Here is a 72,089-nt window from a genome sequence, read left to right as displayed (position 1 = left end):
GTTTGTGCATGGTTTTAGATAAAGTTTTCAGCCCCTCCAGAGCTCGAGTTACGGAGCCATCTGGAGCGGTGTTGTTGGGGATAAAGGTACAACACTAGTCTCCAAACATGGCACACATGCCCTCTTTCTCCACCAACAACATGTCCAGGGACATTTGATTTTGCACTCCCATCAACGAGGACGGGCCCAGCTACTCTGCGAACCGCTCCATGGCAAGGCTGGTTAGGTTTGAGAGTCTCAGCACATTGTAATGGACATAATTTATGCGGTCAACATTTTTATTTGGCGTTATCCATATGAATATACTTTCAAACCCTGAAGCTATTTGATCCACTAGTTTATACTCGTTCAGAACTCCCCTTGGCACTCCTCTTGAGTCGATCTAGGTAGGCGAGTCGGTTCTAGGGTCATAAGCATGTGTTCCTTTTGTCCCTCTCTTTAACAAAATATGTCTCTTACGTCTTGCTGCCAATGTGCGCGTGTTGTGTTGTGGTATGGCTTTTACCTTGTTCCCAATTAGCATGAGTGGAGCTCCTAAAAAACATCCTCACACTCCTCAAAGGAACACGAACCAAAAGGGTGTGGTGTCCACAATAGTAATATAAACCACTTCTGGCCCATGTGCCAATTATAATGTTTACGTCACTTACATTGTTTATGGTTCTCCCCATGAGTGTGACAGTGCACCAAGATCGATTTTCCCCAAAGTGTATTTCACTGTGTCCGTTGAGAATTTGAAACATGTATAGTTATTAGGTTTGGGCATAAATGGTCCTACTTGTGTATGCTTATGAATTGGTGGAAATAAGCTGGACAATATAATGCAGTTGCCAGTGCTCACAGCTTCTCTAGTTAACCTCAGCATGCAGTTGTAGCCCCACTCGTCCTCTGGATACAGTGACACGGGCTCAGTGAACAGGCGAGGTCTAGCTGAGGCACAGGCAACACAATCAGATACATGCTGCTCTCTAGCATTTTGAATCACCCAATCCAGCCAGAGATTACTGTCACTGAATCCGGTGGCGTGCTCAATCAGGTCCTGAGGCTTCAGCCTAGTGTAATCTACCATCACAACTTTTCTGTCTTTTGTTTCTGCAATATTTGGGTCTAAGGGTAACGACACGTTCCTGAGCTGACCTGTTGTGTTCACCACAATATTCCCACGGACCGGCTTGGGCTTTGGGTTTATTAAATTCACTTTGATCACCCCGATTGGGTCAGTTCCCAATACGTCCCCCCCAATTATCAAATAAAATACCCCTCCCGGGCTGTCGGACCTGGGCAGAGTGTTCCATGGTCCCAAAGACAGCGTGACAGGATTCTGTGAAGTGGAAAACTCCCTCTGTATAGCTATTCCCTTCTGTGCTGCGGGCACCGATGGTTGCCACCCCAAACCTGTCCAACTCACCACGTTACTCCACAGACACCATTGCCCTGACCGATGATTTCCTGAATTTGTGCATATCATGGAATGGCTACAAACCCACATATCATATCCCCTCCAGCTACTATTCTTTCCCTCACAATCAATTAGGTCGTACACGTCGAACGTGTACGCCGTCGTGGACCCTTTAACAAAGCCCAGCTCTATTCCATCATATCTGCTGAGACACTCAGCCCCTTTTACCTGACACCTCACACTTTGACATTTTGGACGACACAGTCATGTTGGACACTGGAGTGGATGGACTTCCGTGTCTGGGCAATTCGCCTGTCTGCCAAAAAATAAACACACATATTAGAACACTTAAAAACGCCAACACCCCCAATACTTTCCAACCGCCCCAGAGCCCCATGTGTGGAATTCTCATCCCTTCTCCTGGCTTTAGACTGGAGCCTCTGTCTATTAAATTTTCAACCTTATTACCACACCCATCTTTCCAGTCGAAGGATTCTCTGCGATGCTCCGCTTCTTTCTTCGGCCTTTTGGGTAGACTGTGTTGGGATTTAGAGATTCTTTTATTGCTGCCATATACTCTGCCTTATGATAAATGCATTAATAACATGTTCTACAGTATTATTTTATCAGTAATATTGTTTACAGGGTTCATATTGCATTGAATATGTTTGTCATCACATTCATTCTATTCACAGGTTGAGTTCATTCTATACACAATGCATAACTGTGCTTGTTTAGAGTTGATGTTCTATCCAAGAGGGTTTTAAGCTTCACTGGTGAGAGTGTCCAGGTGATACATGTGGAGGGAAGATGAGAACATAGCAGGTTAATTGCATGCATGCTTACAATACACATAAATCTAGTAGCAGGCCTGAGCGAAGGCCCAAGTGTCTTCTGCTTCTTATTTGAGACCTGCGCCAATTCAGTCTACTTAGTGATTGAGGACGAGGGTCCATTATTAGCCCTTAGAGGCCCTGAAGCTTGAAGTTATTACCTTAAAAGGAAGGTGTTATCAAAAAGAGAAGTTATATGTCTGTTCATAGTTATTAGAGATGTACAAGATGTACCCTTGTCTGTAAACAATGACTGGACATAATGTATTTTTGACCTGTATTGACGTGTATGTGGGGGTGTGATCCTCTATGCTATAAAACCAGAACTCAGTGTATTTTTGTCAGAGCAAATAAGCCATATGCTGACGGTTGTTCTCCGTTGTCAATAAACTCATCGTTTGATTGCACTTTTCTGGGCCTCCGTCGTTTGTTGTCTGGTCTACAGTTGATCGATCTCGCTTCATTTGGTGGAGGATGCAGGGCAACTAAAGATCAGCAGTAAGAGGTACAGGTGTTTGTTGTCGGCGGAGGTCGAGGCCAGATCAGGTGATCGAACGGCAGACGTCACGGTGATGGCTTGACTATTGGGCCCGCAAAAAGGTAAGGCACAAACCTCTTAAACTGAAATTGTGCTGTATTGGATTATAATTCTAGAACATGTAGTCAAGTGGTTATCCGTTGATCTCTGTTTTGAGTTTTGTTTGAAACGAAAAACTTTGTTGCAACGAAAGTGAAACTTAAGAGTAGTGTTGTGTTCACGGTCGCTCGGAAAAAGCAGTACTGAGCTAAAAGTAACTAGAGATGTTGTTTTAAGGAAATAGAGAGAAGAGAGATTGAGCTGTGATTGAGGAATAAAGAGATTATAAGTGTTTAAAAGTCACGGAGCCGAAGGACTCCACCCCCGGGAAAGACGTTTCCTGGGTATTAAACTAGGGGAGGGGCCCCGCTGAGATTTTGTGGCCTCAGATATAGCCCTGGTGATCGCAGAGGATCATTGTTAGGGAGACACTTAATTGTGAGAAAAAGAGTAAAATACCGGACGCAAGAGTCCGAGGAAGTTGATATATGATTTAAGAGAAACTCAGGCCAGCCGTAAGCTTGAGGTTTTGCAGTAAAGCCAGCCGAGCAGTAAAGTGAAACTAAGGTCTGTTGTGTTGAAGTAACTCTGAGAATAAATACTGTGAGCTATGAGAGACGATTAAAAAGTATTACCTATGCATTTGTGGACCCGCTGTGGTCAGTGAAAAATTTGTGGACCCGCCGTGGTCAGTGAAAAATTTGTGGACCACCGTGGGCCGAGAAAAGCTGTGTTTTTGTTGACATATCTGGAGAATTTGCAGACCTGTTGACGTCTCTTAAAGACGAGCAGCGGTGTGTATATCCGGGTTGTAGGGACCCACTCATACAGCTGGAAACCGTGACGTAAGAAACTGTCTGAAATGATTTAAGTGCCAGCCGGCTCATTAAATGAGGGGTAGATAAAAAGGCATGCTCATTGTGCCGGTGTTTCATTATAGGTGCTTGGAAATAGACAGTGAGAGGCCCACGGGGATCCCATTAAGGCTGCTGAAGCATTTTCCTGTTTTGTGAGCGTGCCTTGGGTGATTTTGAAATACAGTATCACTGGACAGGGTGATTCTAATATAAGAGTTATTTTAATCCAACCAGAAACAGAGAAAGAAATAAAGCTGTGAGCCTCCTCCTGAGTGGAGAGAATTTGCAGAATTTTTGAGTATCTCTTGTCAAAGAAAAGGGAAAAGAGATTCTGTGTACGGCAGACCATGAAGTTTCTAGATTAGATCAGAGAGAACTAATGTGGCCGAAGGTTGGATCTGATATGAGGCGAACAGAGGACCGGTCTAAAAAGATTAAAAGGTACGCACAAACCTGTTCAATAAGCAAATTTGTGCAAATTGGCTGAATTCTAAATTATCTGTTCGCTGAGTAGATGATCTTAACTACTAAATTGGCGCAGTAGTGGTAAAACTGAATTCTCGAGAATAAAGTAAAACGTCGAAGTAATGAATGAGTAACTTGGAAGTAATGAGAAGCTTTGAAGCAAGAATAATGAAACTTTGAGAAACAGACAGTACTGAGTTAAAAGGTTATATGGTATTTCATGGTAAAAGAGAAAAAAAGACCAATGCATGTTTAAGAATAGAAGAATATAAGAGTTATTGGTCAGCTTATGGTTTAATAAGTGTCAAACTCACGGGATTGGAGAATCCTGTACCTCTTTGAGATTTCAAAGAGGAGCTCCGGCGTGAGCATATGTCAGGTGGTGTTGCCGAGAGTTGTGGGCTCGGTGAATAGCTAATGATCAAGAGGATCATTTTGGGAGACGCTTATTTGTAAGTAAAAGGATTAAGTTCGGACGAGGAAGTCCGACAGAAAACACCTGGTGCTGTCAGGATGTTTAAGTGACACAGAAGTTCAGAAAATCGAGTCAGAAATGGTTTTGTGGCTCTTGGTAAACTGATTTTGAAGGAAAATCAGTGTTTATTGTGCTGAAGTAACAGATCCGGCGCGGTCTGACGGGAAGAATCAGCTGCACAATTCTGAGTGTGCAGTGTTGTTGATATTAACAGATCCGGCGTGGTCTGAGGAAAAGAAATAAATTGGTTAATGGCTGATATATTTATATGAATTTTGGTGGATCTGCTGAGGTCCAGAAAATAATCAATGCGGACTGTGTTTGTTCGAACGTTGATAAATGATCCAGGAAGAATTGCCCTGGGTCTGTGTCTGTGTGTGTGTGTTGTTCAGTGACAACATGCACAGTTTAAAATTGGGCGCTGTTCCTCCCTCTTTTTGGTTTCAAAACACAAAGGCTGTTGGATGAAGAATTACTGTGTGAGGAACGGCTTCACTTTTGATTAGGGAAATAATATGCTTACTTTTGGGTTTATGAAGATCTCGTAACAATCTGGGGGAAATGCCGGGGTAAAAAAGAGTGAGCTCGGACGAAGGGGTCCGAGATAAGAACACCGTGAGTTGAGCAAGGTGTTTTAACTGACTCAGGATTTCAGAGAATCGAGTCAGCTGTGATCTTGAGTTTTAATGGTAAGTTGATTTTAAAGGAAAATCAATGTTTACCATGTTGAAGTAATTCTGATGATATTACTAGATGTGTTGTGATACAAGTAAAGAATAAGTTGTGTAAATGTCAACACACGATTGTGTTGAGATGTATGGATCGGCTGCGGTCCACCTGATAAGTTAATACTGGGTAAACTGAGACAATAAACTGTTTTTAAATCTTCACTGGCTGCAGTGATGTACGTGTGCTGAAGATTACTGGACCCGGCGAGGTCCATATGATGAAGTTCTTGGGCAGATAAATGACAGAAACAGTTTCTGAATTTTGAGGAGAATTCTGAAGCACTGAGGTTGAATTTTCTCTGTGCTTGGTGCGCTGTGTGGACTTGTATCAGAGTTATAAGTCCAAAGGTTATGACCTGGAGGTCATTCATGGTGTTTAAAGAAGAACAGGAATTAGAAAAGGATATTTAATGTCATATTTTGTGTAAATTGAGGAAAACTCACCACATGTGTTCACCTTTTTTCATTTAAAGGGACACAGACATTAACACACACACACCCAGTTCTTGGGTGTGAGTTATTTCCTCTTTTAATTTTAAACTGCAACACGTGTTCATTGAACTAGAATTTCAGCAGTGGATGAGACAGGATTTAGGTTAGGGCTAGTCAAAGATAAAGATGACTTTTATTAGTCCCACAGCTGGGAAATTTGTTTTGTTAAAGCAAAAGTGCAAAGTTATGCAGCAGAAATTAGAAAACACTGGAATGCAATAAAATAAAGTAGAATAGAATAAAATAGAATACCAATACTATATACAGCTGAGTAAGAAAATACAAAATACAACTTTGTCAAAGAAAGAATTGCACATATAGCAGTCTTATTGCACATATGAGGGTTCTGGTAAAGTACTAGTTCTGGTAAAAGTAAAAACTTAGGTTTAAAGTTTTATGCCCTGGAGGCCAAGAGTCGTGTGTAGAGAAGAACATGACTTAGAAACGGACATTAAAGGTCACATTTCGTCTAAGATGGGGAGAATTGTCCCATATGTGTTCATTTCTCTTCTTTTTAAGAGGACAGACGCACTGAGTGTTGTCTACTTCCTCTTTCTGATTCTAAGCAAGCATGTTTGATAAAATACTCTTAGGAAAGCGTATTTTGAGTGCTTCTAAGTGTGTGAATGTTGTGAGTACTTGATTTGAATGATTCTGTGTGATTTGTACAAAATAATAAATAAGTAATAATAACTCATAGGAGAGTGCGTGAGTAGAGGAGGCCTGAGAGAGTGTGTGTGCGTCAAACAGGAAGTCTGATTATAGCTGGGGAGAGACGTTGCAGCATGAAAACAGAGGAATTAGAGACTGAATGTCTTAAGAAAAAGTAATAAAATATATTAATTACATGTTTTAGAAAAAGAAAGACTGAGAAAATAAATACATGAACTAACAATTACATTAATGAATAGAAAACACACGTACACAAATTGTTACAGGTGAAATGTTGGGAATAATCAGAAGTGAGATAGCTTAATATACTGATGAAATGAAGAAAGCAGCTTACATTCCTTTGATTTCCAGAGTCAGTGTGTCCCCTCCCCTCATAGCACCCGTGCCCACTTGGCCCCCGTATCAGGCGAAGCATGGAAGGCTGGACAGCCCATGACGGGTAAGATCCCACCTCGAAACCCTGGGACAACCTAAGGCAAGGCGCAGTCACGATTGCTTGAACCTAGGTCCCTAAGTGAGCTTGGACTCACTGGAGGAGACGGGACTTCAAGGGTAAAGCCGCTGGGGCAGAGGGGGAAATGTCATTAACAATGACGAGTGATGAGCCAAAGAGGGGAGACACTCACTGTCTTTCAGGGTGAATTGTTCCCTGAACCTGAAAATCAAGCTCTAACTTCTGGCTGAGGACAAGGAATGTTGTTATTTAAGGAGGGAGATCAAATTTGGGAAAGAGAAAAACTGACTGTTTAAGTGGAACCTTGTGAGGGAGTCTGAAAAAAAAACCACAAAAGAAACATATACACAATCACACACACAAATAGAAAATGCGTTAACCTTTGAATACAAAAGAGCTCATGAAGATCAGATAGCAGGTTTAGCATAGGAGTCTGTTTATCATGTTGTCCAACTCGCTTAGTGTGTAGTAAGTTTCAGAAGAGAAAATTTAGAATTTAGTGATGATGGTGTGCAAGTTGTGTGGTGTTTAACGAGATTTTCTGTGTATTGAGCAGGTGAGGTGATGTTAGTTGACCTGAGAGTGTCAGGACCCTGAAGAACTTGTGGCAAAATGTTCTGTGTTTAAGATTGTTGAGGTTGTTGTTGTAGTGATGGGTTACTTCTATTGGTTAGATTTGTGTTGTTTTCTTATTTTAATAGAGGGAGTTTTATCAAACATGCACATGTCTAAGGGGGTCCATCATTTTTGTAACAGTGCACTTAGAAAAACCTGTCAGGTGATTTTGTTTTGTGTTTTGATGAGCCAATAATCAGCTCTCTTTTTTCTCATTTTTGTTCTAAGCAGGCCTGCAAAAGAGTGAATAACAGCGCTGACAAAAGTCTCAGGACAACAAAGATAAGGTGACCTTTTCCAGATTACAATGGGCAGAGGAGAAGGCTAAGTCTCTGTCTAAAAGGACTGCCGCGAGCCAATCCAGTCCAAAAGCAGAAAGAACTATTTTCCTAAAAACAAAATAAAACAAATGAATGAGTTGATGTTGCTGAGAGTGAAGACTCTGATTATTTGCGAGGGAGTCCACACTATCAGCAAGACCTGATGTTAATGCATGTGAGTGAATGTGTGTAAATGGATGGTGACTGGACGGACAAGGCAGACTATAGGTTGGACCGACTGGACACTGAGATAAAGACTGGACTAAGGTTAGACACATGACTGATAACTGTTCTGTTTTAAGTTTCCTTTCTTATAACACAGGTCGGATCACAAGTGGGGAAAAACTGAGTATGAAATGTGAAGTTCTGGTTAACATACAGGTTTTTGTTTCTAGGAACTTCCAAGGATGCAGGCTGTGGATGGAGCCAAGAAAAGATTTGACATAATGATTAATTTGATTTCATTCCTTAAACACAGGTTTGAAGGGCCGGAGCATGAATATTTAATATGATATGACTAACCTTTTTCTTTTAATCTCCTAAGCTCGAGTGAAGGATTTTGAGTTTGTAACATATAAGATGTGTCACAAAAGGGGGAGTTATAGGATTTAAGGTTTAATTTGAAAGGGGTTTTAGGATCGTTTTATGACGTTTGGGGTTTTTGATAATTTAGATATAGAAATTGTTTTGTGGTTCTTTTTGATCTGTTTCTATGCTCAGATGGTGATGGTTTATATCTTACCCTGGGCGTGTTTAATAAAACTAAAAGTGTTGCTCACACACATGAAGGGCATGGAGATTAAGTAAAGTTAATATCAAGGACAGAGCCCAGAACATGATATGGTGAAACAACTTTGAATGATTAAGGGAACCTTAGATGAACACAGTAGATTAGTGAGGTGTAGCAGAGAGAGGCTTTTTGTTTTCTATCCTTTACAGGAGAAGATTTCAGGACCACAGCGACCATAGGGGGGCGAGAATCCTGGAAGCCCCAGACCGAACGGAACCAACCAGAGAAAGGAGAAAAACAGAGCACAAATACACCTAGTTGTTTATATTACAAAGAAGATCAAAAGCTTGTTAGACATAGGTTATAATGGAAGCATAAAAGGGATGAGAGGAACTTTACATAACATAGAAATCCTGCAACAATTCGTAAATTGCCCAAACACAGTGTTCAGACCGGATATGCGCTACCCGTTAAAGGGGCGAAGAAATCAGGCCTAAGTTTGAAAAATGAAATGGGTTAACTCGATAGAGGATGTTTCCAAAGGTCGAGAAAATAATGTAGGCCCTTTTACCAGGAGAAAGCTAATTGTATCTTTTACACTTTATAGTGTGCACTGAGGGAAGTCAGGAATAGTTTAAACTAGGATTGAAAAAATTAAACTAGGTGAAAAGGGGGTGTAGCAAGTAGATTTAGGGCAGCTCACAGCCTGGCGTAAACGCAAGGTGCTGTCACACAGCTTAAGTTATTTGTTAGATTTATTTTTATGACAAAATAATAAGGAAACATTGAAAACATACAACCCGTTGAGGAGACAGATAGGGTTGGGGAATTGAAGGGTTTTGTTTGTTTAGCATAATCACTTTTGTTATATTTTAGCTTTAACAGGGAACATGCCTCTCTGGAGCTTCTCTCCTGATGCTACCCTGCCAAAGACCCTTATCCCTAGAGACTATGTCAGCTCCCAAACAGACAACAACAAACCAAATCTAGCAATAAACAACTTAAACATCAATAGTAACAAAGCAAGAACAATACAGAATCCACATCTGAACCGAAGAATAAAACAGTGAAATGTGGATTATTAAATATTAGGTCTCTCACCCCGGAAGATGATTGAATAAAGAAAGACAGGTACTTATGTATGTCAGCATAAGGTGGAGTCCAACAGAAGCAAGGCACCCTACATGCGCACAGCATGCAGCAGGGGTTGCCAAAATAATGTAGAAAACAGCACATGTAGTGAGAGAACACCCACTAAAAGTTCTGATTACACATAGTGTGGTGGCATATGTGAACTCGCAGGCATTCACTATGACATCATTAGCATAACAGAGACTGAGTAAAGTTTTAGATGCTCCAAATCTGACATTTACACATGAAGGAATCAATATGGCAGATTTAATGGGATCAGGAGAACCTCATGATTGTACTAAGAAAGCAGAAGTTGAAGGGAAAGTCAGGGAAGATTTAAAAGCAGAACCTATCCCTGGAGTTGAGGATTGGTTCATAGATGGCTGCTGTCATCATGATGAAGAAGGATCGAAAGCAGGCTATGGTATAGTCTGCAAACAAGGAACTGAATTTGAGCCCACGAGGAACTCCAGCAGTGGAAGGAGCCACGCTGGACTGGTCGTTATGAGGTCGTTGCCAGAACAGCTATAGCAGGTCAACTAAAAGGGAAAGGCGATACCTGGTATCATTGGTCGCAGTGTGTACCAGCACATGAGAGGTTGGTAGAGGAAAACCCCTCTACACCCAACACAGGTGGTAACGAGCAGAGGCAAAATAAATCCTCTCACCTGTGCAACGGGCCAACCAGTAGTCTACCTGGGAGGCCGAAGAGAGAAGAGGAGCAGCGCAGAAGGTCGCCACGCCAGCAGAAAGGAGCGATGACAAGTTGAGGACTCCACAAAAGCAGGGGAGTTTCATTCCAGGATACAAAGTTTATATAACATGATGCAAACACACGAATCAGAGACACGTAATGAGAAAACTGATTAGAATGTTCCTTACAACTACATGTTTATTGTATGCAATGATATTAACTATGGCTGTGTTGTTTATTGTCTATATTTTGTAGGGCACTCCGGACCACTTGTCTGAACACGGAGGCCAGTCCAGCCCAGCACTTCCTGAGACTGTAGTTGCTAAAACGGGATCGGTAAAAAACACAAAAGCGCGAGGTGTCAGGTAAAGGTGATGAGTGTCTCAGCATGAATAATGGCATAGAGTTGAATTATGTTAAAGGGTCTACCAGCTCATTCACGTTTGATTTGTGTGACGTCATTAAGTGTACAGGAGCTAGTAGTAGCTGGAGAGCGTATGATGTACGGGTCTGCAATGACCCCATGATATGCTTAGGGCAAATTTAGTTGATGCAAAGTCTAAGCCGCTCGCAGAAAGCTTAATCACCATTCTGACTGATCAGATGGTAACTTCGGGAACAGTAGCTCAAAAGGAACAGGAACCAAAAGAGAGATTACTTCTGACGACAGATTACTCTAGACTGAAGCCTAAGGATTTGATTGAGCGTGCCACCGGTTTCAAGGACAGTAACCTCTGGCTTGATTGGGTGGCTCAAAATGCTAGAGAACAACATGTATCTGACTGTGTTGCCTGTGCGTCAGCTAGGCCACGTTTGTTTATAGAGCCCGCACCGTTGCATTAGAGGATGAGTGGGGCTATGATTGTATGTTACAGTTAACTAGAAGTGCAGTGACTACTGGCAACTGTACTTTGTTGTCCAGACTTTTCCCTGCCGTTTCAAAGCAGACAGCAGTGGGATCATTTATGCCAAAACAAGATAACTACACATGTTTTAAGTTTTCTACAGATAATGAAAAGTACAAGGTGGGAGAGATCGACCCAACTTGGTGTGCTGTCACACTCACGGGACGAACCACCAACAATGTAAGCGACCCTAGCATGATAATTGGAACATGGGCAAGAAGTGGGCTCTATTATTACTGTGGGGAAAATACTCGTGTTCCTATGGGAAGCGTAGGGACATGTGCGATGGTGCGATTGGGAGCTCCGCTCATGCTTATTGGGAACCAGGTAAAGGCTATTCCACAACACAACACACGTACCTTAGCCGCCAGAGGTAAGAGACATATTTTGGCCAAAAGAGGGACCCAGGGTACACATGCATATGACCCTAGGTTAAACTCTCCAACCTGGATAGACTCTATTGGAGTGCCCAGGAGAGTTCCAGATGAGTACAAGCTGGTAAATCTGATAGTGGTAGAATTTGAAAGTATATTTCTTTGGGTGACACCTAATAAGAATGTTGATCGCATTAACTATGTTCATTGCAATCTGCTGAGACTCTCTAACCTAATCAGGGATGCCATGATGGGGTTCGCAGAACAATTGGGTCCGAGTTTGCTGATGGGAAATCGAATGGCCCTTAACATGAGAAGGGAGGCGTGTGCGCCATATTCGGAGACATGTGCTGCACTTTTATCCCTATTAATACTGCCCCAGATGGCTCAGTAACCCGAGCTCTGGAGGGCTTGAAAACTTTGTCTAAAACTATGCATGAACACTCAGGTATCGAAAATCTGCTGGGGTCCTGGATGACATCTGTGTTTGGACAATGGAAAGGTGTGGCTATGTCAGTGATGTTTTCTTTGACTGTACTTTTGGGAATACTTGTCATCGCTAGTTGTTGTATCATTCCTTGTGTGAGAGGATTGTTGGTAAAAGTAATGGCGAGGGTTCCTAACCCTGGCTGGGTTGAGGGCATCTACCAGATGAACTTAGAACCCATAGAGTGGGGCAGGGAGTGATACAACATGAGGTATGGTGACATTCCTTGATGGAATGTCAAAAGAGGGAATGTTGGGATTTAGAGATTCTTTTATTGCTGCCATATACTCTGCCTTATGATAAATGCATTAATAACATGTTCTACAGTATTATTTTATCAGTAATATTGTTTACAGGGTTCATATTGCATTGAATATGTTTGTCATCACATTCATTCTATTCACAGGTTGAGTTCATTCTATACACAATGCATAACTGTGCTTGTTTAGAGTTGATGTTCTATCCAAGAGGGTTTTAAGCTTCACTGGTGAGAGTGTCCAGGTGATACATGTGGAGGGAAGATGAGAACATAGCAGGTTAATTGCATGCATGCTTACAATACACATAAATCTAGTAGCAGGCCTGAGCGAAGGCCCAAGTGTCTTCTGCTTCTTATTTGAGACCTGCGCCAATTCAGTCTACTTAGTGATTGAGGACGAGGGTCCATTATTAGCCCTTAGAGGCCCTGAAGCTTGAAGTTATTACCTTAAAAGGAAGGTGTTATCAAAAAGAGAAGTTATATGTCTGTTCATAGTTATTAGAGATGTACAAGATGTACCCTTGTCTGTAAACAATGACTGGACATAATGTATTTTTGACCTGTATTGACGTGTATGTGGGGGTGTGATCCTCTATGCTATAAAACCAGAACTCAGTGTATTTTTGTCAGAGCAAATAAGCCATATGCTGATGGTTGTTCTCCGTTGTCAATAAACTCATCGTTTGATTGCACTTTTCTGGGCCTCCGTCGTTTGTTGTCTGGTCTACAGTTGATCGATCTCGCTTCAACTGCCAGTCAGCCCGTTGCACAGGTGAGAGGATTATTTTGCCTCCTTGCTGGCACCTGTGTCCGGTGGAGATAAGCTTTTCTCCACCAAGCTCTCGTCTGCTACTGCACACTGCGACCAGTGGTACCAGGTGTCACCTCGCCCTTTCAGCTGGACTGCTGTTGTGGTGCGAGCTGTCACCTCGTATGGCCCCATCCACCTGGGCTCTTTCCACTTCCGTTTGATGACCCTCAGCCACACCGCTTTAGCGTCTGGGACCGACCTGTCCACAGCATGTGCTCCAGCTGCAACCTGTTGTGTGAAACTTGAGACAAGAGCTTTTACTTTTTTCCAATATTCTGCATGAGTTCTGTTACTCTTTGTGCTTTCTTCTGCCGGGACCGCTGTCCAGGGCGGTGGAAACTGTCTTCCCGTCTGCAGCTCGTATGGTGTGTAACCTGTGGATTGGTTTACAGAACATCTTATGATCATTAAAAGCAATTGGCAGGGCTGCGACCCAATTGAGCCCCGTCTGTGCACAGATTTTAGCCAATTTGTTTTTTAAATTTAGGTTCATTCTTTTTACTTTCCCTTGGGACTGGGGATAGTACACTGTCCCAAACCTATGTTGCACCCCCAGCATCCTCTCCACCTCCGCCAGGTCTTGGTTTTTTAAGTGGGTCCCATTATCTGACCGAATTCATTTGGGAAACCCATGCCTGGGGATGTAGTGATTGATCAAACACTTGATCACACTTTTGGCATCCTCTCTTTTGGTGGCCCATGCCTCTGGCCAGCTGGTCAGAGCATCTACATACGCCAACAGATACCTGACTCCTGCTGGACCTACATCAATCATGTCGGTGAAATCAATGACAGTTTCTTCTCCTGGTCTCTCTGGGATGGGGAACTTACCTGCTTCCGGTTTTACCACTGGTTTTGGATTGTGCATCCCGCAAATAAGGCTCTGAGTCCTGGCTTTCTCCTTGATCATGTGTCTCAATAACGGATGCCACCAGTGGCACAGATTTCTTTCCATCTGAGCCACTCCCACATGGCCGAGCCCGTGCGCCTCTGTTATCTTTTGTTTCGCCATTTTTGCCCTCAACACCGGTTGCCTGTCGGGTCCTCTCCACAAACCCCCTTCTTTCCAGGCTCCTCGGTCCTGCCACACCCCCTTTTCCTCTGGGGATGCCTCCTCCACCATATTGATTCCTGATTCCTCTTCTACAGTCACCTGCACCATTTGTCTTCGTCCTTTGTATCCTGCTGCTTCCTTTGCGGCTTCATCCACTTTCTGATTTCCTTTAGCCACCATGTTCGTCCCTTGAGAGTGTCCTTTACATTTTATGATACTTACCTCTTCCGGGTCTTCCAGGGCCTGTTCCAGTTCCTCCATTTCTTTTTTGTGGCAAATTGGGCATTTCCTGCCGTCCTGAATCCTGCCCTTCTCCACTGGGCAAGCTCCACATGGGCTGCTCCAAATGCATAAGCTGAATCCGTGTAAATGTTCACTCTCTTCCCCTTAGCGAGTCTCAGGGCACAACTTAATGCAATTACTTCTGCTCTCTGGGCCGACTGCTGCCCTTCAATCCTCCTGGCCTCTTTGGCCTACAATTCAGTGCCTTTTCTGCAAACTACAGTGTAGCCTGCTTTCAGTCCTTCTTCATCTCGATGGCAGCATCCATCTGTAAACCAGTCCTCAGCTCCAGGGATGGGCTCCGCCTTCAGGTGTTCTCTGATTTTTTCTTCAGCTTCTTCTGACTACAGGCCTGTTGCACTTACGCCTGTAGTGATGAAGTGCTTTGAGAGACTGGTCTGTCAGCACATCAGGGCCAGTCTGCCTCCCACTCTGGACCCCCACCAATTTGCCTACAGGACAAATCGATCCACCGAGGACGCTATCACCATAGCGCTCCACACTGCGCTGAGTCATCTGGAGCACCGAGGAAGCTATGTGAGAATGCTCTTCCTGGATTTCAGCTCAGCATTCAATCACATCATCCCGGAGATCCTGGTCCAGAAACTGTCTCACCTGGGACTCTCCACCCCCATCTGCCTCTGGATCAAGGACTTCCTGACAAATAGACCACAGTCTGTTAGACTCGGCCCCCACCTGTCCAGCACCATCACACTCAGCACCGGGTCTCCACAAGGATGTGTTCTGAGTCCCCTCTTGTTTACGCTCTACACATCCGACTGCTCCCCTACCCATCTCTCAAACATCATCATAAAGTTCGCGGATGACACCACAGTGGTTGGACTCATCTCAAGGGGGGATGAGTTGGACTACAGAGATGAGGTCAACAGACTGACTGAGTGGTGTTCAGTTAACAACCTCCAACTGAACACCACGAAAACTAAAGAACTTATCTTGGACTTCAGGAAGGGCAGAGCAGACCCGGCCCCACTTTACATTCACGGGAACTGTGTGGAGAGGGTACACTCCATGAGGTTTCTGGGCGTGCAGATCTCTGATGATCTCTCCTGGACTGCAAATACCACGGCGGTGGTAAAAAAGGCCCAGCAGCATCTCCACTTTCTGAGAGTGCCCAGGAGGAACAACCTGGAGGAGAGGCTGCTGGTGACATTCTACAGAGCCACCATAGAGAGCATCCTAACGTACGGCATAACAACATGGTATGCAGGGTGCTCAGCTGCAGACAGGAAAGTACTGCAGAGGGTCATCAACACAGCCCAGAAGATCACTGGCTGCTCTCTGCCCAGCCTGGAGATCATTGCAAACTCTCGGTACCTCAGCAGAGCTGGCAATATCATCAAGGACTACTCTCACCCCAGTAATCAACTGTTTGAACTATTACCGTCAGGCCGACGGTACAGGTCACATAAAACCAGGACAAACAGATTCAGGGATAGCTTCTTTCCCAGAGCTATCACCATAGCCAGCTATCATTATATTAATGCTGCTATCCTGTATATATCGTACTTACTATTGTTTGAGTACTTACGATTGTTTTATTGTACTTTTTTATTTTACATTTATATTTATTATTGCATTTTGCACCAAGGGAGTGGCACTCCAATGTCCTTGTACCCTGTACAATGACAATGAAGGCTATTCTATTCTATTCTATTCTATTTTGGCACAGTCGTGCAGTTCCCCTGACCCCATTAAATCTGACATTTTGATTCCTTCATGTGTGAATGTCAGATTTGGAGCTTCTATAACTTTACTCAGTCTCTGCTGTGTCAGTGTTGTCACGGTGAATGCTTGTGAGTTGACATATGCCACTACACTGTGTGTGGTCAGTACTCTCAATGGATGTTCCCTCATGTTAGGGTTCAATTTTGAGAGAGGAATCCATAAATAACCACAGATCCAGGCGTGTGCAATTAGACAGTATTTTAATAAACACATGTGTGAGTTCAACAACCCAATCAGTGTTGAACTGTCTTCCTCATATTCAGACAACTGTTTTATGGGGTTAGGATAGTACCGCCCCCTCTTTTGCAAAACAGACAATAGTACAGCTTACGTCACTTAAACCACAACATGTTCCATGAACTTTAGCATAGTCTAAAACAGAACATCTTCTTCGGGTCCACGCCAGGTGCTTCCCCTCAGCTCGTCTTCGCTGTCGCTTCCCTCTGGTGCACTTCCTCTAAGTACGTCGGCACACTTCTGCAAAAACACATCTTCACTTCTGCCCTACCAAAATAAATCTACCATGGTGTGTATGTGTCTGTGCGTACACGTGCGAGGGCGCGTGCATGCTGTGTACTGCGTACGTGTCTGGATGTGTATGTCTCGCCCTTAAATGCTCTCACATCAGCCCGTTACACTTCTGACCTTTCACCAGAACAGAGGCTCATCCCTCCCTATAATAACCTTACTGGAACTATATATTTAATCTACTGAATAAACACCCTACTCTTTGGGTTGCGCTCACTCTGCTTTCGGTTTCACTTCTGCAAAACATGCTCTGCAGACGCATTTCCTGTCTCATTTTGGCACAGAGAGTATTTTCCTGTCTCTGCCCTCTACACAGAGATCATAAAAGCATTAATAACATTTAAATTATAGATTCAACTCAACCATTTAAAATGGTTCTTCTTTGGACCTGTAATAAAGGCTAATATACTACCAATATATTTGAACATCTGAATGCATCTATGAAAGCAACATCCCTATTAACATGAAATGGTAATGATGATTATAAAAATAGCAGCAAATAATAGCAGTAAAATATTTCTATTCCTGACACTTCCCCTTTTGACCTCTGGATGACATCCAGAGGTCACCAAAACAACGAAAAGCATGACCGAAACTAATAATTCACGGAGTAGATCCTAGTCTAAGACTAGATCCACCTTAACTGTAATGGATAAAAACCTTCTCCCTACTATGCTCTAACTTACTCTGTTTCCTCAATTGTTCTCAAAACATGAACCTTATTTCATATTTGGTTTTTTGACTTTTATTTTCAAATCTTAATCAACCGTACTCAGCATTTGTAAAACTCTTCAAGCACTGCCTTTAAGAGAATCGAAGGAAGCACGTCTCTGCATGTGCTTCCTCTTTGCTCCTTATCTGATCATCAACATCCTGTACACAAAACTGTCACTGCTGCAAGGGCCTACCTCTCATCTAAAGTCACCTTTCACAAGAAAGATCATCATAAAATCATTATAAGGGCTTATTCTACTAAAAGGATCCAAGAAAAACAATCACTTTAATCACTCAGTGTAAGCACATAGTTAATTGCTCCTAGATAAACTTCATCATAGCTAAAAGCTGAACTCTAACTGTATTTTGAACTCCCATTTCCTGGGTGATAACCTGTTTGAATATATCATTTTATTTCATTTTGCTGCTTTTAATGTAATGACTCCTTCTAACTTAAACTTTATCAGACTTAACCAACATATATAAGCTTTCTCCCTTTGCTTCTGTTTTCTGTATTTCTGTATTCTGTAACTGCTTTTTATATAAGAGGACTAAATTAGAGCTGCATCTGTTATCTCAATATTTTATATGTCACTCAGTTTAGTTACAAGCAAAACTCCTATTCGGTTCCTCTTGTCTGTCACTTGTTACAGGGCCAACTCAAATTCAGTTAAAAGCTAAATGAAATTCAGGCCCTAGGCCTCAAATCAATACTGTCCTGTGTGTTGATGAACTCTATATGTCTGTAAGCGTGTGCAATCCTTCAATAACTCAGGTCATTCTCACAGTAGATTGGCTAATCATAACGTTAACCAAAAGTTTGTGACCCTCAAGAGACGACTCTCTGAGCCACAACTCCGTTAAAGGCACCAAAATGCAATGTGTATGAAAAAATCATTTCTACATATATAATCTCCAATATTATTCATTTGAGTCAGCGAGACTTTTAACATCCTCATAAAAACTCTCCTCTACCCTAGAAATAAATCTATTTACTATCTGTTTCTAAAGCCTACATTATAACAACATTCTAGCATTATGTCACTGTTACAACTTATCCTAAAAATCAAAAAGAAATCCCACATTTTCTACTCATAAAATCTTCACTATTTTCCCCAAAGCATATCCTTTATTCCCACAGTTTCCCCTTTAAGTTTCATTTTAATCCTTTCTTTTAACAAATCCTCAGTTTTACTATATCTAGATTATCAAACAACCCCAATAGTTATAAAATCATACTAACACCCATTTCAAATTAAATCTTAAACCCCTCTCTTTTTGACACATCTCATGTGGCAAAAAACTCAACATGCTTCACCCAAGCTTAACAAATCAAAAGGAAAAAAGATTAGTCATTTCATTTCATTTCTCAGAACAGCTCAGCAATTGTCCTCTCCGGTACTTTGCTTCAGCCCTGAAAACCTGTGTTTAAGGAACAGAATCAATTTAATCATCATGTCAAATCTCCTCAAAATCGTTGCTCCATGCAAAGTCTAGATCCTTGGAACTTCCTGGAAACAAAACCTGTACTTTACATTCCATACTCAATTTCCCCACTTATGATCCAACCTGTGTTATAACCCAAAATAAACTTACACAGAACAGTTATTAATCATGTGTCACCTCAGTTGATGGTAACTTGAGTTACCTCAAACAATGTTTCCCTTTTAGCATTTAGCATTCTCCCAACCATATAATGTAATCCCATAGTCTAACCCCAGTAAATAATTTTCTCAAAGCACACATCAATATCCCAAAATCAGCATCCCCAGATTTAAGTCTCCCACTTGTCCTGTTTGTCAACCTTTTATTTATTTCCCCTCTTGGTCCCATCACTCACATTCACTCCCATGCATTCACACCTTATGTTTTTGCTGATCTGCAGCCTTCTGCGCACGTCATCAGATGCTCCACATCAGCAAAATGAGCTCAATCATTTGTTTTATTTCGTTTTCCTTTTTAGGAAAATAGTTCTCTATATTTTTGACTGGATTGACACGCTGCAATCATTTTTAGACAGAGACTTGCCGCCACTCAGTCTCTGATTGTAATCAATTATAATTCTGTAATGCCCACCTGATTTTCGTACTTGGTAATTTTGTCAGCGCCGTCCGTTCACTCTCTTCCAGGCCTGCTTAAAACAAAAATGAAAAAAGAGAGCTGATTATTAGCTCATCAAAGTACCAAACAAAATCACCTGACAGGTATTTTTTCTAAGTGCACTGTTACAAAAACTATGGGCCCCTTTAGACATGTCCATGTTTATCAAAACTCCCTCTCTTGAAATAGAAACAACAGCCTCAAAAATCTAAAACAATCTTAAATTTCACCCATTCAACACACCGAAAACCTCGCCAAAAGCTACACCGTTTCGTACACAACAATAACCCCGGTTAAGCACTTTACCATACTCAGATTCAGCCTAACACCTTACAACAATGTGTCAACACTAATTTATAAACCTCCTAATCAAATTTGCACCTCTGAACAATCTACCCCTCCTTTAAGGCCTCAATCACACACACACAGCAAGCTCCTCTGTCCACATTCACACGAGCTCTCAAACTTTTTCCATACTCAGCCATATCTCAACAATTTAACTTGGCAAAAGAAATACATGTTTAAACTTTATCACATTATTGAATTATTTTCATTTTCTTTCTATAATAATCACTTACTTTGATCAATCAGCACGAGAGCACTCCTGAGTCACTCTTATAAACACTTTTCTTTTGTTTTTTTTCCATCTATTTTAAATCTTTCCATCAATTGTATTAACCATTCACACCATTCTCTCACTCATACAAGCAGCAAGCAGATCTTCATTGCATATGCTTATGTTCTTAGCCAGGTTTTAAATCAATATCTGTTCATTAAGCTTCAAGAGCTTGTCTTTATAAGGTTAATGCATTTTCTGTTTGTGTGTGTATGGGTATATGTTATTTTGCATCTATGGCTTCACAGTCTCCCAGACTTCTTCCCAACTCTCCAGTTAAGCAGTCAGTTTTCTTTTTCCCCGAGTTACTAACCCACATTTTGATTTCCCACCTTAAATTACCGCCCTCCTGGCCTTCAGCCAGGAGCTGGGGCTTGCTTTTCAGGTTCCTGGACACATCATTCTGTGAACAATTCCACCAGAAACTTGCCTTAACTTATCCATAGATGTTAACCTCTAACTTTCTTCCGACTGCTGGATCTGGAGAGCCGGTCCAAGTCTGCTTTACTCCTGAAAATAACAAAACTAAGACACTTTCATTATTATCACCAGTGGTTAAATGACCCATTTCTCTATCTCTGATCAGAAACACCAATTATGCCAGGCATGTAAGCGTGTTCTTCCCTGCATTTTATGTTAATTGGGTGTAAACTGCTTCTTCATTAAATTAATTCATTGAGTTCCTCATTGCATTTCTATGTCTTCATGTTAATGTACACTACGTGTAAGCTGTTTCTTCATTGCATCCTATATATTCATATTTAATTTATGCATTTCACCACTGAGCTTTAGATTCAAACTATCTCACTTCTGATTCATTTCAAAAATAATCTCACATGTAACAATTTGTATGTGTGTTTTCTATTCATTAAGGTAATGACAATTATTTTCGTTCATTATTCTTACCTTTTCTAATGTTTACCTCTTTGTTATGCTGTAGTGGACATCCCTAAACAATTCATGAGTTCAGGCTTCAATTTTCAATCCAATTATATCCTATATTCTCGCAGTCAAACTCGTCCAGCTTCATCTCTCACTGGTCCTCTCTGCACAATGTCCTGTTCGGGCTTCAAAACTCCAGCAAACACAGTCTCAACTCAGCTGTTGTCTTCTTCTCTGTTTCTTTACAGTCTTTCTTTCAGATTAAGTCCCAGCATGGCAAAATATCACTCAATGTCCAGTGCTCTTCCACAATTCTTTATCCCACTGTTCAACTGCCCAGCCTGTATTTTCACAGTACATGTTACATTACTCTTACATGCTGCTGCTGGTCGTCAGTCGTCATCAGTGTTAATGGATCAGTGGCACTGCCGTTTGCCTGCTGTATTCAAGTCCACGATGTTCTATCGGTCTTCATCAGGCGATTGACTGTCCTTTGAACTTCTTCTCCGCTTCAGGGACAAAGTGAGAGATCCAGCCGCACAATTTCGAGCCAAAAACTGGCTTATTCTCCCAATTCTTTTAATCTACTTTTCTGCTGCTGAACTCAAGGTTGCACTGTTGAGAGAGTCCACCTGTATTGACACACTAAACCATATAATTAGTATTATATTCATTTTTACTTAAAGGCTTCATTTGCTTCATGTGCCTAGAGTTAACTCATCTATCTCTCTGTGTTCTTTCTGTACACCCTCAGTTCCTTTTATGGGCATGCAGAGTTCCTGTTCACTATTTCCTGTCGCTGCACCCCCGGTACACAGAGCCATATTTCCTGTTCTTCAAACTAATCTAACTCCTTTGTTTTTTTGTTTTTTGTATAAACAATACACCTTTATTTCACTCACACACATTTAAACCGAGCTCTTTCACACATCCAAACAATTAACCAAGTGTATATGCTTATGTGTTTCTGAACTGAGAGAAAAAGACACTCAACCTCTCATACCATCCCTCATGCATTTCTTGAATTAAAAGCACTTTCAAACTTTAGCACATCCTACTTTTCATCACACAAGAAACATATTTCACACTCCTTTATTTCATACACACTTTTTAAATGTTCTAACCTCTTTCAGACGCCATAAATCGTCTCACACGCACTGCCTTTCTCTCTCTCAAACTTCCCCTTTTCACTTACTCAGAAAAATCACCCAGTCACTCAAATCAAATACTGACGGCATTCACACAGTGAAAATCACACAAAATACGCTTTCATACGAGTATTTTGGACATGCCTTCCATAATCAGAAAGAGCAAGTCAAAGGAAAAAAGAAAAAGAAAACTGAAACCTCTCATCGTCTCGCACCCCGCTTCTCCACACACACACATAATTGAAAAATAAAACACACCAACATTTATGGCTCACGAAATATAGATCTATCAAAATTCAGTCATTTACTATACATCCACACTAATATATTCAAACTGTATTTACACTCTCATAATAAGCAAAACCAACCTCTTATATACAGGCATTTAGCAAAACGCTCCATTCTGTCGAAACTGAAACCACTCTCTCTGCGCGTCTCCGCTGCTCATTTGCATTTACACACCATCAGTGCACATCCGGCTGTGCATCACTGACACAGAGATTGATCTTACTCATAGATCTCATATTTTATATTACAGACGTCTTATTAATTACAACTGCACAGATTTTAGGCCTCTTAAATCCTATAAATTTCGACAAATTTACCCATAACGGTCCGACCGATAAAGTCCCTGACTTTTTTGCGACCAATTTTAGCCAGTATTCCGTCCCTGACGGTGGCCCGATTGCTAATGCCCTAACCAAATTTATCGTAGCCAAAAAAGCGCAGATACCGTTCCAAACGGTAAAGTGGTCCAACCACTGGCTTATCTCAGGATGCCCTGTACCCCACGGTCAAGCCAAACCGAGCTAACCCTACTCTGTGATAGGTCAACAATGCGCGTCCACATCGAGGAGGGATCGCAACGTCCGGGCTATGCGCTTCTTAACAGACGCCGCTGTCGTCCTAGACAAATTTAGAATAATTTGAAACAACAATCTACACCCAACACAGGATTAAGATTGAGGACAACCCTCAACAGTTTTAGAGATTCCCCAGTCCTCTTCGGATGTTGCCCGAAACTATCCCTAGTCATCGCTAGGTGAAGGATAAATTTCTCTATCCAGCAGGGAGCGTCACCTCCGAGAAAGTTCTTAAGGATTGCATAACCAATGGGACTTGAACCCACACAATGACCAAATTCCCTATCATTCTAAAAGTTCACTTAGCAGCTCCAACTGCTTTAATTCTCTTTTCATTCCTTTATTCTCATTACTCAGTACTGTCACTTATACTTCATTATCATTACTTCAACCGGTAAACTTCATCAAAATTTCGCCAAAATTAAAAAACAGACATTTACCAGTAATTACAGTGAGTAGACTTTAATTTGACATGCCCAATGTGACACCTTTTGGAAATATATTTCAACAGGCAGTGTCTTACCTTTCAATGCCCCGGGGAATGCCTGCTCACTTTCACCACTGATTACCGTCTGCCCGTCCAATTACCACGGACCCCGGATCTCACCAAAACCCCAACATTCCCTCTCTCTCACCGGAACGAGCCCCCAAATGTTAGGGTTCAATTTTGAGAGAGGAATCCATAAATAACCACAGATCCAGGCGTGTGCAATTAGACAGTATTTTAATAAACACATGTGTGAGTTCAACAACCCAATCAGTGTTGAACTGTCTTCCTCATATTCAGACAACTGTTTTATGGGGTTAGGATAGTACCGCCCCCTCTTTTGCAAAACAGACAATAGTACAGCTTACGTCACTTAAACCACAACATGTTCCATGAACTTTAGCATAGTCTAAAACAGAACATCTTCTTCGGGTCCACGCCAGGTGCTTCCCCTCAGCTCGTCTTCGCTGTCGCTTCCCTCTGGTGCACTTCCTCTAAGTACGTCGGCACACTTCTGCAAAAACACATCTTCACTTCTGCCCTACCAAAATAAATCTACCATGGTGTGTATGTGTCTGTGCGTACACGTGCGAGGGCGCGTGCATGCTGTGTACTGCGTACGTGTCTGGATGTGTATGTCTCGCCCTTAAATGCTCTCACATCAGCCCGTTACACTTCTGACCTTTCACCAGAACAGAGGCTCATCCCTCCCTATAATAACCTTACTGGAACTATATATTTAATCTACTGAATAAACACCCTACTCTTTGGGTTGCGCTCACTCTGCTTTCGGTTTCACTTCTGCAAAACATGCTCTGCAGACGCATTTCCTGTCTCATTTTGGCACAGAGTATTTTCCTGTCTCTGCCCTCTACACAGAGATCATAAAAGCATTAATAACATTTAAATTATAGATTCAACTCAACCATTTAAAATGGTTCTTCTTTGGACCTGTAATAAAGGCTAATATACTACCAATATATTTGAACATCTGAATGCATCTATGAAAGCAACATCCCTATTAACATGAAATGGTAATGATGATTATAAAAATAGCAGCAAATAATAGCAGTAAAATATTTCTATTCCTGACACTCACTATGTGTGCCATTTTCTGTATGATTTTTGCTATCCCAGCTGTGTGTTGTGTGCATGTAGGATGTCTTGTCTCTGTTGGATTCAGTCTTATGCTGACGTACATAAGCACATCTCTCCCTCCCCCTTTTTTCTGAAACAACACCCCATTTACAACTCCATGTGTACAGGGATTTGGAACGGGCACAGTGTCAGTACGGAGAATGGCGTTAATGGTCCTGAGGTCATGCACCATCTGTACTTCCCTGTCCCATGCTTCTCCACTGGCAAAATGGGTGTGTTCCAAAATGATTGTGAGGCCTCAAACACTCCTACTTTCAGTAGCCCTTCAGTGGTTTCTGCAATCCTCTCCTCTGGTTCTGGCTTGTGTCTGTACTGTGGTCTCCAGATTAGTGCTTCAGACTTCAGCTGGAACAGCAGGGGCGAACAGGTCGCCAGGCCCACGTCCGTGGGCCCCGCGGACCACAGAGTGTCAGGGAGTGTTGAGAGCGCGGCCACTGCATCAGGATGATCAGTTCTCTCCCTGCCATGTGTTCTCGAAATCTGCTGATGTTCTAGTACCACTGCGTAGTTTGAAAGACAGGTGATACGATATGTTTTGCATGTAGGTGCGTACCAAACATTTGGAATCTGTGTGGCCTGCCACCAAGCACTGTCCAATCCTCACTTGACCATTGACCACATCTCCTTCGCCTGATGACCTTCATGGACCGCCAATGTGATATGGGGTGCCGAATCAGACCCAATTTTGTACCAAGGCAGTTGTTCGTCCGTAAATTTTACTGCTGCCGCGACCCCCTCTGGGCCTACATAGATGTTGTGTGAACATACATTCCAGGTCTGACCTTCAAGATCAGACTGGAATTGTTCTCAGTAGATGTCATCATCGTCCCTATCGTAAAAGAGAGTGACGTGGTAAGAATCGCGGGGCGGGGAGTAGACGGCCAGACTCATGATCCAAGGCCTCCACAGCTGGTATTGTCTCAAAATGCCTTCTTCCACCAGCCGTCCCCAGTATATGTCGGCTGTAGGTTGTGCACAGTCTTGTACCAGGTATTGGTTTTTTGAGTACATCCCCAGGCACGGAAACTGTGTTCCTCTTGGAAGGGTAACAGTTAGTCAATCTGCACAGCACATGATAGTAGCTCCCAGCTTAATGAGCAGATCCCTGCCCACCAGATTTACAGGCACTTGAGGAGACACCACATATCTGTGTTTCAAAGTCTGTTTCCCCAGCTTGGTCAGAGCTGGATCGGTTACTTACTCATTGGAACCCCAGAGAAACCCACCACACTCACTGTGTGATTTGAGAGCATTGCGCTGCTTGGTGTAGCTTTCAGCGTTGAGTAAGTCGCTCCAGTGTCCACCAGGAAGGTCATCACTGTGCCTTCCACGGTCATGGACAACATAGGATCTGCCATTCCTATGTTGTCTGGTCTCTGTGGGTCCCTTCAGTACTGCTCCTCCCCCCAGCCCCAGTCAGCCACTGGGTACCGAGTGACGGGGGCTGCGCCTGGATTTAAGACCTGGTGTCCGCCCCTGTAGACTCCTCTGCCTCTGAAACCTCCACGTGCCTGGGGTCAATAGTCTTGTTCTTGTGGTCCCTGGCCGGCCCAGTGCAGTCCTGAGCCCAGTGTCCTTCACCTCCACATCTGAAACAGGCATTCCAAGACAGTTCTGGGAGTCCCCGAACCCCGAATCCATCACGCCCTCTCTGTGATATGCCAGACCCCAAATCCCCGCGGGTCACCTCTGCCTTGGGCCATTAGCGGGCCACCGGTCATCAGGGTACAGGTTCGGATCGAGATCCGGCCAATCAGGTGTCAGATCAGCTTGGGGCCTCGCCACCATCATTTTCTTGGTCCCCTCCTTAGCCTCCTTAATCTCCTTTTTCTTCTCATTTAGTTTATTTCGGGCCTCGGTCAGCTGTAACTTCAACAGCTGTGCCTGCACCTCCTCAAGCTCCTTTTTCTGCTTGTTCGCCTCATCCAGCTTCAGCTGGAGCCGATGCACCACGTGTCTCTCCCATTGAGTAGAGTCAGCGACAGCAAAATCTGGATTCTTTTCTAGGTCGGTTCTCACTCGTTCTGGTAGACCTACCAACACCGCTGCACAGAACCATGCCCTGTCCTCGCCTCCCTTGCCTGGGTGTATACCTGTCTGTGACATCCACTGCTCTTTAGCTCTTTCTAAAAATTCCCTGGGAGTGTGTTTAGGGTCCCAGGTAATTTTTGATATGGAACCAGCATTTGGGGTCAGGTACTTCTCACGTACTACGCTAGATAGCACATTTTCCACATCCGAGTATGGGGTGTCATTGGTGTCACGGGTGGTGTTAGCGATTCGCTCCACGTCACCCTAGACCTCCACCCAACATACACCTGGCTCCTATCGCTCGAAAATCTCCTATGGCCAGTTGCTCTCCCTCCGTCAGGGTTCTCAGTTTCCTTAGCCAAGCCGCTCCTCCCTCTGTGATAGGTGGGAGTTGCTTGACTAACTCTTCCAGACCTCTGATCTTGTATGGGCGATACACTGGTTGACACTCCGGACACATCATCAATGGTAGACAGAGCTGCTGGTCATTTCCTGAGTCCAAGACCACCCCTTTATTTTGAGTCCCTGCAGTGCTCAGCAAAGAGGGAAGGCGTCTCAGCTTTTAGTTCTTTCGGAAAACTGACTGTCTTTTCCCTCTGTCATCAGCCAACAACCTCCCCGACTGTTACCTGAGACCCGGTTTTGCACTTACCTTCTTCGTCTTCCCTTTCCCGCGTTCCACCGCCAGCACCTCTCTTTCCATCTCTCATCCTCATGCAACTTTCCAATGACTTTCCCTACCCACTGGTCTCCCATAGGCTTACTGTCTATCCCTATCTCCAGATTCCTCTCCCTCATGGGAGTGGGCAGACCCTGGAACTGCGGTCCGGGGTCATCACCCTCCGATTCCTCGTCAGTCCACTGGGTCTCCTCTTCCTCCTCTACATGTTGTCTCGCACCCGAGCCTGAGCTCCTAGGGGCCTCAGTTTGAGCTGTTTTCACACCTCGCTCTGGGCTCACTTGCGAGTTCCTAGGGGGTACAGGGGAAAGAGGGGGAAGTGAAATCGAGCCCTCAGCAATTATGGGGCCTTGTGATGTCTCTGCTGCTCTTTCGGGTTGGATCACCCTTCCCATGGCTCCCTTCTCCGGCTTCGTGGTCTGTCTGCTGTCGTACTGAAAGTCCACAAATCCTCCAGTCACCGTGCCTGTTTCTCCCCTCGGCCCCCATACTGACCCTCTTTCCAGGGTTATTACTGGGAAGATGCAGGGAGGAGGCGGGGCGCTGGGCAGCTGTGTGAGACAGGGATATGCTGTCGGTGTTACAAGTTCAGCAGTGACTCCCTTCTGTTCTTGCTTTTCAGGCTGTGGTCCAGCTTCTTCCACTTCGTCTTTCATCCAATGGGACACCCCCTGGCACATAATCATGAACTTGCAATACTTACCATGCTTCTCTTTCAGTGCCTTCCTTTCTGTTTTTGTTTTTCTGTTCACTGACCGACCCTGGGCTTTCTCTTCTAACCCTTTCATCCTTCTTTAACATTTCCCACCTTCAGCCTTGAAAACCAGATGCAAGGATACCCTGTCCTCTAAAGTTTTTTGTTGAACATCATATAATTTTTTCACTTCCTCTTCCATGCCTTTGCATTCCTTCTCTGCCTCTTTTGATGTTCCAGGACAAGCCATACGTATGGCCTTCTTTAATTGTTCCACTTGGTCCTTCAGTGGCTTATACCTCTTCTCTCCACTGGATGTCACACTTGAGCTGTCAGCCATTTTAGGTTTTCCACCCACCTTCACAAAATGGCTGCTTTCTGACTCCTCCCTATGGGTTCCCCCACGGCACTTCCCTCTTTGCTGTCAAAAGCGTACTGGCTGCTCCAGCGCTCACTTCCTCCTTTCTTTAACACCTACTCTGCGACCGCACCCACGGTTGTCTCACCGCTCTCAGCTTTTCTTTACTTATTTTTTCCCCCCCAGTTTTCTAAATAAACAACTAACTTCACCCACACACGACAACTCAAAACACTCCAAATCACTTAAAATTCGCTCTCGCACCACATTTTTAATTTAGGGTTAAAATTAAAAGTGGAAGTGAACCACACCCTCACAACTGCGTCTTCGACCTAAATAAAGAGAAAAATAAATCATATGCCTCAATTTTCTTCAATCTAAAAAGCGTCAAAACAATTCACAAAATAGTTTGTTAATTAAATCATCACACAATTAGCAGTTGTCACGATTCTGGTTCGGTTCGACACAGCATTTTGAGTTCTTATGTTTTGGTTTATTTTTGAATGGTCTTCTTTCTCTGGTGCTTTATTGATTATTATGATAAGCTATGTTTCAGTCATTCTTGTTAAGGGATTAGTTCTTATGTTTTTGGTATTTCTCGGGATCATTATTTATATGCTGATTACTTTTTGTTACTGTGTTTATTATTATATTAGTAGGTTTTGTTCAGTGTCAAGTCTGTCTCTCTGTCTAGTCCGTGTCTTAGTAAAGTGTGTCTTGTTTCCTGTTTTACTTTGAAGGGTCGTGTTCATGTGTCATGTCAGTGTGTTCAGTTTTACCTCTCCCCTGTCTCGTTAGCCTAATTTCTCCCAGCTGTGTCTCCCTCCTATTGCCCATTCCCTGATTACTTCCCAGTGTGTATTTAAGCCCTGCGTTTTCCCTGCTCTATGTCGGGTCGTTGATGTCCACTTCCTCTCTGTGCTGTGTTTGAAATTCATTCTTGCTCTTGGTTCTGTTCCTGTGCGTTATCTTGTTTTAGGTTCCAGTGTCCAGTCTAGTGTCTAGTTTCGTGTTCACCATTTATTGGTCGTGCTCGAGTAATGTTTATTTCTCTGATGAGTCATCCCAGTGAATAAACTACACTTTAAGTTAACCTCTCGGTTTTGAGTCCTGCGTGTGAGCCCTCCATCCTACCTGCATCACAGCACACTACGACTGCACAATGACAGCAGTCTTGTTTTCACAGCAATCCTTTCAACCAAAAATGTCGCAGTTGAACAATACAACACTGTCATATACACTCACACGCTCCTTCACAGCCAACAAACATTAACAAAATTATTGAATCAAAATCCTCCATTTAATTCTCAGACCTCTTTTGTCATATTTCTTCAACACAAATAGCGCAATTCATCAAAGCCAGCAACTTCAGCACAATTTAACACAGTTCATCAACACAACGCACAATTCATTTAACATTAACAAAATTATTGTTTATAATGTTATAATGTTCTACAGTGTTCTACAGTGCAAATTCACGCAATAATTTCAGCACAATTTTGACACAATTCATGGATATCCTTCAGCACATATTCGCAACAAACTTCACACTTTCAAAACAATGTCCACTTCTAACCATATATTTACAAACAACAAGTTATTCTATTCTGCATAGACGTCTTATATTTATCAAAATAACCACAAAACGCCATGACGTATTCTACTCAAAATCCGCTCTTATCATACTTTTCCTACACAATTTAGACAAATTTAAAGTCTTCTTTGCCAAAGGTCCAACCTTTTTAACCAATTAACCAATATCAGTCCAGGACTGTGGTCCAATTTCTACACAATATACGTTATTTTAAATGCGTTTTCATGCCCGAATACCCGACTTCTATCACGCAAAAACTGCATGAAATGGTCCCGCACGAAAAAGTGATCCTTCGATCACTGGTTATTAACCAAGGTCCCAGGTCTTGGCAGTTACCAACTAGGATAAATCCTGACTTTCCAGGCTCTCGTCATGCGTCCATGAAGAGTAGGAGGTTCCCACCTCCAAACTTGTGCAGTCTTAAAAGTCCTACTTCCATTTTAAATTACTTTATAAATTTGAAAACAACAATCAAAACCCCGATAGGTAGCTTTAATCAATGTTCAGGCCCGGCCTTATAACCGATAGGGACTTAAATCCCTCAAACAAATGACCAATTGCCTATTATACTGTCTTCTCTTATCACACACTTTAACTTCGATTTTCACCATGAAATACCACATTCCCTTAAAAATGTACCTCACTTATGTCACTTTACTATTATTCTCACAAATTGTTTAAAATCAACACAGACATTTCCCAGAAATCTACTGAGGAGACTTATAATTTTGTTTCTTTTCCAATTCAGCACACTTCGGACATATTAATCAACAGGCTGTGCTTACCTGTTTTGTTTCAATGGCCCAGTCCACTCAGTCGACCTCCTGGGTCGTGTCCGTCTGTCTGACCACCACTGGACCTCGGATTTCTCCGTCCGAACCTCCAAAAACGTCTCTGCTCAATCCCGGGTTTCGGCACCAACTGTTGAAACCCAACTGTCCTGATTCTTTACTTGAGGATGAGAACAAACAAACACTGGTCTAGTTCAGGTCTGGTTCCTGAGTTCAGTCAAACAATGATTTTATTGAACACACGCGTTGGGAGATGTATACAGTAGCATCATCAGCATAGATCTCTGCTAGAAAACACACTTCAAAATGGTTTTGATATGTGTTGATATGCCCCATCTTGCGTCAGCAAATAATATAACATGCATTAGTTACAGTTAGTGACAGTTAAACAAGTTTCCGTTATCGGCAACATTTTTACCATACATGGCGTTTTCAACCGTCTTACCCTCCAGATGTTTCCTGTTGATTTGCACTTCTTATGCTTATCTTTAGCACATCCTGTACCAACTGTTGCTATGCAGGCACAAATGCAGTTACAAGCAAATATATATCTCACTTCTGGCCTAAAACTCATCTACTGTTATTTGTGTCTGTAAGCGTGTTTGCATTGACCTTTCTGCGCTCTGAGTCACCTTACACAATATATCGTCTGGACATTCACGCCAGATGAAGCTTATGACCTTAAAAGGACTGAGCGCCAACTCTTCATGAGCACATTTGCAATGTGTGTATAAAAATAACTAGAGCTACACATTTAATAAAAGTTTTAATAAAATGCTACTAATAAAAGCCATGTTAGCAATTATGTATTTTCTTTTATTTCCACACAACCAGTGAAGGTTGTCATGTGACGGCTGTGTGCAGGCAGGAGTGGTGGACCCAAAATGCAGACTCACGGCAGGCAAAAGTGTACTTCAAAACTCAGCTTTTATTGCTGGATGGTAAAACGTAACGAAAACCCGAAAAATAAAAAATAAACTTACATAGGCAGGCGGACAGAACACAGCATAAATGAGGGTAGATCGCGACACGGACACAGAGAAACACAGGGCTTAAATACACGGAGGGGGCAATCAGGGAATGGGTAACAGGAGGGAAACACAGCTGGGGCAAATCAGGCCTTACGAGACAAAGGAAGCAAAACCAGATGCATTTACATGAAACACAGACTTAAGTAAAACAGGAAACATAACACAGACTGAACTTACAGACAGACTCACAGGCAGGCACTACAACAGAGGGAACAGAGACGTGGGACCAGGGCAGACACAGACACTGACTGGACACGGGGATATAGCAACTAAGGATTACACAGAGAAATAAACCATAAGACAGAACTCTAACAAAGAAACCAAAGGCTAGAAAAGATAAATAATATAATAAACTCAAACCTCTGGGTCAACGACCCAGGCACCCTAACAAAGGTAGGCCAAAACTGGAGTAATAATAATAATAATTGTTACGGCCTGTTACGAGTTCAAAGTATTGGAGATGGATACAAGAGGAAAACCAACACAACAACACTGGTCCGGCCGGGTTGAGTCAAACGATGATTTTAATGAACACACGTGTGGGAGATGAATACTGTACGCCGACAGCATCGATCTCTCTCCAAAACTGCACAATAGAATTGTTTTATAATATCAGGGCATTTATTTAATGACGCCCCCTCATGCGTCAAGAAGATATAGTACATACATGACAAAAACACACATGTTCTGTTGACAACTTCTGACACATTTAAAAGGACATCTTCTTCTTCCCGAGGCCAGATCTTTCCCAGTAATCTTCTAACTCTGCTTATCCCCTAGAACAAACTGTCTCTTCTGCAAACATAATCTTACAGCCACAAGGCCTTGCAAACTATTATTTAAATATTTGAACTCTTACCTAAACATGAGTGTAACTACTGTTTGTGTGTGCGTGTGTGTCTCGACCTCAGCATCCACTCTGTCTGTAAGGACAGAGGCCAACTCTTCATGTGTGGAATAACCTAACTGAAACCATATATGTGATATGTTGAATAAATGTACTAATCAAATGCCACTACTCAAAGCTTAATAAAAAGAATATAAATGAATAAAGGATAATGATGAATAACAGGGTATATGTGTTTTGTAAGCGTGTTCTTTCCATAGCTCAAAGTCCTTAACCCAATAGATTGTCCGGACATCGCGCCGGACAAAGCTTCCGACCCTCCATTAGTTGACCGAGCCCCCTCATTTAAACTGCAATATGTATAAAGATGATCATGGTTACACCTGCAATGAAAAATTATATGACTATACTAACACCTGTAAATAGAAGATTAACATGAGGTAATAACAATCACTGTCATACAAACTTTAATGTAATGTCAATAGCTTCAATAAATGCTTTAATGCAATGCTTATTATATGATTCTGGTGCAATGATAAAATAACAGTAAAATAACTCTTCTCAGGCCCTAGCAGGGCCTCCTGAAACTACTCTTGTATGGGTGTGGTGTTCGCTCTCCGCCTCCTCCTGTCTTGCTCTACCCCTTTGTCTCTCTTGCTCTTCTCTCTCCCCAGGACACAGCTGCTGTTCATTAGCCTCATTTACCACCTGGGCCCAGTCAGCAATCACCTCTCTGAGGTTATATAAGTTGGGGATGAACTGGATGAGGGAGGGTGATTTCTCTGGTGTTTCTTTATTGTGTTTTAGGTGTTGAAAGAGGTCCTATTGTGTGATTGTCCTGCCTGTGGTGTGGAGTTGTAGGAGCAGTGGGGAGAGTAGCTGGTTCATGTGAGTAGTGTGGGCTTGTGGGTCTCAACAGCAGCAGCAGTGGGACTTGCTGCTGCTAGTGACAGGGTGGTGTGAAGGGGAGAAATATTTTACTGCTATTATTTGCTGCTATTTTATAATCATCATTACCATTTCATGTGAGGTTGCATTCAGAGGCATTCAGATGTTCAAATATATTGGTATTATATTAGTCTTTATTACAGGTTCAGTTATAATCAGTTGAATCTATAATTTAAAGGTTTTTGAATGTTTTTATATTCTTACACATAGTCTTCAGTGGGTGAGAAAACTGAGTTGCAGGCTGACAGGAAACGGCGTGCTTTTGCAGAAGTGAAACCGAAAGCAGAGCGAGCGCAACCCAAAGAGTAGGGTGTTTATTCAGTAGATTAAATATATAGTTCCAGTAAGGTTATTATAGGGAGGGATGAGCCTCTGTTCTGGTGAAAGGTCAGAAGTGTAACGGGCTGATGTGAGAGCATTTAAGGGCGAGACATACACATCCAGACACGTACGCAGTACACAGCATGCACGCGCCCCTGCACGTGCACACACACACAGATATAAACTCTTACCTACTAAATGAGTTTTAGACTGCAAAGTTGTGCCTGTATGAGTGACATTTTCTACAGGAAGTGCACCTGATGTTCCAGGGAGATAAGCGACAGCGAAGGCGGGCTAACAGGAAGCATCAGCCGTCGACACGAAGATGATGTTCTATGTTAAAAGTCATTGTGGTTTTGGTGTGACGTAAATCTGCCTAGTAACAGAAAAGGGGGCTGTACAATTCTTAGCCCCATAAAACAGTTGTCTGAATATGATAAAGACAGTTCAACACTGATTGGGTTGTTGAACTCACACATGTGTTCATTAAAATGCTGTCTAATTGCACACGCCTGGATCTGTGGTTATTTATGGATTCTTCTCTCAACATTGAACCCTAACATTTGGGGGCTTGTGGGCCCCTGGAAGTGCCTCCTCGTGGTGTGGAGTTTTTTGTTAGGTTGTTGTGTTCTTTGCTGTTGCAACCTTTTTCTTTTCCTAGTGTTATTGGTAAAACGGCGTTGCTGGCTCTTTATGTTAAGATGATCTATAATAAAAACTATTTGCTAAACACCTGTCTGTTTTCCTTTTATTCCGTTCTGGACCCATTTGTTACTGGGCCCCACACTCACACCCCTAGACCTTCTTCGTGGGGACGTAACAACAATAATAATACTAATAATAATACATTTTATTTGTAGGCTCCTTTAATACCCTTGAAGTCACCTTACAATAGTACAGAACAGTAGCAACAATACAATATAATAAAACATGGCAAAATGAAATTTAAACATAAGGGAAATAAGAAACAAAACAAGCATGAAAGTATAAAAGCTGAGCAAGGTAAAAATGGACTAAGACGGAATCAGGTGTGTGCAATTCTGAATAGATGTGTTTTTTAGACGTGATTTAATATTTAATACTTTACTATTTCATTATTATTATTGTTGTTATTTTGTTTTCTTAATATACCTGTACGCTTTCTATATGTTCATGTAAAGCTGAGGAATACGAGCCTAAGAATTTCATTACAGGTAAATGTTGCTACACTGTTTATCTGTATATGACAAAACTTGAAACTTGAACCAAGGGAAGGTACTGAAGAACCTTGGCAAACAGTGGAAAAACACTGGATGCTCACCCGGACCATGACACTTCCATACTAAAAGAAATTATTGTCCATTAGCTTTTTCACTTAAAAGTATACAGCAAAATCACCAGTGTTAAACTTACACTAGAAAAGTGTCTGTGTGTCCACTCCTCTGAGTGGTACATTAATACTAAGCAGTGTCAAAAATATTTGGTGACTTTAAAAAACAGCTACTGGGTGCTTTTTAAAAACATTTAAACGGTTTACAGCGGTTTAAACTTTAACTCCTACAGGTTTAACATAAAACTAGGTTACTATTAAAAAAAACACATCAAAATGATTAATTTAACATTTAAAAGAAGTTTACTTCTGTTGAATTGGTTTTCTTGTACTTTATATTATTAACATCACATTTTGACTTATTCACAGAGGGAAAAAAATATCAGAGAATGAGTTACGTCAGAAGGCAAATGTGGGAGGAAGGGTGGTGATACAAAAATGGGGCTTGGTCACAAAGCTGTTTGTGCTGAACAGCCACTGCTGTCTTTCTCTAACAATGGACCAAACTGAACTCTGCTTTCCACAACTATTCAACTCCTCTTGTGTGCGGCAAAAGCATTCACAAATTGAAGCTGTGTTTATTTACACCCCACTGTCTTCCATCTCTGTGCTTACTGCAATTCTGAACCTGCTTGTGATCATCTCCATCGCTCACTTCAAGTACTGACATATTTGAATACATAACAAGTTATAGAAAAATAATGTTTTTTGTGAATTTAATTAGAAAATGTGTTGCTTTGTTCTATATGTTACAGTGGAGTTGCAATTACTACTGTAGAACAACCTATAATGCTCCTATTTTAATCCAGGCAGCTGCACACCCCAAACAACCTCCTCCTCCTCTCTCTGGCCGTCTCAGATTTCTTCGTGGGCCTCATCATGGCTTGTCAGATTAGTCTCCTAGATGGCTGCTGGTTTCTTGGTGACCACATGTGTGCTCTGTATAGCAGTTTAGATTACATTGCTACTTCTGCTTCAGTAGGAACTATGGTACTCATATCAGCTGACCGCTATGTAGCCATTTGTGACCCTCTGCATTATCCCACCAAAATTACTATAAAAAGAGTCTCAGTCTGTATTTGTACTTGCTGGGCTTGTTCAATTCTGTATAACAGTCTTATCATGAAGGATAATTTCAAGCAGCCAGGGAGGTATAATTCTTGTTCTGGTGATTGTGTAGTTGTCATTGACTACTTTGTGGGAATTGTTGACTTTGTTTTGACCTTTGTCGGCCCTGTGACTGTCATCATAGTTCTGTATCTAAGAGTATTTGTGGTGGCTGTGTCTCAGGCTCGGGCAATGCGCTCTCATATCACTGCTCTCAGACTCCAGGGGTCAGAGACGTTGCACGCTAAGAAATCTGAGCTGAAAGCTGCCAGGACTCTCGGTGTACTTGTTATTGCCTTTCTGATATGTCTTTTCCCATTTTTCTGTTCCTCAATGGTAGGCCAGAATAGTTTCTTTGATATTAGATCTGTACCTTTTGAGCGCATGCTGTTCTATTTTAACTCTTGTCTGAACCCGTTAATCTACACTTTTTGCTACCCCTGGTTTCTGAAATCTATTAAGCTCATTGTGACATTTAAGATATTTAGGCATGGCTCCAGTGAGGCCAGTATACTATAGGGAAAAGTGATTTTGGTAATGAGTAAGGCATACAGTCTTTGACACTGAAAAACTGATAAATGATTATTTATTTCAAGTCTGATGAAACATATATCTGCTAGAGTTTGCTTTACATTTAGATTTCCAGGGCTAGTATTCTAATCCTCTGTTACACCATGACAAAATCAGGTGTTCGTTTCTCTAATTTAAATGAATGTGAATCCATCACAAATTCTGAAAACCATCACTAACTAAACTAAACTAAATGAAGATGTGTAATATGCTAGTTTTACATGGGAGCCTAATTTACATCTACAGCCTTCAGCTGTAAAAAAAAAAAATAAAATAAAAATGCTTGTCTTAGCAGTGTAATAGATGTGTTAATAAATTAACAACCATTCTTACTGAAACACTGAAATTTACACAGAATAGAATAGAATAAATCTTTATTGTCACTGTTACAAGAACAATGAAATGCAGTTTGGCATTTCTCTGTTAGCAGCATGTAGATTTGTACATTAAAATTCCTTTAGAATAACAAGAAAAAAGAAAAAAAGAGAGACCCAAAAAATTGATTTAGAGTTAAAGAGGTACCTGCACAGGGAATACATGTAATAATGTAAGTATCTACATATTTAATTGTTTAAATTTATATCTCCACAACATAAGAACAGAATAAAAACACAAACATTCCCCACCGGTGGACAATGTCACTCCACTCCTTACAGTGTTTCCCAGAGAATTAGAGTCTTTCTCTTCTAGTTTGTTGTTGAGGAAGTTACCACATCACTGATGATGTTACAGACTGGCCTGAACAGTGATGGCTAGGAATAAACTCTTTCTTTATTCTAATGCACAAAATGATCTGATCACAGTCAGAAAGTGCTTTCTGCAATGTGCTTTACTGAACCTTTAACTAAAATGAGTCTTAATCTTAATCTTAATATATTGCATGTCATTTTAAATCTTTTTTCAGGCTGACTTAAAACAGGTTTGTGCTTCATATTTAATCTATGTCTAATATTTCATATACAGAAATTTATTAGTAAACATCCTATATTAAAAATAAATTATTTGATTTTTCTAATGAACAAAGTGAACTGGTTTCAGTCACAAAGTGTTTTACTTAGGTGCTTTTCACTTTATTTTTTACATATTGCTTGACATTTGAAAACCCGTATTTCAACTAATTTAAACATTTTCCCTTAATATTTGGTATATTTCCATCATTCCACCATATTTTTTTGATGCTCAGTAATCCAGGCAATTAAACTCCAGAAGGTTGACTCTGTTTATTTCGAGGCAGCAATTTAAGCGGTAGAAAATCTTCATCACTCATTTCAGTGAGGTTTCCACAACCTTAAAAACAGTAGTTAGACAGATACATACATACAGATTTACTCTTACTTCACCTCCTTGGTTCCTTGGTTCAGTGATCATTGCTCCCTTTTCAAATAAATGGCGTCCTTCATTTCCTGCTTAAACTGGCGTTCCTCTGTGTGCAGGATGTGCACATCCATATCACTGAAAGAGTGCCCACAAGTCTGCAGTTTTAAATAGTTAGTCCTGGTCTGACAAAGTAGCTCTTCTTTGTTGTGTAATTTACTTAGCCAGTGGTTGATTGGTTTGTCCAATGCATAATCCACGGTGGTGTGAATGACTTTTACAGAAACCTTTCACAATGTTATCAGAGTCTGAGCATCCTTTTTTTCATGGTGAACATAATTTTTTTATGTTCATCAAGCTGTGTGATCAGTGAATTGTGGAATGTCCTGAGATTTGATTTTAACTCAGGTGTCATCCATATACCTGAACCAATGGCTCAGTGCTGTTCATGGATAGGATATCAGAACCCTCCTCTTCCCCACTTCCTTCATGCACAAACTGGCCATGGTTAACAGTTCGGAACTCATGTCACACCCATGTTTCTGTCTATCGTACAGACACTTGTATTGAAAAATGTAGTTCTAAGAGCAGATACACTTGGCCAGTATTAAGGGTGGTTCTGTTGTGAAGAATAGGGTCTCCCTTTAATTTCTTATAAACTGTCTCCACTGCTTCAGTAACTTGAACACACACAAATGAAGAAAGACACAACATCATGAAGCCTAGCAATTCATCTGCCTCTTTGATCTCGAGTTCTCCACAAAAATCAAAGTGCTTTAAATGTGGAGCTGTCTACCAATGGGTTGAGGACTGCAACTTATTGATCCCTTTACCCTGAGTCCTAAAGTGTATATTTAATTTCTTACTCTTCATATATTTATTGTTTGTTTACTTGCACTGCTGTAACTGGAGCCTCGTCGTCTCGTCTCTCTATATACTGGACTGTATATAGCGGAGATGACAAAGTTTACTTTGACTTCAGCACAGCAGCAAGCAGGTGCACCGAGGGCTCTCGCGCTCACTTTTTGCCTATAGAATTTCAAAAAAACATCGGCGCAAATTATAATTCTCTATCATGATGTCTGGTGTTTTCATGTTTATTGGTTTGTTTTTATTTTGTTTTATTTTGCGAGTTGGCTATCAGATGCCGCTCCAGCCAGCCAGAGAATCCTCTGACACCCTGCCCTTTCCTCCCTGTGCCACAAGCAGAAGTCGCACCTCGCAAATGGAGGGTGCCCTTACTCCCAGCAAATGGCTGTAAGAACACCGATCATTGCCTATGCCATCCCCAAAATGCGCTGGCATGATGTCGAGGCAGCATGAGTACGAGCAACTTTTTTTTTTGCTGATGCCCATGATGCCACCCCCTACCACGATGCCGCCCTGGGCAACTGCCCGTGTCGCCTATATCAAAAACCACTACTGCTCTGTGTACTTCCTGTTTGACCCTAGAACTGAAGAAGCTTCTCGGATGAGAGGTGAAATGTCTTCAAACAACTTAAAGAAGTCCAGACGCTTTTCTTTCCAAGCTCCTTAGAATATACTGAATAATAACACAATTTACATTAACTAATGCTAAAGATCTTAGCCATAACCAGTGTTGGGTGTAACATGTTACAAAGTATTGTTAATGTAATCACATTGCATTTTTTAGTAATGTAGTAATGTAACACATTACTGTGCTTGATTCCATTACAATTACAATTATGTCATTACTCACATTCCAAAGGTTCTTTAGTTGTCTGTACACTGGCCTAATAAAAATAAAAATAAATCAAACAAACATGCCGTTGTCTTTCGGCACAGTTGTGCTCCAATCCACTGCTGATGAGTGGCAATATGGACCTTACTTTTGCTTTACTGAACCACAAAACAAGTGCATGATGCAAACTCTGTATAGGGCAGAAACAACTGCATTATCCTGCTGATAGAACTTCAGCTCTTTGTAACCCTCTACAGAGACAGTATACTAATGCAAATCTAGCCAAAAATTAGTCAGTGCAGTGAGTCAATGCAGACCCCTGCCCAGCAGCCAGACCCTGAACAGGTAACAAAGACAGTGATGTGCAGTCAAGCTTGTGGCTTCTTCAAGCTTGTGTTTTTTAGAGTAGAACTATTGTGGTGATCACTGTGCAGCTTCTCTAGGCTGGTTTTCATCTTTGCTTCATCTTGCTGGTTTTGTGTTCATATGTTAAAAGTTAAAAGAAAGATTGTATGTCTGTCTTCATTAGGGCAGGGATTCATATGGGTGTTTAGGAACGTCAGGTTTATATTATTAACTGGTAATTATAATTTTCCTCCTCCTCCTCTTCACTTCTTTTGCTGCAGACTTTTGTATAAACTGGTTATCTCATCACATTAGAGTATTTTTATTGTAGGCACATTACTTTTTTTGTCTTCATTTCCAGCTATAAAGCTATATTCATACTGAATGCTGCTGTTTCTCAGAAACTGCAGCTTACATCCCTGCTCTCTGCTGAGACACATGAAAGAACACAACAGACAAGGATGGGGAGGAGCAATGTGTGCACACTGTCTATTTGTGTACATGCATGACAAGAGTGCTGTTTCCATTGACATGTCTCCTTTGTATGAAATGGAGTAACATACTGAAGATAAAGGAGAAACTCTGAAACTAAAATATAGTTCCTATAATGCTACTAGCAGTCTAATACATATACTAAGGTTGCCATCGACATGAATAACAGTTGCATCAGTCAAAATATTTCAGAGATGAAGTCCGTCAGTAGAGTTATTACAGTCTTTTCTTCCCCATCTTGGAGTGACATGGGTTTCTGTTCTTTACTTGTGGGTGTTACTTCTCTGTTAGTAACTTTTCTGTAATAGAAAACATAAAAAAACAACAACAACAAAAAAAAATACAATGGGGCTTTTTTATAGTTATGAATAAAATAAATAATAGGACACAGCACTCATACATGACGATTGCAAGTCATTCTGTTTACATGATATTGGTGTCACAGGAGCCAGACTTCAATATTTTAAGTGTAACAATTTGTTTAACAGATTTTCTGAACCAGGGGTAAAATAAAGCATAAATTAGAGGGTTTAGACAGGAGTTTAAATAGAACAAACACATTACAAATGCAACAGATGAAGCACTGAGCATGGCATCTTGACCTGAGAGTGTGACACCAAAGTATGGGCAGAGACATATTAGAAACACAATGATAACAACACTGATGGTCCTCAGTGCTTTCATTTCAGATTTCTTAACATTTGTACTTACTGACCCCTCGTGTGTCAGAGCTGCAATATGTGACCGCAGGGCACGAGCTTGAGTCATAGCCACAACAAATACGTTTAGATAAAGAACTACAATCACAATGACAGGACCAATGAAGGACAACAATAGATCTGCAACTCCAAAAGCATGGCCAACAACAACCACACACTCCCCATAGCAGGAATTATACCTGCCAGGTTGCACCAGGTTGTCTTTTAGCACAAGACACTGGAAGACTGAAGAACAAATCCAACACAGATAAACACATGCTTTTGTTCTTTTTGGGGTGACTTTGGTAGAGTAATGGAGAGGGTAACAAATAGCCACATAACGGTCAATTGATATGAGAACCATGGTTCCTATTGATGCAGAGGTAATAATGTAGTCCAAGAGAAAATACATACTACACATGAATTCACCAAGAAACCAGCAACCATCTATAATCATAATTTGAAATAACATCAGGAGACCCACCAGGCAATCAGAGACAGCCAGAGAGAGGAGGAGGAGATTGGTGGGGGTGTGCAGCTTCCTGAAGACAAAAGACAGCGACACAGTTATTATTATTATTATTTGTAGCAACAAGTACAATTTTATACAGATAAAAGGAAAAAGCATTTCACTCAGACTCACTCAGATAGGATATCATATCATTTTCATCTTTTATCCATAAAATCTTACTGTCTGAATATGTCTAACAAAATTATTACTCGAAATGTGAGATGGAGATGATGACCAGCAGATTAAGAGTCACAGTGATCAACGAAATGGAGGACAGGGTAATATAAATAAGTATAGATAATGTATAAGGACGCATGGTCTTCCTGCAGGAGGAGTTGAGGAGTTGTGGAAAGCAGAGTTCAGTTTCTTCAAAGGTTTTCATCATTAGAAAAAGGAGGTTCCAGCTTTCTGCCTGAAGGTCTTTGTTGTGTACCTGATTTATTTTCTTTGCTCACATTGCTCCTCCCTCTTGCCCACTGGTGGCAGTTTTCTTTCAGTATGTTTACAACTATGTCAAATCCTGCATAGTTTCATTGTGTATTGAGGTTTTTAAACTTTGTCCAGTCAAGTTGATGTACTTGATAGATTGCATGCATTACCTACGATCAGCTAACCCTGTTTTTCGACCCCAAAATCTTCGACCCATTACTGTCAGCCGTACCCTTGCTGGAAGATGCTAGGAGATGCTACTTTGTCATATATTTACCTTTCCACTGGTGCACATCCTCTGCCTCTACCTTCCCTAAGAGAGCGCCTAAGAGGCGCTATAGGAAGCAGGGGAAACGGAGTGGGTTCCGTGTTCGCTTTAAGGTCTACCTTAAGGCACATGCTGCAACTAACTCCTATTCCACTTTGGATATTTTGCAACCTCCTTTCTCCATTCAGGACCGGTTGTCCTTCAGACTGATTAGCCACCGTTGAATTTGTCCAGTAGGATGACAATCTTACCCAGCTCGCCCAGTGGTTTGTTCGCCTGCTCGGACATGGATTGGGACTCCCTAAACGATCTTTTTCTCACCTTGCGGTTGGATTCTTTGTTCCTGATGGAAACTTGGATTTGCAGCATTCTTACACAGTGGGTGAGTGAACCGACACATTTAAAAGGCCACTCGTTGGACTTGGTCATTTCATATGCTCTGGATATCTGTATTAAGAGCATTGATAATGTTGGCATCTCTGACCATTTTTTGGTTATGGTCGATGCTGAGTAAAATGCAATAGAACTGACTTCTGCAGGCCCTCGTCGCCCTGTATGTATATTTAATTCTGAGACTGTGTCTAAGTTCTCTTCTTCTTAAATGCTGCCTTTTTGATCCTGATAGCACGGACACTAAATGTTATACACCCCCCTTGGTTAATGATGTTGTTAATTCTATGTTATCCACATGCTCCTGTATTCTGGACACAGTGGGCCCTGTAAAGATGAAGCTTCCCAGATCTTCTCAACCTTGGTTAAATGACTCTGTATGGGCCTTACAACGTGCCTGTCATCAATCTGAGAGGAAGTGGAAAAAAGAAAAGCTTCAGGTATCCCATGACACTCTATTTACCAGGACTCTGTTAAGACAGCTAAAGTGGCCTTCCTGTCGGGTATTATTGTGACTAATAGCCACAACCCTCCTGTTCAAAGACTTTTACTCCGTGATCAATCCTTGTTCTGGAAGGTCAGATTTGGCTTCCTCAGCTCTCTGTGAGCAATTTTTAAATCATTTTACAAGAAAAATTCTCTTAAACCTTCACTTTTCCACCCCTCTGTGGTGAATCCTCTTCCTATTTTAGCACGTCGACTGACGTGCTAAAGTAGGAAGGTAGGAAGGTAGGAAGTAGTTAATTCACCACCCTCAAGAGATTATTGGACAGCTGAGAAGTTTGAATTCTGTACATGACATTTCTCCCATTATTAAGGATAGTTTTGATGTAATTGGGCCTTATATGCTATCTTTGATGAACCTATCATTAATGGTGGGCTGTGTCCCGACTGCCTTTAAACACGCAACAGTGCCGCCTGTTCTAAAAAAATAGCAACCTTGACCAGAATGATCCTGCAAACTATAGACCAATCTCCAAACTCCTGTTCTTATCTGAAGTACTAAAGAAAATTGTCTTTTTGCAAATACAGGCCTATTTAAACACAAATAATATTACTGACAAATTCCAGTCTGGCTTTAAAACACGCCACAGTACTGAAACGGCTCTGCTGAGAGTCTTCAACGATCTTCTTTTAATTGTTTAAAAGTTTTAATTTTATTGGATTTGTCCTCAGCTTTCAATGTGGTAGACCATGATATTCTTTTAAGGAGACTAGAACATGCTGTAGGCATTAAGGGTTCTGCCCTTAACTGGTTTAAATCCTATCTCTCAGATCTTTGACGGATCTTGGATCTTTTTCTGTCACAATGGGATGTTACTCGTCCACCGTAGCCCCTCTTTGTTGTGGTGTGCCCCAGGGGTCTGTGCTGGGCCTTTGTTGTTTTCTTTGTACATGCTACCTCTGGGCTCTATTTTTGATAAATATAAAACCTCTTACCACTGTTATGCTGATGACATTAAAATTTACTGTCAATTGATTCATGATTTGTCATCTTTACTGGAATGCTTGTTAGATTGCATGAAAGAGGTCAAGGACTGGCTTTCGGCCAATTCTCTTATTTTGAATGAAAACAAAACTGAGATTGTAGTGTTTGATAGGCATATCCCTCGGGACTAGTTAGCCATTCTTTTTGGCCCCCTTGCCAGCTTCTTCTCTGACACTGTAAGCAATATTGGGGTTTTCCTGGACAGTTCATTTAAGCTTGATAAACAAGTGTCCTCAGTAGTCAAATCTGGCTTTTCCAATTGCACAATCTCTAAAGCCAAACATTTTATATAGCACAATGACCTTGAAAAACGTAACCATGCTTTTGTGACTTCCAGATTAGAATACTGCAATTCCATTTACTTTGGCCAATCCGTCCATCTCCATAGACTTTAGCTTGCTCAAAGTGCTGCAGCTCGTCTCCTAACTGGAACTGGAAAATTTCCGTCCATTACTCCAGTAATTGTTGATTTTGGCTACCCATCAAATTTTGTATTGATTTTAAAATCTTGTTGCTTACTTTTAAAATTATAAATAACATTGCACCTGGCTATCTTGCTAACCTTCTTAGCTTGTATACTCCTAGTCGAGCCTTAAGATCATCTGGTCAATTACTCTAGGTCCAACCTAGGTCCCACCTGAAGACCAAGGGGGATTGTGCTTTTGTCTCAGCTGCACCAAACCTTTGGAATAATCTTGCTGTTACTATTCGTGCCTCAGACTCTATTCAGTCTTTCAAAACACGGTTGAAAACATAGTTATTTAATTTATTTAATACCTCACTAGCTAGTGCCCTTATTTCATCTATTTTAACCTTTTTACATTTTAACCTTCTTACTACATTTTAACTTTTTATTGCATTATTGCTGATTTTTCTAGATATTATTTTATATTTATGAATTGACTCTATCTCTTACCTGTATTTTATTTAGCCTATACTCCTGGTTTGATTAGTGCTTCCCATCTGTTAGTATTAATAGTAGTGTTTGTCTTATTGGATTATTGTGAAGCACTTTGGTATACCTTTGGTTTTAAATGTGCTATATAAATAAAAGTGTATTGTATAAAAGAAACTTTTATGTTAACAACAAAAAAGCATCTGATGTCACTGACCAAAAGCTCAGTACCAAAAACTGGACCAGAATTAAATTCAAAATCCTGCTCATCACATACAAGGTCTTAAATAAACAGGCCCCATCTTATCTTAATGACCTTGTAGTACCATGATATTGCACATTGAGGGGGGGGGTGCTGTTGCAACTATACTAAATAAGGTTATAATAAATACAGTTTAAAGAGGTAGGGGTGTTGGTTGCATTGAAGTATGAATGCGCAGCAGTTGAATCAGAGTGTGCAGCAGTAGGTAGGTGAGAAGGCTCTCAATGGTGGAGGGGTAGAAGTTTAGTAGCAGTCTCTGGAGTAATTGGGCCTGAAGAGGTTTCCTGAGGAAGTACAGCCTTTGTTGTGCTTTCCCTACCTGGTGGGAGACATTTGTGGACAGGTAAGGTCGGCCAAGATGTAGACTCCGAGGAACTCAAAGCTTTCTACCCTTTCTACCTCCTCCCCATCAATGTAGTGGAGAGGAGCTCTGTAGATGGTGATTATATTGTATAACTTTTCTTCCTTGCAGGTTAAGAGAGTAAGCGATGAGGGAGGGGTAACGTAAATCCAGAGTGAGCTGAGATCCAGAGGTTCCTGGTGGTTTGCGGTGGCAAGAAGGGCAGGCAGGTGAGGCACAGAGTAATTTCCAAGATGGGAGTAAGGTATTATGAGTCCAAGAGAGAAGCTTAAGCTTGAGATTCAAGTCAAAGTGAGTCCAGGAACTGTGGCACAAGAAAACAAGGTTAGCAGGGTTGATCAGAAAGAGAGCTTGAAACACTGGTGCCAGCTACCAACGTGAGTTGATGACAAACTGGTGGTGAATGAATGTCAGTGTGAGGCTTAAGTCACTCTGACTTAATTGCCTTTAATCAGCTCCAGGTGTGTGGAACTTTGGAGGAGAATGTGGCCCTGCCCAGGGGCGGATACCAGGTAGACTCAGGAGCCTGACAAAAAATTCCAGCCACACACCCTGACTAATATCTAATTATCATGAAGGTCCTCCAAAGTAGCTGTGATCTGACATTCAGTGACATATGACCATTGGGATTCATGTGGTGTCTAGCACCAGGATATTGATAGCAGATCTATCCTATTCTATTTGCTGAAGTGTGGTGCTTTTCTGAGGAATGTTCCAGCTTAAGACCTTGGGCTCTTTTTGTGTTTCTCAAGGTTTTCCTGGACAGGTAAGGTTTATGAATGAATTAAAATGCATTTTTTGATCCAGTTTAAAACTAAGCAGTTATACTTCCATGTTATGCAATCACGACATCCAAAATGAATGAGGTCAGATGGGAAAAATAGGAGGACGGACATTAGTATGATGCACAGGAGAAAAAAGGGGCTCGGTCACAAAGCTGTTTGTGCTCAACAGCCTCACTTGTCTTTCTCTAACAATGGAAGAAACTGAACTCTGCTTTCCACAACTCCTCAACTCATCCTGTGTGCGGCAAAAGCGCCCACAAATTGAGGCTGTGTGTATTTACACCCTGCTATCATCTATCTCTCTGCTTACTGCAGTACTGAACCTACTTGTCATCATCTCCATCGCCCACTTCAAGTACTGACCTATTTAAATTAGTGACTTTTTTTTGTGATAAAAAAATCATTTTTGCTTGTAAAGTTTCTTTTTATATGATGCTTTTGTCTTTTCCTCATAGTTTTAATGTTTTAACTGTTATACTAGAGATGCTATTACCAATGTAATGCTTTATTTTAATCCAGGCAGCTGCACACCCCAACCAACCTCCTCCTCCTCTCTCTGGCCGTCTCAGATTTCTTTGTGGGCCTCATCATGGCTTGTCAGATTAGTCTCCTAGATGGCTGCTGGTTTCTTGGTGACCACATGTGTGCTCTGTATAGCAGTTTAGATTACATTGCTACTTCTGCTTCAGTAGGAACTATGGTACTCATATCAGCTGACCGCTATGTAGCCATTTGTGACCCTCTGCATTATCCCCCCAAAATTACTATAAAAAGAGTCTCAGTCTGTATTTGTACTTGCTGGGCTTGTTCAATTCTGTATAACAGTCTTATCATGAAGGATAATTTCAAGCAGCCAGGGAGGTATAATTCTTGTTCTGGTGATTGTGTACATTGACTACTTTGTGGGAATTGTTGACTTTGTTTTGACCTTTGTCGGCCCTGTGACTGTCATCATAGTTCTGTATCTAAGAATATTTGTGGTGGCTGTGTCTCAGGCTTGGGCAATGCACTCTCATATCACTGCTCTCAGACTCCACGGGTCAGAGACGGTGCATGCTAAGAAATCTGAGCTGAAAGCTGCCAGGACTCTCGGTGTACTTCTTATTGCCTTTTTAACATGTCTTTTCCCATTTTACTGTTCCTCAATGGTAGGCCAGAATAGTTTCTTTAATATTAGATCTGTACCTTTTGAGCTCTTGCTGTTCTATTTTAACTCTTGTCTGAACCCGTTAATCTACACTTTTTGCTACCCCTGGTTTCTGAAATCTATTAAGCTCATTGTGACATTTAAGATATTTAGGCATTGCTCCAGTAAGGCCAGTATACTATAGGGAAAAGTGATGTTATCACTGACACGGTGAAAAAAGATAAATTATGATTAATTTACACTAAGTACAATTCCAGACTTCTGATAAAATTGATTTGTTTCCATTGTTTCCATTATTAATGTACTAGTCCTCTGGTCCACAATGACAAAATTCTGTGTTTTGTCCACAATTTAAATGATTGTAAATGCATCAAAATAAATTAGAATGCACAAACAATTTCCGAGAGTTTTACATGGTACTCTAATTTATATCTGCAGCCTACAGATGAGACAAAAAATGTTGGTCTTAGTAAATAAATACATATATGTAGAGTCATTCTTATTCTACCTATTGACCTCAATATCAGACTCCATAACATAAGAACATTAAAATTCAAACATTCCCTGGAGCTCAACAGCATCCTTCCATTTCTAACTGTGTTTCCTCAGGGAATTTAAGTCACTTTGTAGTATTTTAAGGTTAAAATGTGTCTTCTACATCGGTCTGTGCTCACTATCAATTTTACACACATATGAACTTGAGTGACAGCTTTTTCTTAATCCACAAGGTTAAATATGTTGTTGGTCCAGGCATATAAACTTCACCTCTATGGGAAGGCTTTCCACAAGGTTTAGGAGTGTGTATATGGGAGTTTTTGACTATTACTACACATCAAACCTTGTCTTTATGAGACTTACCTTTTGTATTGATGCCCAGTCATGTTGGTGAGACACAGCAACAATCCAAATGACTGTGGCTAATATGATGATGGCTATGGATAATAAACAGATACTGACCACTTACTAGACATGCAACTGAAAGCATCCTCTAAAATGTGTTAACATCTTTTTTAGCTCTGTTGCCTCAAGGACTGTTTTTTAATCTTTATAATCTCATACCACAAAAATCAGTCTGGATTTATTGAGCTTCTGTAATGTAATTTTTAGCTTTCAAAGCTATTTATGTGATACTGTTAATATCTTATCTTGTAAAGACATGATTATACCCCGTAAGCTTGTTAAAGTGTACCCTAATAATAAGCCGTGGGTGATCAAAAACGTCAAATCCTGTTTACGGAAAAAGAGACAGGCTTTTAAAGAAGGGGCTGTTACTGACTTTCAGACAGCCACCAAAGACCTGAAAGTCGAGATCTTGAAAGCAAAATAGAGCTACAAAAACCTTCTTGAAAGCAAATTTGCTGCAAAAATTGGGGGTCTGCCTGGACTTGTATGAAAACCATAGCAGGGTTTCAAATTCCCCAGAGCAGCAGTCAGATCATTTTAGATGGTTTTAATTCAGACAGAGATTTTGCAAACACTTTGAATATGTTTTATGCTCATTTTAGTTCCTCTGATTTTAGCAAGGATATTTTGGAACTGAAAAAGAAACTGAGAGATACTCAGCACTTTGTCATTGAACTCTTGTCCAAAAGGCCTTTCATATATTTAATGTGAACAAAAGCCAGGGTCCTGATTACATGTGGCCACCTAATTAAATCTTATGCTAAAGAACTCAGCCCTATATTTCAGGTTATTTTTTTTATAAATCCTTGCAAACACAACATGTGCCCTCTCTTTGGAAAGAAGCAGTTGTGGTTCCTGTCCCTAAATCTAGTCGTCCAAAAGTTCTAAGTGACTTCAGGCCTGTTGCCCTCACCTCAGTTGTGATGAAAGTCTTTAAAAAATCATCAGAAGTTTGATTATAGAAGAAATTGAACATCAGCTGGATCCAATGCAATTTGCATATAGGCGCCTTTGACTCTACTAAATTTGATTTTTAAACATGTAGAGCAGGGGTAGGCAACCTTTCTGATGATGAGTGCCAACTAAAATTTCCTCAGAAGTCAGTTTGATTGCATTAGCAACAAATTTAATAACACTCTATATGAACAGTTAGACACTATATAGAACCATTTTATAGAATTATATTTATTCGCAGATGTTGGCAGCTATCAGCGAAGAGTTATCGGCTATTTTGAAACAAAAAAAAGACACTTTTTATCCATAACAAGAACTCCATAAAAGCAAATGAACTGTACAACAGAAAATGCAAATGCAAATGCAAAACACGGGAGGGCATGGAGCTGCTGCCAGAGAGCAGCAGGTGTTAGCACGGCCCCTCCCGAGAACCCTCAATGTCTACAAGGTTTTAAAATTGAGAGGTGGGCACCGGCGCCAGAGGTGGGGTTGAACACACAGACCGTCCACTGGACGCAGTTAACGTGCCCACCCTCAAGGCCCTATATGTATGTGTTATGAGAGGGTGAGTAATGCGCATGTCTAAGTTGTGGAATAAAATTCAGGCACAGGTGGCCAGAAGGGGACGGGGGGGGGATGTCTCCCCTGCACCCTGGTGACACACCCGCACCTCAAGGCGCTACTTGTATGGGTGGGTGTGTTGGAGCGGGAAGAGGGAGGCAGCTGGGGATGGGGAGTGTTGGGAAGGAAGTATTATTTTTTGTTATTTTTATTATTTCCATTTATTATTTTATTTTTATTAATTCTATTTTTATTATTTTGTTATTACTGTTATTACTGTCATTACTGTTGCATCATAATCATATAGCAAGCCTTTGCATTGACACATTTATTGAAGTATTGATACTGCATTCATAGGTTTAAATATATTAGCCTTTAGTACAGGTCTAGTAAGAATCACTTTAAATTGCTGAGCTGCAGGGACAGGAAATATACTCTGTGCCAAAATGAGACAGGAAACACTTCTGCAAGGCTTGCAGAAGTGAAACTGAAAGCAGTCTGAGTTGGTTTGTCATTTTATTATGCATTTATATCTCTGATTAAGCTTTGATTAAGTTTTAAGTAGTGGTATTAGATTTACGTTTGTTTTATACATTTTACATAGAAGTTAAGATCATCACAACACAGGATGGCCTTAGCCTGGTTGCCTAAGTTGAGGTCAACTAAGGTGCAGAGAGCATATGCAAACTCTGTGCACGCACAGACAGACATACACACACATACACACACACACTGTTAGGGTGTAGGTGAAAGTTGACTGATGAAGAAGTAGATGCACGATGCGAGAGCTGAGCTGGCTTACGGGAAACCACCGGGGAGAAGATGGAAGCCAGTGTCCTTTTAATTGTGTCACAAGTTGTCAAATAGAACATTTGTGGTTTTGAAACTGATGTATGTGATGACTGTGAGGAGTTTTCCTGTAATGCAACTCAGATTGGAATAAATGACACTCAGACAGGTTTTACAAATTAACGTGCACACGGGTGAGAGTTCGAAGGAGACTCACACACCCTGGAGCAGTGGTCAGCCTTTATTTATACTCAAGCATGTTTGCGTCTCAGAAACATGCAGGAAGAGATAACATACAACTGTGCAGGCTTCCTGCAGAGCTTGCACAGCGTGCAGGCTTCCTGCTGAGCTTGCACAACGTAACTTCCTGTTGAGCTTGCACAACGTAACTTCTCTAGTAAAAAAGAGCAAACACATCTAGAAAACCTCAAATGAAATGTACTTCTAAACATAAACATAATAAAAATCTTTCAACATTCCCTCCTGTTGTTTGATCTTTTCTCCTATATATATACATAGCAACTCACTAACACTGTATCAGTCTATGGCCACTTGTAAAACATTTTTAGCCAGGACATCATTAATTAGTGGGTTTTGTGAATATGTTATATCCAAATGTCTATCTCATTATCATCTTCTGCATTCTGTGGTAGGGTGATGTAAGCATTAATTGAAGCAGTTACCATTTTTGACACCATGTTCTTCAAACAAGGTATGACGCATGAAGTGGAAATACACAATAACAATAGTAGAACACCAACTAAAACAAGTCCTTTAATCAGCAGGGACTTCCAAGAGCCGCTTAACAACCACGCGAGCCAGTCTTCTGTGTTTGTGACATAGTCTTGTTGTTGTGCATCCCTGAGTTGTCTAAGTGTGTTCAGAGCATCAGTCATGTTGGATGAGTGCACATTATCTGGAATGTATGTGCAGCATGTGTTGTTAAAGAGGACACATAGTCCTCCTTTCTCGGCGAGAATCATGTCTAATGCTACTCTGTGTTGCATTACTGCAATGCGCAGAGCGTCAATTTCTTGATTCTGTTTGTCGTTGATTTTACATGAAGCATTCAGAAAAAGTCCAAAACGGTAGTCCAACGTCTCGATACGCAGGGCATGTTTCCCAACTCCGACCCATGGGAACAGGGCATGTACCACTTTCTGTCCAGTGGTCCAGAGCTTGAAATCCTGGGGGACATCTGATCCCCAGATCGGGTCGTGTGGTTGTACTGCAGAGACGTCTCGTCGTTGTCGTCGGGGCATCGTGGTGTTTCCCACAGTTATTTTGAAGGTGTGATCTGATATGAAGATGGGAGCGCAAACTCCGGTTCATCCTGGGGGTAGTATGAAATAAGCACGTTGTCCACATAGCCAGGCCATTCCTTGCACCCAGTAAGTGCCGTTAGAGCGGTTGGCTGTGTTCACAGGGGCACCTTCTCCGTTTCCAGCGGTCTGATTACAATTAGTGGTGTTTCCAAGCGGTCTGTTACCGTTGTCTTGCCGGTAGCACATGGAGTGGTTCTTCCCTGGGGTTTGGTCCAAGAACACTGGGAAGTGAATGGATGTGTTCCGGTTCGTCACGTTGAAGTTGATCCAGAAAAGTTGATCACACGTTCTATTGTCTAATCCAGCGTTTTCAGTGGTGATCAACTCATATTGTGGTGGTCCCGTAAACATACTAAACAGGTTAAGCGAGTGGATGGTAGAGCTTGTCTCATTAATGATGATTTTCTTATGTTGATAGCCAATGCCCGCGAAACTGGCAGCGCACTTGGCTTGTGTTTTATTCATGTAGTCTCCATAAAAGGTGGGATGTGTCGAGGTGCATGGCATGTGGGAGCAGACGTAACATGCAGTGTTGTTAGGCTCTCCCTTAGTTCTGTCATGTACGTAGCGATACCATGCGTTATTCATCCATGGGTGAATGTGGTCTTGTGTCATGTCACGAAGGTGTGAGTTGTCATGTGTCCATCTTGTCTGCAGGTGGTGTTGTTCATCTTCTTTCTTTCGGGTGAGTGTCAATAAACTCACCAGGAGTGCAACACTAGCCACTAGGAGGACGAGCGTCTTCATGATGACCAGACACACCTGTGACCTCTGATGAGTAGACTACCGACGAGAAGTAGAGGGCGGGGTGTACCCGATCAGCCCTCCCTTCACCAATAGATCACCAGGAGTTAGGGGTGTCGGCGTCTAAACGTCTAGGTTGTCACTCACTTTTTTGCAGTGGCTTTGATGAATCCAGGACGGTCTTTCTGCTATTTTGCAGGCAGTTGGCATGGTGAGTAGCACTTGATAAGGACCTTCCCACCTTGGTGAGCTCCAATTTTTCCTTTGGAGTACTTTGATCAGGATCCAATCACCTGGTTTCAACCTGCAAGACACTGGAGAAATATCACTCGGCAGTTGGTTGTTTAGTACAATCTCTTTATTTTCAAGCAATTTAGTCATCCATTCAGCTAGTGTAGTTTCTCTTATTGACTTATCTATGGGCTCACTTGTGATTGGTAGTGGAAATGGTCTACCGTGAATGATTTCAAAAGGTGTGAGTTTCTGAGAACTTTGTGTCAGTCTCATCCACATTTTTACCAGGCCTATACACTCAGGCCATGGTCTCCCTGTTTCTTCCATGCATTTTCTCAGTCTCTGTTTTATCGTGCCGTTAGTTCTTTCCACTAGTCCGGCACTTTGAGGGTGGTAAGCACAGTGATGTTTGATACTGAATCCTAGTGCTTCAGAGACCTTGCTGATTACTTCATTAACAAAATGTGTCCCATTGTCTGATCTTATCAGAGTGGGGATGCCATATGTTGGAATGAAATGGTTGCACAAACATTTTGCTACTGCTTTTTTTACTGGATAAATTTCTGGCCATTTTGAAAATACGTCTATAATCACTAGAGCGTATTTTGAGCCTTGGCATTCATTTAGTTCAATAAAATCCATGTGGATTGTATGAAAAGGATGAGGTGGTGTGGGAAAGTTACCTCTTTTTGGTCTGGGGTTTCCCTGTGCATTATGTTTTTGGCAAATCATGCATGTTCTGACAAATTCCTTTGCTGAATTTTCGAAATTTTGAGTAAAGAAATGTTTAGAAAGTATATCCACCATCCCTCCGGTTGACACATGAGTGAAACCGTGTGTCACTAATGCTGCTGTTTTGTGTAGGGATTTTGGTAGTATTGGTTTACCATTACAAGTCATCAAATCATTTTCCAGCTGTGCACAACATTTTAACCATTTCTTCTGTTCTGCAGTTGGTGCGGCTTTTTGTTCGTTTTTAAGCACATCAAGTGGTATTTGCATTGAGGATTCAGACATTAATGTGTCTATTGTTTGTTGTGCTGCTGCTTTTGCGGCTTGATCTGCGAAGTTATTGCCTTTAGTGACCTCTGAGTTGTCCTTCTGGTGTGCAGCACATTTACATAATGCTAACTGTTTTGGCAATGTTATCACTTCCAACAGTGCCTTTAAAGGATTTCCATGTTGCACTGGATTGCTAGTAGAAGTAATGATACCTCTATTCTGCCAAATTTTTGCAAAATGATGTACTGCTGCAAAAACATACTGGCTGTCAGTGTGTATGTTTATGTCTTGTTCTTCATGCAGTTGACACGCACGTATAACAGCTGTAAGTTCTGCACTTTGTGCAGAGTGTGAGGAAGTTAATGCTTTTGCTTCTAAAACTGTGTCTGCTGTGGTTACTGCATAACCTACACAGTTTCGTCCGAAGCTATTTTTAAACGCTGAACCATCTACAAAGATGTTAACAAAACCAGCTTGTGGTGTGCTGTAAATGTCAGCGCGTGGTTTTGTTTCCTCATCTAGCTTCTTTATACAGCAGTGTGCGTCACCATCTTGCAAAGTAGGGAGAAGTGTGCTGGGGTTTAACTGTCCACACCTCTCAATTCTGATGTGTGACTGTGAAAGCAAAATGCCTACATAGGAAAGTCGTCTGGCATGTGTCAAACTTCTAAGTTGGGAAAAACTTTGCATTGCTTACAGTTCATAGCTCACAGCTCTAAAACTAGGCATCAACAAATCATATGCCTAATCATTATGTGTCACTGTGATCCACAAGTATGATCACAAATTTGTTTTTCAAACTTACAAAACAAACAAACAAAAACAAAACAAATTGCCTATGGCACCAAGGCTTTGCATTCATATTAATTGAGTGTAAGCTGCTTTCTTCATTGCAAGTGTTTGTTACAATAAGGTTTAATTCATGCATCTTATCACTAAGTTCTAAATTCAAACTATCTCACTTCTGACTCTTTCCAAAAATAATTTCACATATAACAATTTGTGTATGTGTTGTCTATTCATTAATATAGTTGTCAATTATTTCTGTCATTATTTTTACCTTCTTTTGTTCATGACATGGCGAACATCTCTAAACAATTCATGAGTTCAGCCTTCAACTTCAACCCAATTATACCCTGTATTCTCGCACTCGAACTTGTCCTGCTTCACCTCCCATCAGTCCTCGTCCCTCTTTTCACAGTGTCCTTGTGTGGCCTTCAAAGCTCCAACAAACACAGTCTGTCTCTTCTCTGTGAGCTGTCTTGACACACCACAGGCACACATATTTCCTGTTTCTGCAGACTAATCGAACTCTTTTGCTTTTCTTTGTATTCATAGTCTATAAACCCTCTTTAATTCTACTAAATCTTGATCTAAAACCAATACACCTTTATGTCATGCTCACACTTCTAAATAGAGCCCTTTCAGACATCAGGAATCATCACACACACTGCCTTTTCTCTCAAACTTCCACTTGTTCACTCCCTCTACTATGAACCTTTGTAGTGTTATTATTACTTATTTTTTATTATTTTTGTACAAATCACACCCAATCACTCAAAACCTACTACTCACAGCATTCACACAGTTAAAATCACTCAAAATATGCTTTCATACGAGTATTTTAGACATGCTTTTCATAATCAGAAAGAGCAAGTCAAAGAAAAACAACTGAAACCTCTAGTCATTCTCACAGCACACACATAAACTGGAGAAAAAACTAAAACACACCGGCATTTATTGCTCAAGAGAGGTTACTACTGAAAGATATATAGTGGTCACTTACTATACATCCACAGTAATGAATTCAAACTCTATTTATACAATTGTAGTCACTATTGTTAGCAACATTTGCAAACAATAGTTATGAAGCTCAATAACACTCTAAACCGAAAGCAACAATCTCCATGCGCGTCACCGCTCCTCATTAGCTTGGTAGTGTCCACATATCCAATTCAGCTTCTCAATCTTGTAGCTTTAGCTATTGTATACAGGGTTTGGCTCATCAGTTGTTAGTATAGGTTTGCTCTTCATCCCAACAAAGTCTCATCTAAGATGACAGGTTTACAAGCAGGTCAAGTGTCTCTATGCACTTGATTAGATTTGGTATTTTCTTTATTTTATTCATCTCATATATCATTGTACTGAGTTTGAGCAAACCTTAAGCTTGATTTAGACTACTTTTAACAATCATCCACCTCACATCATAACTGACTGAGGTGCCTCTTCTTATTAATAGTATGTCATTATTAATGTTATCATTGTATTGTTTTTCCATTTTTATAACAGCAATAGTATACTACAATACACTACTTTACTACTAATATACAATAGTGTATTATTTATATTTTATTATGTATCCATCGTGGGCCTGTGTGAATCTGCAGCTTCACACCTTCCCAAGCTGGAGACACACTTTCCTTGGCTGAACATTGACACAGCCTTAATATACCTTATGCATCTCTCTTTTTTATTTAATATATTTTCGTGTGAATTATCTGGTTTCATGCATTCTATTCATTCTAGGCACGGTCGTCATGCCAACTATGTTTCATTGTTAATACCAGTTTACAGGTTGTTATCCTTCCTATTATTAGTTTGAATACATTAGATAAGCTCTAATTTAATTTAACCTTTTGTTTATTCCACTTCATTCCTCTTTCCATGCTTTAAAATATTACAACTCTTGTGTACGCTTTGTTTTCTTTTTAGCATCCTTTTCGGTATTTATTTCTGCTTGGAGGGTTTCTTTTAATTTAGTCAATGCGGAGGGGCTACATTCTCCCTCCCATGTGGGACATTTAGGGGTTTTTTTTAGGATTTCTCCATCTACATGCACTAATTTGTCCGGTGCCTGGACATTTTTTCTCTAACCACTGCTCGTCAGCAGTGAGTTTTGAAGCTTCGTTACCCATTTTAATCCTTTACAACTTCCTTTACATCCTTTACAACTACACAACTGTGGCACCTTCTCTGGCACGAGAATCGAGAGAGGTAGTTGACACGGCCTTCTACTTTCAAGCTATTCTTGAAAGCGGTGTCAGCTTTACGTGATGAAACACGACCTTCTTCTCTTTTCACCAGTACTTGGGTGGCCTACAGTAAACAAATTGGTGGAATAGTTCAGCCTCCTTATTGTGCTGTAAAATCAACTTATTCCACCAACAAAAAATAAAACAATAAATACCTTTATACGCGCGCTACCTTTACCCACTACGGGGGAGCTACCAGTCCCAGACGAGCTCTATTTTATTTTAAGATGTGTCGGGAGTGCTGGAATGTTATGCTGCTATTATTTGCTGCTATTTTTATAATCATCATTACCATTCTATTAATAACACTATGGATATTGCATTCAGATGTTTAAACATATTGGTATCATATAAGTCTTTATTACAGGTTCAGTGAGAACCACTTTAAACTGTGGTGTTGAATCTATAACCCGAAATGCTTTTGAATCTATAATCTTAAAATGTTTATAGGCAGATTAGATTGCATTATTTGAAAGGCTCACCTCTGAATATAATCTGGGCCTAAAAGTCTTCACAGGAAACTGCAGGTTTGCAAAGTGTGCAGGGCAGGAAGTGAAACCGAAAGCAGAGTCTGAGTGCAAGTATTTTGAGTAGGTTATGAATCTTTAGTATCTTTTATGTATCTATATCTTTGGATTAAGCTTTTAGTAGAGGTTCTTGATTAAAACATTTACTCAACATATTACATATATAGTTCCAATTAGGTTATTACATGTAAGGATGAGCCTGAAACACACACACATAGTTTCAGTTGTGTACGTGTTGGCCTTCTGTCTAGTGGAAAGGTTACAAGGTCTAGCTGGGGAGCTGAGAGGTGAAACAAAGGGCAGCAGAAGCTGACACACATACACACACATATTAGATAGACTCCTTTGAGTAGGTAAGAGTTTAATCATGTTTTGCTTGCGACTGCAAAGGGGGGTGCGTACGTGTTAGTCTGTTCCAGGAAGTACACCAGATGTCCCCGAGATAAGCGACAGCGAAGACGGGCTGAGGGGAAGCACCGAGCCGAAGAAGATGTTCTTTTAAAACTATGTCAAAGTTAACTGAACGTTTGTGGTTTTGCATTGACGTATGCTGTATTAAATCTGCCTAGCAACAGAAGAGGGGGCGGTACAATTCTCACCTCTATAAAGTCTTTGTTTTGACTTTTGTAAAGTAGTTCAATACTGATTGGGTTGTTGAACTCACACATGTGTAATTCATTAAAATGCCGTCTAATTGCACCCGGCTGGATCTGTGGTTATTTTTGGATTCCTCCTCAACATTTTGAACCTTAACAGATGCTACCAGCCCCTCTCGTGTGAGCCAACTTTACCCACTACAGTGGAGCTACCAGTCCCAGACGAGCTCTATTTTCTTTTAAAATGCTACCAGCCCCTCTCGGGCGAGCCTAGTACGAATTTTCGCAACGTGTTTCAGAGTGTCAATATTCACCTGTTTGCTGAGTAATTGCCGGGTTGTCAGGTCCCCCTCATCGACCCCCACCGTCGTGGACCACTTTTAAGAACGCTGGCCAGAACCCGAATTTCACGCTTCTGGTCTTTATCCTGTACCTGGACAGGAGCTGTCGACAGACTTCAGCGCGGGCTTCTCATGACGTCAGGACTCGATGAGGTTTTCCCGTGGGGTCACACAAAAGTGTTATGTCCCATCCGGCTCGAAGGACCAAGAAATGTCAGGAGTTTTCCTGTAGTGCAACTCAGGTCAGAATATATCACACTCAGACAGGTTTGCAAGTTAACGTGCACACGGGTGAGACTCAACGGAGACTCACACCCTGGAACAGTTGTCAGGCTTTATTTATACTTCAAGCATATTTGTGTAGCATGTCCTTCTCAGAGACGTACAGGAAGAGATAAAATAGAACTGTGCTGCATGCAGGCTTCCTGTTGAACTTGTACAGAGCGTAACTTCTCTATTTAAGCTGAACACTAAAAGAGCAAACACATCTAGATAATGAAATGTACTTTTAAGCATAAACATAATAAAAATCCTAAAATCCTAATAAAATCCTTTGACAGTTTACAATATCAGAGGCTACTACAGTTGGGTGAAATAGTGTTTTTCCTGTTTCTTGATTTCCTATTTTTTCGTATGGTTGTCACACTAAAATGTTTTAAATCATCATCCATCCATCTTTCCATGTTCTTTTACTTATCAGGGTTGGGTTGCAAGGTCAGCAGTTTAAGCAGAGAAGCCCAGACCTCCCTCTCTCTCTGGCCACCCCCTCCAGCTTGTCCAGAGGAACACCAAGGCGTTCCCAGGCCACCCGAGAGAGATACTCTCTCCAGCTGGTCCTGGGTCTGTCCTTGGGCCGACCCCTGGTGGGACATGTCTGGAACACCTCACCTAGGAGGCACCCAGGAGGCGTCCTTTTCAGATGCCCAAACCACCTCAACTGCCTACTTTCAAGGTGGGGGAGTGGCAACTCTACTCTGAGCCCGTCAGACAGATGGCTGAACTCCTCAACCTATCTCTAAAGGAAAGGCCAATCACCCTTTGGCAAAAGCTAATTTTCAGTTCAGTTCAATTTTATTTATACAGCGCCAAATCACAACAACAGTCGCCTCAAGGTGCTTTATATTGTAAGGCAGACCCTACAATAATACATTCAGAGAAAAAAAACAACAATCATATGACCCCCTGGCACTTTGGCGACAGTGGGAAGGAAAAACTCCCTTTTAACAGGAAGAAACCTCCGGCAGATCCAGGGCTCAGGGAGGGGCGGGGCCATCTGCTGCGACTGGTTGGGCTGAGAGAAGGAAGACAGGATAGAAGACATTGTCATGATCCTGGGTCATTCGACCCAGCGTTTTGTGTTTCATTTTGGTATCACCTTGTGTTTTGTGTTAATTCTGATTTTGTATTAGTTCTTAGGGTTTGGTTCTGGTGTTTGGTGTTTTATTATTCCTACCTGTGTTCTTTCCCGCTCTGCTCTGTTCGTGTCCCTGAGTTTGTGTTTGTAAAACAGTTTGTGAATTTCCTGTTTTACTTTGAAGGTCTGTGTCTCGTTATGCCCATTAGTTCCAGCTGTGTCCACCCCGTGTGTCATTTCCTCATTTCATGGTTTGTATTTACAGTGTGTGTTTGCCTCTGCTCATTGTTGCTCTGTCTGCGTTAGTTGGTATTTCTCTGTGTCTCTCAGTTCTCATCTCGTGTTCCTCTCCATGTTGCGTGTTCCAGGTTTATTAGTTTTTCCCAGTTTAGGTTCGTGTCTTTGTGCAATCAATCCTCGCCACCCTTGTTTCTGTTTATATTTCACGCATTGTAAACGCTCACCTGCATCTAGCCGTTTCCTGCATATTGGGTCCGTTTCCCTTCAAACACCACACGACTGCTGCCCCAGCCGTCACAGACAGTCTGTGGGAGAGAGCCAGAGATTAATGACAAGTATGAATCAGTGCAGAGAGGTCTATTAACACATAGTGAGTGAGAAAGGTGACTGAAAAGGAAATACTCAATGCATCATGGGAATGCCCCAGCAGCCTACACCTATTGCAGCATAACTAAGGGAGGATTCAGGGTCACCTGGTCCAGCCCTAGCTATATGCTTTACCAAAACAGAAAGTTTTAAGCCTAATCTTAAAAGTAGAGATAGTGTCTGTCTCCCAAATGCAAAATGGAAGCTGGTTCCACAGAAGAGGGCCCTGAAAACTGAAGGCTCTGCCTCCCATTCTACTTTTAAATACTCTAGGAACAATAAGTAAGCCTGCAGTGTGAGATCGAAGTGCTCTAATAGGGTGATATGGTACTACAAGGTTATTAAGATAAGATGGGGCCTGATTATTTAAGACCTTGTATGTGAGGAGCAAGATTTTGAATTCTGGATCTAACAGGGAGCCAATGAAGGGAAGCCAATAAAGGAGAAATCTGCTCTCTCTTTCTAGCATTTTGGATTAACTGAAGGCTTTTCAGGGAGTTTTAGGACTTCCTGATAATAAAGAAATTACAGTAGTCCAGGCTGGAAGTGATAAATGCATGAACTAGTTTTTCAGCGTCACTCTGAGACAGGATATTTCTAACTTTAGAGATGTTGCACAAATGGAAGAAAGCAGTCTTACATATTTGTTTAATATGTGCATTGAAGGACATGTCTTGGTCAAAAATTACTCCAAGGTTCCTCACAGCCTTACTGGAGGCCAAGGTAATGCCATCCAGAGTAAGAATCTGGTTAGATACCATATTTCTAAGATTTTCAGGGCCGAGTACAATAACCTCAGTTTTATCTGAATTAAGAAGCAGAAAGTTAGCGGCCATCCAGGTCTTTATGTCTTTAAGACATTCCTGCAGTTTAACTAATTAGTGTGTGTTATCTGGCTTCATGGACAGATAGAGCTGCGTGTCATCTGCATAGCAGTGAAAATTTATGCTATGTCTTCTAATGATACTGCCTAAGGGAAGCATGCATAATGTAAACAAAATTGGTCCTAGTACTGAACCCTGTGGAACTCCATAATTAACCTGAGCGTGTGAAGAGGACTCTCCATTTACATGTACAAATTGGAGTCTATTAGACAGATATGATACAAACCACTGCAGTGCAGTACCTGTAATACCTACAGCGTGCTCTAATCGCGCTAACAGGATATTATGGTCAACAGTATTGAATGCAGCACTAAGGTCTAGCAGGACAAGCACAAGGATGAGTCCACTGTCAGAGGCCATAAGAAGATCATTTGTAACCTTCACTAAAGCTGTTTCTGTGCTGTGATGAGCTCTGAAACCTGACTGAAACTCTTCAAATAAGCCATTCCTCTGCAGATGATCTGTTAGCTGTTTGGCAACTACTCTTTCAAGGATGTTTGATATGAAAGGAAGGTTGGAGATTGGCCTATAATTAGCTAAGACTGCTGGGTCTAGAGATGGCTTTTTGAGTAAAGGTTTAACTAAAGCCAGCTTGAAGGCCTGTGGTACATAGCCGATTATTAGAGATAGGTTGATCATATTTAAGATTGAAGAATTAATTAATGGCAGGACTTCTTTGAGCAGTTTTGTAGGAATGGGGTCTAAAAGACACGTTGATGGTTTGGAGGAAGTAATTATTGAAGTTAACTCAGAAAGATCAATTGGAGAAAAAGAGTCTAAATGAATATCAATGGTACTGAAAGTTGCTGCAGATAATATTACATCTGTGGGATGATTATTGGTAATTTTTTCTCTAATTGTTCAAATTTTATTTGTGAAGAAATTCATGAAGTCATTACTAGTTAACGTTAAAGGGATGGTTGGCTCGATAGAGCTCTGACTTTTTGTCAGCCTGGCTACAGTGCTGAAGAGAAACCTGGGGTTGTTCTTATTTTCTTCAATCAGTGATGAATAGTAAGATATTCTGGCTTTGTAGAGGGCTTTCTTATAAAGCAGCAAAGTTTTTTTCCAGGCTAAATGATGATCTTCTAAATTTGTGACACGCCATTTCCTCTCCAGCTTATGAGTTATCTGCTTTAGGCTACGTGTTTGAGAATTATACCACGGAGTCAGGTACTTCTGATTTGAGGCCTTATTTTTCGCAGGAACTACAGTATCTAGTGTCATATGTGGTGAAGAGGCAAAATCAATTCACCTATATATTGTGTATTGTGCTTTAATTAATTCATTCCGGTGTGAGCAATTAAATGTTATGTATCTAGCACCAAATCACAACAGCAGTCGCCTAAAGACACTTAATGTTGCTGGGTAAAAACACAACAATAATGGCTGAGGTTGATGAAAAGGAGACAGGACAACATATACACTGTGTAAGAGAGCAAGCGATACATACTAACTAATGATTAAATGCAGAGAGGTGTATAAACACAGAACGAGCAAAGAAGGAAAAAATTCATACATCATGGGAAGCCCGCAGGAACCTAGGCTTATTGCAGCACAAATAAGGGAAGATTCAGGGTCACCTGATCCACTCTAACTGTATTATTTGTCAAAACTGAAGGTTTTAAGGCTAATCTCAAAAGCTGAGACAGGTGTTTGTCTTCTGAATTAATATTGTGAGTTGCATCCACAGAAGAGTTGCCTGAGAGATGAAGACTCAGATTCCTGTTCAACCTTATAATTCTATAGGAACCACAAGTACACCTAATATTCCAAAAGTACAGAGGTACTTTTGGAACAGTCGATGCCCAAGAGTAAGTCTTTTTTGAAAGTTGGAACTCAACTATTAAGGAAGACTTTTAATGATTTTTTGAAATTGACATAATTAAAGTGTATTGACTGTATTGCATTGAATATAAATGCCCTTTAATTTCTGAGGAATATTACAGTAGATTTGGATGAAACTTGGCCCAGAGGTACAGTAGGTGTTCCAGAGGAGGATTGTGGATTGTTTACAGTGCTGTCGGCCACTGTGGGTGTTTTTTTGGTTTTTACTTAAATGTCCTCGGACAAGAAAGCCTAATTTCTGCTGTTCAGTACTGAAGAAATTTAAACTTTTTAAGATTATGCAAAATTGCAGAACATTTTTAAGGTTATCTGCTATAAAAAGCCAGGCCAGGAAAATCTCCTTCATGTTTTTCTGTGTTTTATTCTCTGTTAGTAGTAATATACCTACAGCTTTTTTGCCTATCTACTAGGCATAAACACACATAGATGATTTAACTGCATTAGGAGCATTTTGCGTTTTTCTTTAGCGATCTTATCATGTGAGAGGTCCAGAGGCACCAGACCCAGCGTAGCCGTCTTTTATCTTTTCCATTACACTTTATACTGACCATTCGATCTTCCAAACAGGTTTTCACCTGTTGCTTACATCCCCACACCTTATCTCTGCATCTCAGAGGCCAGCTGAAACAAACCCCACCTATATAAAAACGCCCTAATCAGCCACACTAACCCTTTACATCGGCCCTTGAGAGCATTTTACTTTTAATTTAACTGTTTTAGGAGCATTATGCTTTTCTTTAGTGCTTTGAAACACACAGGGGGTAATAGTTTCAAACAGAATACCACAAACAGCAGGCATTCCTGCTCTGATACTTCAGATTCTTAACTCTGCAACAGTTAGACAGAGGGGGTTACAGCTAGACCCCTTACAATCAGCAGAAGAGGCCATCCTTATCAAGAGTATCTCAACTGTACATCCATAGTTTTCAATACAAACAGTCTCCTTTATCTTATGTCAGAGGTTCATCGGTGCCACCAAAGCTTTTTTACCTTTCTACTGACCATCCTCCAAACAGGTTTCACCTTTATCTCTGCATCTCAGAGGTCACCTGAAACAAGCCCCACCTATATAAAAATGCACTAATCAGCCACACTAACCCTTTACATCGGTCCTTGAGAGCATAACACTTTCGTTCATCAGCACGAGCATTTTACTTTTAATTTAACTAGTTTAGGAGCATTTTACTTTTCTTTACCGCTCTGAAACACACAGAGGCTAATAGTTTTCAAACAGTGTCACAAATAACATGTATTCCTTTAGAAATAAACTGTGATACTTCTAAAAAACAAACACATATTCTTTCCTCATGACTAGCCAATTCACCATTTTATTTAAATATCTGAATTTTCGGAATGATGATCCAAGCGGGACACAGAGGCTGCTAGTTTAACGCACCAGAATGCAAATATAAATAAAAGCATGACTATCCTGAGAGCCTAGCTGCAGCGACACCTTTCTTTCAGACGGATGCCTGGATGTGCGTTGGAGCCGACTGTGCTACCCGCACACAGCGTTTCTGACCTATGGGCGCTGCTTATACAACAGAGAAAAGCAACAACACAGCGTGTTTCTCTGCTCCAAGACATCGGCGGGCCTTTCAGACGGTAAGCATGTCTGTTATACCCAGCGCATAAATGTCTGTATGTCAGTGCTGATTATACAAACCCTGTTTAAAATGTGACACATATGTTGTCCGAAAACAAATCCTCTAACTTTGCAAAGTTACTGATTTAAAAATATATTTTCGAATTTTTAGTTGCATGTCAAACACACGATAGACTCTTGAGCGTATTTATTTATATAGCTACATTCACAATGGTACAACCATGCTAAATAAAAGATGCCCAAGCACCAAAGCACTCTAATGCAAGCCTCTAAACTACATGTTGATAAGTGCATGAAGTTAACCTCTACAGCTGAAAACAGTTTGTATCCGCACTCTGAGGGTCTGCTGAATTGTTTTTAATATTGCGCTTTTTCACGAACTGCAGATGATGAATTCCTCTTTATTGGACATAGTGTCCTTAAGCTATTGTTGCTCATACTTACAGAGTTCCCTAGCTACTTCTTTACTATGTCAGTAAACTTTTCGAAAAGGAAGGTGTTGTAGATTTAAAGAAACATCCTAATTGAAGCAAAGGCAAAAAATTGGAATGAATTTTATGTGACTGTTCATATTAAAGCCATCAACAAGTGAAAATCCAAAACCGACTCCAATGCTTTGTATTAATGATCTCCCCCTCTCTCTCTCTCTCTGTGTGTGTGTATGTGTGAGTGTGAGTGTGTGCGCCCTCACAGAAGGAAGGTCACAGCAGGAGCTTTTTCAAACGCGTTTCCAATCATTTTTACAAGAAGTGTAGCTCATACAATGGTATTATTGTATTATTTGCGATACTTTATAAATATGAAACTCTAAAGATTTGGAGTTCATGCAAATTGTGAAACAAGAATCTAAATATTTGTGTCACAATGATTTCTATAAAAGCATGTTGTTTATGGGGATAATGTAACAAATCTTTTGTGGCCCTATTAATGATCAATGGTAATTGAAGAGGAAGCTGAACCCCTGCTCTGGACATTTTCATGACAAGTGACAGCGCAGACATCTACTAATGAGAGAACATGTTTTATCATCATAAACACTGTGATATGAAGTATCGTTAAAGTGTCACTTCAGTAATGTTGACTCATGTTTTTAATAGATGACTTTAAAACACTAAACTCTAATTTCTATGGTTTATTTTAAGCTTACAGAATATAACATGTGGTAAGACGATGAGTTTTACTTCTCACTGTCCGTGTTATGTGTATCTATTTATCATGTATGCTACTTTGCTCTGTGGACTGTAAAATGTTTCATTGTGTTCATGAAATAAACCAGACTTTCACCGTCTGAATCTTTTACTGTTTTTTCTGCTTTTGATCACTACAAGTTTGACAAACCCACAGACATCCAGAGTTAACTCACTAACAATGTGGAGCAGTCTCAGTGTATTTAGCTGCTTGTTCCCTAAACACAACCAACTGAGAGAAACGCTTGTAGTCCTCACTTTGGTCATTTTGAACGTTGAAGGAGATTTGCTCCATAGACACCTTATACTAGTGTTCTATTTAAATTCAGATTCCTTTTATAGTTTGCAGTTTCTTTACTAACACATTTGTAGATAAGTTTATTGCTGAACCACACAGCTAGCAGTCTCACTCACTCTCTAGGTTTTGAAGTTTTGTGTGTGTGTGTGTGTGTGTGTGTGTGTGTGTGTGTGTGTGTAATGGTTTAGTCTATCAAACCTTACCCTTTTTCTCCCCAGTATCACAACAGTATGACTCCCAAAGTACGGATCAGTAAACAACCAATGATTCTAAAGCCAGAACAGAAAGATACAGTTGGAAGATGCATGATTGCGTTTTTATGACGCATAGTAAAACTACCCCCTCTTCTTCTTCTCTGTGTTGTTGTTGTTGTTCTTGTGTGTGTGTGTGTGTGTGTGTGTGCCTTAGAAGTCAAATAATACATTAGCCACACTTAAAAAAACAAAAAACATCTGAATTTCATTTAGAACTGAGATTCTAAGTTGTAAGCAGAAATCTTATCCTCAGCCACAAACATGTTTCCCCACTTTCACAATGCTGAGGTGTCAAATCCACAACCCCCAACAAATGGTTTGTTACACGCGGGTGTGAAGGGCATGCTTTACTTACACAGCCTCACACACAGTAGATTTTTAAAGTTTTTGGGGACAATGGTTTAGCCACAGATGTAACTTCTACTTTTGATAAAAACCACTCCACCTGTTTATTTCTTAAGAAATTAAGCTCTTATTTAAACATGTCTACACAATAATAGACACCGTGTGCTCTGTGACATTATAGTCTTCTACTTCAGCGTTCATTGGTTTGCATTTTAAACTCCCAACCTTTCAGGTTGTTATGAACGACTTATATTTCTAACATTTTGTGATATAAAAGTGAACCATGTGGGTTTTTTTTTAATTTTCTGTGTGATGGAATGACTTAAGACACGAGTTATTTAAACAATTCTAAATGAAAGTGTGATGGCCATAGTACTTTATGCTGGACCAAATATGTTAAGGATAATGTTTATCAACGTAAAATTGCAAAGAACCTTTGAATAGATGATAACATTTTGTAAACAGTTACCTCAGAACCTGTACTGTCAGCCCTATGTATGTATGTAAGGTGAAACTTTCCACAGTACTTACACTTAAGTAACTAAACACATAAAGTCACCCTTTACCAATAATCCACTGCTCCTTGAAAAAGTAGCACAAACAGACAACTGACTCAGCAATGATGAGTAGAGCTACCCCGAGGCCGAGACTCAAGCAGAAGAAAATTAAAAGTTTTGGTTTTTGCGGCTCGAAAAATTAAAGAAAGTATGTTTAATAATTCAACAAGACCTACACTTTCAACACACGTACATTCAAATTTTGGATCAGACTAACATCGATGTTGTTCAATAGTTTTTATCCGTTCAAAAAAGCCATTTTACGGCTTTAATGTTTCCAGCTGATAAGGAGAATGAGTGCATTTCATCAAATGCGCGTCCAAAGGCTTTAAACATCCGCTTTGTCTGTAAAGACAGTATCAAACTACAGAGCATTGTTTTTACTAAAATTCAACATTTTCAGATGAAAATTTGGCTGCTTTTTTCACTGTAACACCCCCTCAATGCCATTTTTAGGATATTCTCGGTGATCCCATTTTTATCATATTTATGCTTTTGGGACTGAGGGTATCTAATACGTACGTCGTCACAGTGTATTGTACTACCAACTGTGAGGGCTCTGCTTTTGCTTTGAGCAGACTGTTTTTTATTTTGTCTCGTGAGTGTGTGTTTTTCAAACGAGATCCTCCTCCTCAGTTTGATTTTGTTACCACAAACTTTGTGTAAAGTTCACAACAGAGGTAAAGAGATTTAAACATCCCAGTTTAAGGAGGCAGGGGTTGGACCAGCTGCGCAGGGCAGGTGAAACAGAGAGTGTCAGGGGAGATGTGCAACAGAAGCAGAGGGAACATTTTACAAGATGATAAATGGCACATTTAGGTGATTAAGGATTTGTTGACAAGATTAAAAGACACGGCCGTCAGAGTTCAACAACATTACAGTTTGATTAAATAAAAAGTTTTAAACTACACAAGGTTCATTTTCTCCTCTGATAGTAATCATATTAAACATGTCAAGAAAGAAAGAGTACAAAGAAAAATAGTAAATGTGTGTCTAATTCAACTCTTCCTGTGAACCTTATATGGTGAACCTTATATGGTGATGGCCAGAGGGGCCGATGGCGCGATATGGCAGCCTAGCCTCTATCAGCCTGCCCCAGGGCAGCTGTGGCTGCAACAGTAGCTTGCCTCCACCTGTGTGTGAATGTGAGAGTGAATGAATAGTGGCATTGTAAAGCAATTTGGGTGCCTTGAAAAGCGCTATATGAAATCCAATCCATTATTATTATTATTATTATCATTATTATATCATCCCTTAATATGTTCGGTGTTACAAACTTGAAGAATCAGAGAAAAGATCATCAGACATTAATCTAATCAGTTTTCAGCCTTCATTCATTCATATTGAAAAGTTGGAAATCTTCCCTGCTAGACCGAAGTGCAGCGTTTAACACCGTTGACCATAACATTTTATTACAGCTATTATTAAATGGTGAGGCCTCTTCACACACCGAGGTTAATTATGAAGCTCCACAGGCTTCTGTGCAAAGACCAGTTCTGTTTACATTATACGTGCTTTAGAAGACATAGCGTACATTTTCACTGCTATGCATATGATACCCACTTTTATTGGTTAAACTGCCGGGATGTCTTAGACACATAATGAGCTTTAATTTTCTGCTTCTAAGTTCAGATAAAACTGAGGTTATCGTAACGGGGAGTAAAAATCTTAGAAACACTGTGGCTAACAAGATCCTTACTCTGGACGGCATTGCCTTGAGTTGTCTGTTGTAGTCATTTGGCACATTATAAGTAAAATTGAAGCACACAATCCCGTCGCACAACATCAACATTTATTTATATACAAAAATAAAAATGCTTTTTTACAGAAAAGAATTGTAACTTCATATTTTATCAACGATTACGCGGGCACATGTTTTAAAAATGCGTGTAGGATACATTGTTTGGTAAAATACAGGTTACACGTTTTAAGAAAGAAAAATCAGTCTTTCAGAGAAAGCATTAGCAGCCTCCTTTGTAACACTCTGCGACCAGCCGTAACTGTCTGATTTTCACCATGTCCAACCCTACCAGATTGGTGTATGCCTCGGCTATGGCGTCAAAGACTTTCCTTTCCGATTTCAGTTCGTGCAAGAGAGTTTCCGCCACCATGCGGACTTTGACGTCGTCCATTTTGATGTTGCGAGCAATCAGAAGCCGTTGAATAGATGGAATGAAACGTGGGGTGAGGAGTCTTTTTCTGATGCTGTGATAATTTTCAGCGTAAAAGTCATCCTCCAAGACTTGCACACACTCGTGTTGTTTCTGGCGGGGGTGATCGGACTTACAGCCGTTGCATTCGTCAGTGAGGTACCTGTTGATTACTAGGTTGACTAGATGATACACCGCGGTTTTCACGGTATCGATGAAAAAAGAAGATGCCCAACCGTCAAGCTCGTCGGCTTGCTGCTGCTGCTGCTTCTCCAAGGGGTGATAGTAACCGGGCGTGTCGGGTACTATTGTGCCCTCGGCCGCAGAACTTTCCTCCTCCTCCTCAGTGTGGTGCAGGGCTGTAGAGGCCATTCTTCTCTCTGTTTTTGAGCTGAAAAAGGTTTGAAGGAATGAGACGGCGGTCTTCTTTTTAAAATAACAGGAGGGGGCGTGATCTGGAAGTGGGTTGATCTTAAAGGGTGTGGGTAGGAGTGGCAAAATTTTCAAAAACCGTAGAGTTGGCCACCCTGTCGCTCTAGCAGTTGCAACTTTGGAAAAGAGCGGTAATTCTCATCTGTTGGGCTTGAAATTCTCCATGAAAATGGCATCTTCCAGCCCTTCTGCTCAATCAACCATCAAAGTGGCTGAACCTGGTACATACTTGGTACTTGGTACTATCAGGGATGCTGGGCATTCTTTACTCTCTGAAGAGCCATCCACTAACCCTGCATTTGAAGATTGGAGTGAAGACGCACCGTATTCACCAGTATCAGAGTGGAGCCCACCCCCTTCACCACCACAACTGTGGACTATGGACACTGACAACGAGGAAGATTTTTTGTATTTTGGCGACTCTCCCGACATTGATGAGGTAGACTGGGTATGGCCACCCTTCCAAGGTCCTGAGAGATTACCGGAACCGCTATGGGATAATGATGAGGACTTACCCTATGTACCCGCGTAATCGTTGATAAAATATGAAGTTACAATTCTTTTCTGTAAAAAAGCATTTTTATTTTTGTATATAAATAAATGTTGATGTTGTGCGACGGGATTGTGTGCTTCAATTTTACTTATAATGTGCCAAATGACTACAACAGACAACTCAAGGCAATGCCGTCCAGAGTAAGGATCTTGTTAGCCACAGTGTTTCTAAGATTTTTACTCCCCGTTACGATAACCTCAGTTTTATCTGAACTTAGAAGCAGAAAATTAAAGCTCATTATGTGTCTAAGACATCCCGGCAGTTTAACCAATAAAAGTGGGTATCATATGCATAGCAGTGAAAATGTACGCTATGTCTTCTAAAGCACGTATAATGTAAACAGAACTGGTCTTTGCACAGAAGCCTGTGGAGCTTCATAATTAACCTCGGTGTGTGAAGAGGCCTCACCATTTAATAATAGCTGTAATAAAATGTTATGGTCAACGGTGTTAAACGCTGCACTTCGGTCTAGCAGGGAAGATTTCCAACTTTTCAATATGAATGAATGAAGGCTGAAAACTGATTAGATTAATGTCTGATGATCTTTTCTCTGATTCTTCAAGTTTGTAACACCGAACATATTAAGGGATGATATAATAATGATAATAATAATAATAATAATGGATTGGATTTCATATAGCGCTTTTCAAGGCACCCAAATTGCTTTACAATGCCACTATTCATTCACTCTCACATTCACACACAGGTGGAGGCAAGCTACTGTTGCAGCCACAGCTGCCCTGGGGCAGGCTGATAGAGGCTAGGCTGCCATATCGCGCCATC

At 41.0% G+C, this 72,089-nt stretch overlaps 1 protein-coding gene, 1 long non-coding RNA gene and 1 pseudogene across 2 annotated transcripts; 2 read left to right on the top strand and 1 right to left on the bottom strand.

The window, feature by feature from the left end:
• Window positions 1-35,955: 35,955 nt before the first annotated feature.
• Window positions 35,956-37,481, top strand: LOC109197395 (trace amine-associated receptor 13c-like). The gene is made up of 2 exons (XM_019352379.2): window positions 35,956-36,119; window positions 36,269-37,481. The coding sequence occupies exons 1-2, from the start codon at window positions 35,956-35,958 to the stop codon at window positions 37,083-37,085; spliced, it is 981 nt and encodes a 326-aa protein (XP_019207924.1). The 3' UTR covers window positions 37,086-37,481.
• Window positions 37,482-40,966: 3,485 nt separating this feature from the next.
• LOC112844218 (uncharacterized) lies at window positions 40,967-46,683 on the bottom strand. Its single transcript, XR_003216949.1, has 3 exons — window positions 46,251-46,683; window positions 42,172-42,229; window positions 40,967-41,288 (listed from the first exon to the last, which is right to left on the bottom strand). It is a non-coding gene; the product is annotated as an uncharacterized LOC112844218 (long non-coding RNA).
• Window positions 46,684-47,224: 541 nt separating this feature from the next.
• LOC106097984 (trace amine-associated receptor 13c-like) lies at window positions 47,225-48,408 on the top strand (annotated as a pseudogene).
• Window positions 48,409-72,089: the final 23,681 nt, after the last annotated feature.

Source organism: Oreochromis niloticus, linkage group LG16 (assembly GCF_001858045.2).
Source record: "Oreochromis niloticus isolate F11D_XX linkage group LG16, O_niloticus_UMD_NMBU, whole genome shotgun sequence".
Classification (NCBI taxonomy): Eukaryota; Metazoa; Chordata; class Actinopteri; order Cichliformes; family Cichlidae; genus Oreochromis; species Oreochromis niloticus.
Note: the sequence above shows the minus strand (reverse complement) of the source record. Positions and strands in the feature narration are given on the sequence as shown.

Excerpts from the sequence above, each read along its gene's own strand:
- LOC109197395 (XM_019352379.2), top strand. The coding sequence starts at position 35,956 with ATGGACCAAACTGAACTCTGCTTTCCACAACTATTCAACTCCTCTTGT. Across the intron at positions 36,120-36,268 it reads ATCTCCATCGCTCACTTCAA|GCAGCTGCACACCCCAAACA; the intron begins GTACTGACATAT and ends ATTTTAATCCAG.